The 72,089-nt window shown below is 42.6% G+C and overlaps 4 protein-coding genes across 4 annotated transcripts; 2 read left to right on the top strand and 2 right to left on the bottom strand.

The window, feature by feature from the left end:
- Positions 1–22,565: 22,565 nt before the first annotated feature.
- On the bottom strand, positions 22,566–23,216 carry LOC136480638 (protein SUGARY ENHANCER 1-like). The gene has a single exon (XM_066478122.1). It carries the CDS (start codon positions 23,214–23,216, stop codon positions 22,566–22,568), a length of 651 nt encoding a protein of 216 aa, XP_066334219.1.
- An 11,040-nt stretch (positions 23,217–34,256) lies between these two features.
- On the top strand, positions 34,257–48,587 carry LOC136482716 (nuclear pore complex protein NUP107-like). The gene is made up of 25 exons (XM_066479915.1): positions 34,257–34,453; positions 35,146–35,522; positions 36,116–36,185; positions 36,487–36,602; positions 36,745–36,776; positions 36,890–37,015; positions 37,819–37,977; positions 38,277–38,369; positions 38,451–38,618; positions 38,757–38,855; positions 38,940–39,148; positions 39,226–39,283; positions 39,749–39,840; positions 39,930–40,061; positions 40,411–40,533; positions 45,675–45,773; positions 45,876–46,067; positions 46,227–46,398; positions 46,520–46,676; positions 46,810–47,012; positions 47,208–47,349; positions 47,423–47,583; positions 47,679–47,795; positions 47,885–47,980; positions 48,190–48,587. Exons 1-24 carry the CDS (start codon positions 34,326–34,328, stop codon positions 47,960–47,962), a joined length of 3,303 nt encoding a protein of 1,100 aa, XP_066336012.1. The 5' UTR covers positions 34,257–34,325; the 3' UTR covers positions 47,963–47,980; positions 48,190–48,587.
- Positions 48,588–48,792: 205 nt separating this feature from the next.
- On the top strand, positions 48,793–49,868 carry LOC136480636 (F-box protein At4g22280-like). Its single transcript, XM_066478121.1, has 4 exons — positions 48,793–48,987; positions 49,031–49,161; positions 49,362–49,535; positions 49,592–49,868. The coding sequence occupies exons 1-4, from the start codon at positions 48,793–48,795 to the stop codon at positions 49,866–49,868; spliced, it is 777 nt and encodes a 258-aa protein (XP_066334218.1).
- A 414-nt stretch (positions 49,869–50,282) lies between these two features.
- LOC136480635 (uncharacterized mitochondrial protein AtMg00810-like) lies at positions 50,283–51,608 on the bottom strand. The gene has a single exon (XM_066478120.1). It carries the CDS (start codon positions 51,606–51,608, stop codon positions 50,283–50,285), a length of 1,326 nt encoding a protein of 441 aa, XP_066334217.1.
- Between the last annotated feature and the right edge of the window lie 20,481 nt (positions 51,609–72,089).

Genomic DNA, 72,089 nt, shown 5'->3' with positions numbered 1-72,089 from the left:
CCAGTGAGTCCCTTATCAGTCTTGCCAAACTTCAAACATGAATTTGTTGTGCCACGAAGGTACCTAAAAATCTACTGAACAGCCTTCCAATGTTCTTTACCAGGATTAGCCATGTATCTACTAACCAAACTCATAACATATGATAAATCGGGATGAGAGCAAACCATGGCATACATCAAAGAACCAACAACACTAGAATATGGAACTCTTGACATGTACTCAAAATCATCATCCATACTAGCACATTGTAAAGCTGATAATTTAAAATGAGGAGCAATAGGAGTACTAACAGATTTTGCATCACGCATGTTGAGATGATGAAGAACTTTCTTAATGTAACTTTGCTGACTAAGAAATAACAAACCAGAATTTCTGTCTCTTGTAATCTCCATACCTAGAATTTTCTTAGCAGCACCAAGATCCTTCATCTCAAACTCACTACTCAACAATTTCTTCAATGTAGTGATTTCTTTCTTGCTCTTGGCAGCAATCAACATATCGTCAACATATAACAGCAAGTATATAGGTGATCTATCAATAAATTTAATGTACACACAGCTATCAAATTCAGACCTCTTAAAACCATGTGACATCATAAAAGAATCAAACATTTTATACCATTGATGAAGAGACTGTTTCAAACCATATAAGGACCTCTTTAATTTGCAAACATGATCCTCCTTACCAGGTACTATGAACCCTTCTGGCTGGTCCATGTATATCTCCTCCTCGAGCTCTCCATGTAGAAACGCGGTCTTTACATCTAACTGCTCAAGCTCAAGATCTCGCATAGCAACAATACTGAAAAATGTATGAATTGAACTATGCTTTACAACTGGAGAGAACACATCATTATAATCAACACCAGGAATCTGACTGAAACATTTTGCTACTAACCTTGCCTTAAATCTTGGAGGCTCACTGGGAGATAAACCCTCCTTTCTCTTGAAGATCCATTTGCAATGAACGACCTTCTTTTGTTTAGTCAAGCGCATAGCATCCCATGTGCCATTTTTCTCGAGTGACTGCATCTCCTCTTGCATAGCGGAAATCCACTTCTCGCGGTCACCAGAAACAACAGCTTCAGTGTACGTAGCCGGCTCATGAATGTTCGCCTCCTGTTTAGCACAACTAAAGGCATAATGAACCATATCAGATTCCTCAATTAAACGTGGATGAGGTCCACAATTCCTCTTTGTTCTACGATCTGCAATAGACTGATTTTGAGGCTACAAAATAGGAGGTGAGTGCTGAACAATATCATGAACATTGTTATCAATAATTTCAGTTTCCTGATCATCTACGTGCTCCACCTGCACGCTAACATGTTGCTGCTCCTCATCAGAACCAACTGGAGAAACATCTATAGACAAGCTATCATTAAACATAATAGATTCATTGAAAACAACACTCCTGCTCATGAAAGTCTTTTTAGTTTCAAGATTCCATAACTTATATCCTTTAACTCCAAAACCATAACCAAGAAACAGACACTTAATGGCTCTAGGTTCTAGCTTACCATTATCAACATGAGCATAAGCAGTGCAACCGAAAAATCTCAACTGTGAATAATCAGTAGGCATACTAGACCATACCTCAATGAGAGTTTTCTTATTAAGTGGAATAGAAGGTGGCCGGTTGATGAAGTAACAGGCGGCGTTAGCACCCTCAGCCCAAAAACGCATGTTCATATGAGCATTGGACAACATGCAACGAGCCCTCGAGATGATGGTTCAGTTCATGCGCTCAGCCACACCATTTTGCTGATGAGTGTACGGGATGGTGTGGTGCCTGACAATGCCTTCTTCCCCGCAGTAATCATTAAAAGCATCTGAACAGAATTCACCGCCATTGTCAGTACGAAGCAATTTTACCTTCTTTTTAGTTTGCCTTTCTATCATAACTTTCCACTCTTTAAAAACAGCAAAAGTATCATCTTTATTTTTTAGAAAATAAGGCCACATTTTTCTAAAGTAATCATCAATAATGTAAGCATATAATGAGCACCACCATTAGAGGGCTTACAAGACGCCCCCCACAAATCAGCATGTACATAATCAAGTGTACCTTTGGTGATATGAATAGATGCATTGAATATTACCCTCTTGTGCTTACCAAAAACATAGTGCTCACATAACTTCATCTTACCCACAATACAGCCATCCAGCAGGTCTCGCTTGATCAATTCTGCCATACCAAGTTCACTCATATGCCCAAGACGCATATGCCAGAGATTAGTCTTACTTTGTTCATCATTAGAAACAGTAACAGCAGTGACGGAACCATGTAAAGTACTTCCTCTAAGAACATATAACTTTACAAAATTCATATCACCTATCATATGAATGAGAGAGCCTTTTGATACCTTACACACTCCACCTGAACCGGAGAGTTTGTACCCCTCGGCATCAAGTGCGCTGAGGGAGATGAGATTTCTGGCCATCCCTGGTATGTGTCTCACATCTTTCAGTGTGCGTATCATGCCATCATGCATCTTGATCTGAACGGAGCCAATGCCCACGATCTCACGTGGGTTGTTATCTCCCATACGCATGAAATCTCCACTCTGCGCAGACTCGTAAGAACTGAACCAATCTCTGTTAGAGCATATATGAAACGAGCATGTAGAATCAAGTATCTATTCATCACGGCCAGCAACACAACCAGCAAGAACCACAAGAACGTCTCCTGAATCAGAACTATCAGTAGCAGAGACAACAGAGGCCTTACCATCACCATCGGATTTGTTTTTTGGTTTATATGTACCGTTTCTTTTCTCCTTATTCTGCAACTTCCAACAATCATCAATGACATGAGTATCTTTCTTACAATACCTGCAGAACTTATCCCTGCCTCTGGACTTCGAATGGCCTTTACCGTTCTTGCTCTTGTCTCGATTATTGTTGTTGTAGTAGGTTTTCTGCTCGGGCCTGCCTCTAACCTGCAACACTTCGCCCTTGGAAGACGACACGTCCGACTGAACCATACCTTTTATCTTCTCCCTCGTCTAGAGGGCCTCATATACTTTCGCAAGGGTTAGTTCATCATGGCTTAATAGTATGGTATCTCGAAAATTTGCAAACGAACTAGGCAGTTAGCATAATAGTAGAAGAGCTAAATCTTCATCATCATATTTTACCTCCATCGACACTAGGTTGGCAACGATCTCCTTAAAGATCGATAAGTGGTTCATCACCGAACCACCTTCTTGCAGCTTGTGCGTGAACAACTTCATCTTCACATGCATCTTACTGGTTAGATCCTTGGACATGCAGATCGATTCTAGCTTGAGCCAAAGTTCTACGGCAGTTTTCTCCTGTAGCACTTCTTACAAAATATCATTATGCAGATAAAGTTGAATCAGAGACAGAGCCTTACGATCCTTCGGCTTCTCTTCATATAGGAATAGCAGGTAGCACCGTTGTGCCACCAACAGTGCATCAGAGCCTGACTTTTCTTTTGAACTGTGGATAAAGATTGGTCTTCTGGATGTAAATGTGAAATTGTACTTTGTGTAAGAGTGGAAAATTTTTTGTTTGTTTTTTTTTTAGGGAAAAATCTGATACTGTGCATTAAAATGTTTCTGTCCCTGATGTCGTCAGAAAGGGGAAAGGAAAAGAGTGTTCTGTGCCTCCGGCCCGGTGGGCCAAGTGTGGTAGTACCTGATGGCTCCCGTCCTAGCTGCCGTGCTTTGAGGTGGGCCACGTAGCCGTGTTTTGGGTCAACCTGCTACTATGTAGCCCATCTAACATACTGTACAAGTACAACCCAAACCCAAAAAAAAAACACAAATATATTTGGCAACTTGAAAAGATAAACTTACAAGAGAAAATATTAAAATACAGCTTAGGGAGAGCATAAATTAATCTAGCTACTATCACGGAGCAACGTGTTGGAACGCAAGTGTAGTGAAGCTCCTCTAGGCCATCGCTGTCGAATCCGTTGAGGACGTAGACAAGCACTCCAGTCGATGCAAGCAGAAAAGGGAAGGTCGCCATCGCGCCGACGCAAACCAACGGTTCTGTTGGAACACCCAAGCCGGCCGTGTCTGCACGCCATCGCAGTCGCCGTACAAAAGCCAAACAACTGCCATTCATATCATAGCTACAGTACGTAGCTGAAGGGAGCCTTTGCCATCCATATATAGCCCCCCAACAAAACGTTCGAAATGACGATATTCTTCCATCATTTGGATTCGGGTACTTTTTTTGTGGTATGTCAAAGCACTTACATCACAAAAGACCAATCTATATGAAAAAGGTAGTAGCTGTTGCTGTTGCTGCTGCTGCGAGCCTCTCTGACCGTGTTTTTTATCCAGGATAATATATATCACTTCTTCTTCTTTTGATTTAGGAAAGAACTTTCATTCGTTCATTCAAAATCAGCACCCTGATCGAGGTCCATACAACAGTGGCATGCATGCCGCCGTCAGGCTGCGCATGAACCAACGACGTCGAACGACGCTGGGACTTGGAGGTTTCCATATCCATCCATTAGCGGAGCCAGCAGCTTTTAGGAGCCCAGACAATTTTTATTATGTAAAAATATTTAGCTAGAAAATTACAGAATTTTACTTTAATATAAATAAAATTTTCTTTTAAGCGTCAGGCGACTAGCCCGCCCGGCCGCTCGGGGTGGCCGGACGGTGGCTCCGCCACTGTATCCATCCATCGTGAGATGAACCGGGCTATCATCGTCCACCATGCATGCTTCCATGTCATGAGTGTGGTCAGGCTGTCAAATCCCAAGTACAGAGTGTCGGCGGCCATGGAGCCCGGGAACACGACCTTCCTTTCATGTTGGAGATGCATGTGATAAGCAATATTACATAGGGTCTGTCTCTGTGGCAGGTAACTGATGGTTTGCTTAACCATCCGTCATACTCTGTGATGTATTTTTGTAATGTTCATGTGATATACATGTAAATGTTCACGTAGTACATGATGTTCTATAATGTCGTGATATTCACGTAGTATACATGTGATGTTCTATGATGTATTTTGGGATGTTTAAGTGATACACATGTGGTGTTCTGTTATATTATGTGATGTATTTTAATGTTCTGTAATGTTCTTAGGTGGTTACTAAAATACATGTGATGTTCTGTGAGGTATTTTATAATATTCTGTGATGCATTTTGTGATGTTCCGATAGTATACATGTGATGTTCTACGAAATTTGACTGACAAAATAAAGCAAAATATCAGGCAACTGCATTTGAGTAAAACTCTATTACACATGGCCACAACGGCACATTCTGTGCTTTTCATCTTTTGCTTGGGTTGCTGCTTCGTTTCACATGCTTTTTTCTTTATGCATGCGTTGTATCATTTCGAATTTCAATCCAAAGCTTGATCCATGTCAGCTAAACTTTGGTGCATTTTTAGTTACATTTGATCATCCATAGAGACAAAAAAAATTATGAATATAGATCGAGAAAAAAAGTGTAAGGCTGTTAGACCTTTCATATTATTCCCTCCGTCCAGCGAAACATGCAATTCTAACATAGTATTACGTTTTAGTATCTTAAGTTTAAATAATTATAGATAAAAAAGTATCAATATTTATGATATCAAATAAATACCATTAGATTAATTACGAAATGTATTTTCATAATAAATTGATTTGGAGCCATATTCACTAAAGACTTAGTCAAACATGAACTACTTTTTCTAGCACGCAACCCATAATCGCATGTTTTCCAGAAAAAAAGAGAGTGTATTCTCCGCAAAAATTGTTATTCAAGTTGTCTTGTCGTATATGAAACTTCATATAGCACGTAGCATCCGCGTCTTCTAAGCGCTCCTAGTTATTGTAGTTGTACGATCAACCAATCAAAGTTGGGTCACTCCTCCGAGAGCCTATGCGCTTCATGCCCTCTCCCTCCGAGCTGCGCGTGGTATTTCTGGGCCCTGCGTTGCAGCGTGTGCAAAAAACAAAAAAAGGTCTGTTTACTGAAAACTCAGGTGATTTACACCCTCCTATCACCCGAGTGACTGACAGAACAGATAAAATCACTCAAATTTACCATACAAAAGAAATCGAGTGATTCAAGTTGATCTGTCACCCGATTCCAATAACCACAACAAAATCCAAAGAACCCGATTCCCATAACCACAACAAAATCCAAAGAACGAAATAAAAAAGATAAAAAACAAAACAAAAAATAAATAAAGAAAATACAGATTAAACATATCAGTTGTATTAAAGGCAAATTAGAAGAACAAAGCAGAAAATCAAAAGAAAAAAGACAGATCTAACAGATCATTTCTATAAAAGGCAAATTACAAGAAGATCGAAGCAAAAAAAACAAAGAAAAAAGGCAGAATTCACTGATCATTTCTATGAAAGGCAAATTAGAAGAAAATCAAAGCAAAAAAACATAGAAGAAAGACAGATTCAACAAATCATTTCTATGAAAGGAAAATTAGAAGAAGATCAAAAGCAAAAAAAACATAGAGAATTGTTCAAGTAATCCAAATGACCACTCTCATTTACAAAGAGTTAATTTATACCAATTGAACACAGAACTTACACCTATATAGACATAGTAAAATAAGCTACAGTGAGGTGTAGCCTGTAGCTACTAATCAAGAAATGAATTTGCGCAAGGCTGCACCTTGGCCTGGGCCGCGGCGCGGCAGCTTGGGTGCTCGGCGCCGATGTGCGGACGCCGGAGTGGGGTCGAAGGTGAGGAAGAAAGGGAAGGATGCGAGGAAGAAAGAGTCGCGCTGTCTGCTGGACGAGGGTGCTCAGCGCCGGGACGGCAGGGCCGTTCGGCTTGCTGAATCTTGACTAAAATTGGCTAAAAAATACTGTTTTGACTGAAAAAATATGAAAGGAAAATACTGTTCTGGCTGAAAAAAAGAAACCGAACATGCTAGATTTAAGGTAAGACAAACGGGCATAATGTGATGCCGTTTCCAGCTGCATACAGCGGGGCCATACGAGAGGAATTAATGCGATGCGATGCCTTTTCCGGTGCATGCGGCGGGGTCATACGAGAGTAGAGCGCGCGGGATTAGGCGCTTCGCCCAGCTGTCATCGCGTCCGTTCATGCCACCAGATGGACGGCAGAGAAATCAAGTGACACGACACCCAAAATCACCCGAGCGCAGATTTAGGGCTCGTTCGGTTTGGCTGGAACGAGACCAGGAACAATTCCGGCTCACGAAGCTTATACAAATTAGATAATCGATTCAACTGAGCTTTCCAGGGAGTCGTTCCCTTGCAACCGAACATGCCCTTAGCGGGAAAAAAAAATGGAACATGCTAGACATCTCGATCCACGTCTTCTTCCAATCCTCGGACCCTCCGTCGCATCCAAATCCTCCGCTCCCGCACTGCCGCACCCTCTGTACCGTCGTGACGGCGCCCGCCCGCGCCTCCTCCACTCCTGCCTCTTCCAATCCTCGGCTCCCCCACCACTGCGCCCTCCACTTCGTCGAGAGGCAGCCAATTGGTGCTGGCGATGCAAACAGAGGCCGGTGGGGGCGTCAAGCGGTACCTCTGCTCGACTGCTCATGACGCTGTCAGCAGCGGGGGCCTGGGCAACGCGGCGTCGATGGTGTTGGCATCCCGTCCATTTGCTCCCAAGTCACCGTCTGTGCCTGTCCCCCTGTAGCATCTCTGCCTCAACATCCTGCAGCCGAAGCCTGAAGCAATCTTGCCTCAGCAAGAATGTATTGCTAGCTTTAAGGTAACATATGTTGCCTCCTATTTTGTCAGATCATCAACCTGGATAATGTGTTGAATGTATATATCTTCTCTATATGCTTCTAAGTATGCCGCTGCCCGCTGAACTGTTTGATAAAAGGCCAATATAGCATATTCCACCGTTTTCACTTGGCTTTGGGTTGTAGCTGGAAAGCAAATTTTTGTTGTTCCAAAACGGAGCTACAGTTGTAAAGTACCTCAACTAAAGAATGCAAGGATCTGTTCAGCCTTTGCTAATAATCTCCATGTTTATCTTCAGGTCCTTCAGGATGTGCTAGGAATGCAGTTTTGCCTTGACATTATTGAGTAATTTTTTTCGTCCTTTGTTTGTTCCTTTATCCATAGATACATGAATGTTTCCACCGCTTTCGATCGACTATACAGTTGGGTCATTTGGCTATTAACCACCCAGACAAGCTTCCCAACCATCTACTGGTTGATGAGCACCTTCAACAGCAGCGACGAAGCCAGCGGGGGGCTACCCGTGCTCCAGCCCTCCCTACGGCCATGATTTACATGGAGCCCGGGCTTAGCCCGGGCTACCGCCATGAGGAGGAAGAAGAAGACAAGGAGGGGCTGGAGGAAGAAGAAGAGGAAGCCAGCCCTGGCTTCGTCGATTTCTGGCTTCGTCGCTGTTCAACAGTATGCCTTCAACAAGCATTGATTTCATTAATCTAATTTATCTATGACATATAAACTTGAATGAGATCTATGCATACAGGCTCAATTTGGCATTTGCCGGTTTCTACTGCTCCTATTACGATTACATATGTATTTGTGTCCTATTAGTCTATTACAGTCACACTTTTGGCCCCATGTGTTTCTACAACTTCAACTCCCTCTAATGATCCCTGTATAATTTATGGAAAAAGTCTACTTAACCCTCACTTTTCATACTTGGTCTACTTCACCCCCCAACTATGAAACCGTCTGTCACTACTACAGAATGGACTTGTTGTCCCGGGCGGTAACAGCCTTTAGTCCCGGTTACCGCGCCGGGACAACGATCCCGGGACTAAAAGTGGAACCTTCAGTCCCGGGTCATCGAGCCGGGACTAAAGAGAGACCTTTAGTCCCGGTTGGTAACACCAACCGGGACTAAAGGCCCTCCAGCCGAGCGAACCTGGCGCACCCTTTAGTCCCGGTTGGTAACACCAACCGGGACTAACGGTTCACCCTTTAGTCCCGGTTGGTAACCCTAACCGGGGCTAAAGGTTCCTTTTCTTTTTCTTTTTTTTTTGTTTAATTTGTTTTTAGTTCAGTTATACGTATTTGTTTAATATATAATATATTTTTATGTACGTATTCTACGCTGCTAATATAAATACACGTATGCGTATAATTACATCTAATTCTCATCTTGAGCATTATTATATTCGAATAAAGTATGAAACTATATATATTATAGATATATATATATATGTATATATACAACACTTTCATAATCTTGTTCTCGAAAATAACGATATCAATAAACATTTAATTTACATTATTTATTCCTTAAGATCAAAGTAGAACTCGCCGTTGGGATTTAGCACTTTTTCTAGAAGATATCCTGCTATTGACTCTTGAACTGCTTTCAGATGGTCTTTTTGCATGACCCTTCGTTTCAACCATTCAGTCTTGCATTTGAAATAAAAGGAAAAGTATTAATACACATATATGTTATATATTCATTTAAAAATAAATAAAAATTGATATATACGTACTCTGAGGACATCTTCAGGAGTTCTTCTTATGTGCGCAGTGATAAATTCACAAACGTAGTATCCACACAAGTTATTACCTGGTTCCTGCCGCAAACACCACTGTACGAGAAGAAGATTATTCTCATCATCTCACACGTAAATTGAAGTACGATATAGTAATTAAACACGTGGGGAAGTGTATATAGTACAACTTACTGGTATTTCAACTACATTAAGTGATGCCTTGCAATCCTTGCGATGTTGCCGAATAAACTCTTTCCAAACCCTGTGCGACCAATAATGTACGATCGTTAATAAATTATGGCAAAGTCTATTCAATAATAGTTGTACGCGAGAGATCGAAATTACCCCTGGATAATGTCTATCATATCTTGGTATAGTGCCCGTTCTTTTCTCAACGAGTCAAAGATTAGTAACCGACTTGAGTTTAACTCAATGACAATGAGTATCCAGTGAAAACTGCATTGGTTTATACACACACGTACATGCATATAAGTTGTATTGATATTACATAAAATGTGTAGACTACATTATTATTAACACTTACTCAAAGTTGTACGGGAAAAGTATTGTTGTCTTGTCGTGCTGCTTCACGAAGAACATCATGATATTCTCCTGTGCTTCAGATACCCATCGCTCCTTGACAATAATACCGGTTTTGAATACGATATAAGGATCAATGAAGCCAACACTGGTGTCTTGTATTCTTTGGAGCTCTGACATCTGGAATCTGTATATAAATATAAGTTACATGTGAGGATAATTATATACACGTACGCATGGAAGTGAGTTTATTAAATAAAAGTAAGAATCACTTACAAACAAAAGGAGCTAATGATTGATTTGTCCAGAGCATCCATGTGGTATAGTTGATGCAATTCTTCGAAACTAATATGTAAGATGTCATCGCCACGGAAGTAATGATGGTCTCTAAATCTGACAAAGATCCACTGCTCACCCCTGCCACACGCCTACATGTACCACTTGTTGAGCAAGTACATTTGCGTACCCAATTCATTCAGAGCCGCAGGGTTGTACAGACTTTTGCCATATTTATAAGTCTTCCAGGTATCAACTTCCAGGTTCTGGATTGAAGCTTTGCCCATCAATTGATCCAAGGTTAAACTAATATCTTGAAAAAAAGCATTAAGGGCTTGAACTGACACTTCTCCAAAGTTGTCTGGTCGATAGACTTCTATGTTGGAACTATATTGATTAGCAACAACAAGATTTTGCATTGGTTGCTTCATTTGTCCGAGCTATGGGACATCCTTCCCTGATGCTCTTTTCCTTTTCTTATCTGCATCATGTGACTTCACGAGAGAGCGGTCATAGTCTGATAGTGGCGAAGGCTTACGAAGTTCAATCAGCTTTTTCTTGTGAGCATCGACCTTCTGCCTCAGCACCTCTCGTGGTAGGTAAAAGTATGGCTTCTCCTTAAGCTTCGCTTGACTCTTCTTTTTGGTATCTATAAAAAAATCTTTCACTTTTTTGTCTTCTTCAGCTGCTATTTGCTCATCAATTTTTTTAGAAAGTATTTCTTGAGAAATAACTCTTTTTCTCGGGGTTTTCTTTGCCGCCGGGACCTTAGACGTCTTTGTAGTGCGTCGCTGTGGAGGGGGTGGGGGCGGTGTTGGAGACCGGCATGGAGGCGATGTGGCCAGTGTTGGTGGAGACCGGCGTGGAGGCGTTGGAGATCGTTGTGGAGGCGGTGGGGCCGGTGTAGGAGTTGGAGATCGTCGTGGAGGCGATGGGGCCGGTGTAGGAGTTGGCGATCGCCGTGGGGATGAAGTCGTCTCGCCCCCCACGACGCTGTGATGAGATGGGGAATGAATGATTAGGCTAGGCTGGGGGGAGACCCTGCTACAAAAACAAGTTGTGTGTCAATTATTTTTTAAGCCAATAGAAAATTAATGGAAAATAATATTTCATTCACTTTCATTCGTACCTAGGGTGAGGTAGAGGAAGCGGTGGCGCCCCAGGAATGATGATGAAGCGTTTGCGCCATTGAATAAATGTCTTTTCTGCTTCTCCTAGTGTCTTCTCTCCATCACCGCCTTCAATGTCAAGAGGAACATTGTTGTAACCTTTGAGCACTCTATCGACCAAGACGCTAGCATATCCAGGTTGAATAACTGACCCATGGATTCTTGGTGTCTTCGTTCGGTCTATTGGAGATACAACCCCGACAGCCACCATGATTGATGCATTATTACCATCTAGAATGTGCAGCTCACATGTTGTTAGAGGCTCAGTAATGTCATCAACAGGGAAGCGCAACCTAGCGTCGTCTTGAATAACTGGCAGCTCCGTAGAAGCACAACTGCTTTTCATCTGACCAACGGGGCTAATGGTGACTCCCGGCGTTGATTGCGATTGCATTTGACTCATTGCTAGCTGCACTTGCCTCTTGATCTCCTCCTGCATTCTTGCCTCAAGAGATTTTTCTCGTTCACGTGATTCAAGCAATGCTTGTCGTGACTCGTCAACAAATTGCTCCAATGCACGGATTCGTTCTGCCTCCTCATCCTTCTTTCTTTGGCGACTTCTGTAGGTATCCTTGTCTGCTGGGAATGCGTGTAGCCACGGAACCGCCCCATAGCCTCTTGTTCGACCACCGTGTTCGGGATTCTCTAGTGCATATGTCAATTCATCCTTCTCTCTGTTGGGCTTTAAAACACCACTATCAGCTTCTTCCCTAGCACGAGCTAGTCTCTGTGTTGCTCTCTCAATTGTTTGGCCAAAAATTAGCTTGCCAGTGTCTAGGTCTAGGCTTCCCCCATGAGCGTAAAACCAATTCTTTGCGCGTTGAGGCCAGTTCTTCTCTATTGTTTCAGGTATGATTCCCTTGGCAGTAATCTCTGCTTCTAGGTTCTGCCACTTGGGAATAGCACTCTTATAACCACCTGATCCCATGCGATGATGGTATTGCTTCTATCGGGCATTCTACCGATTCCTCATCACACGTTCCTCACTGTCTTGGGATGTCTTGTATTCTACGAAGGCATCCTAATGGGACTCCAACTTGACAAACGCCTTAGCATTGAAATTCAGCGTAGCATTCTTCAAGATAAACTTTTTATACAATGTCTTCTTCCAACTCTGGAACAATGTTGCCATCTTCTTCATTGTCCAATCCCTCACTAGCTCCTTCAAAGCATCATCTGCTTGTAATGTGAAATGCTGAGTGATATCGCTCCAAGCTAGGTTCTTGTCACGATCAGATACAAAACTAACATTAGGAGCGGATATCTTCTGCTTCCATTCACGAGCACTAACTGGGATCCTATCCCTTACAACGAACCCACATTGATTGACATATGTCTGAGCATGTGGTCCCAATGGTTTGCCGGTGTCGGTGTCGAATTCTGATATTATGAAATGGCCCTCTAATGGCTTTTTTGGCCCTCGGACTTTCCTACTTTTGTCGGTGGTTGATGTAGATCCAGAGACCGGCTACATGAGTAGAAACACAACGATTAACAACAAATATACGTACGCATGCATCTATAAGAGATGATAGATAATTGAATATACCTCGCCAGTATTTTCTTGTGCGACAATTTGTTAATCTTCAACCACCGGCATATTTAGGATATCCTCATAATCAGCAAAGTACTGACTCGTGTCATCTACATCCACATTGGTGCCGGCGTTGATAATATCCGCCATTATGTCATCACTCAAGTTATCATTCGGAGCAGCCATTTGTATCTTCAAGATAATACATAGATAGAATTACTATGGTACATAACATAAGTACATGTGATAACACATATAGAATTACTAAATCCAATTAAATATAATAACACATAATATTTCATCAACATGGAAATAAGTACATGTATATATATACACATAGAATGATACAATATATTTTCTCTCTCTCTCAACACATAGAAATAAGTGCATATGTCTATATCTCTAGATATGCATGTGATACACATAGAATGTCTCTCTAGATACAATTTTCTCTCTCTCTCTCAACACATGAAAATAAGTACATGTATATATACATATAGAAATAATTAAGTACATATGTATACATATAGAATCTCTCTCTAGATATAATATATATAGAGAGATAGAATATATAATTACTAAATCCAATTAAATAAATCTAACATGAAATTAGATAAACTAGTAAGATAATACATTTTAATCTAACATATATCAAAAACTATAATAAAAAACTATCTAAAAAAACTATCTAAATAAAATACTAATTAAATTTTAATACATTTAAATCTAATATATCAAAAACTATCTAAAAATAACTAAAAAACTAACAATAAACTACATGTACTTATTTTAATCTAACATACAGCCGAGACTTTGTAAAAAAAATCTAAAAAATATGGCCGATCGAGAGCAGCAGATCATATCGAGTTCGACGACGGAGGCCGTACGACGTGGGCGCGCGGGAAGAGCGTCGGCGACGGATGGTGGGGTCGGGTGCGGCGGCGGAGACGGGATGCGGCGATGCGGGCCTGGAGAATGGCGCGGCCGGGCGGGGGTAGACGACGGCGGCGCGGCAGAGACGAGCTCGGCGACGGCGGATGGCGCGGCCAGGCGGGCGGCTGAGCGACGGAGGCGAGATCGAAGATGAACAGAACAGACGTTCGATATATATAGCCTGCGACCCTTTAGTCCCGGCTTGTGTTGCCAGCCGGGACTAAAGGTATTTTTTGGCGGGCACCGAAATTGCCGCCCACCCTTTAGTCCCGGTTCTTGGTCTGGGCCGGGACTGAAGCCCTGAAAAATTTGCCAACCCGCCAGCGTAATTGGAAAGGCCTGGGATTTTGTTTTTGTTTAATACTAGGTTAATTAATTAATTCCATAGCAACTTCAATACTTTGCAATATTTATTTTAAAAAATACTATTGATTAACTAATTATTTATTGTAAATAGGAAAATTTTGTAACCTAAAATTTTTAATTTCTTTTATGAATATAGAATATAAATGTTACTAATACTAAGTATTTTGTTAATGCAAAAATATATTTCTAACTTAAAATTAATAAAACTAATATTATTCGATAGGAAATTTATAATCACATTATTGTAACATCAATGTTTCAATTTTTTCTCGATTTTTTACCAAAATTGACAGGAATTTTTTGTTGAACCTATAAAAATAGAGAAAATGTAGTATTTTTTGTTCTACAGCTTTCTCAAATGAAAAAATGGCCTATATAAGGATTGTATATATTGATGAGCTTAACAAACTCGGTATTCAAAACTTTTCAATTTGAGACAATCTAGGGTCCCAAAAACTAGTTTGTAGGCGTCGAAATTTAAAAATCACAAATTTGAACCGTCCAAACTTTCTCAAATGGAAAGTTGACCAAAACAACAATTGTAGATCTTTTTGAGTTTAACAAACTTGGTATTCAAAACTTTTCAATTTGAAATCATTTAGAGTTCATAATACTAGAGTCAAAGTGTTGTTTTTTTATTTGACCAAATTTGACTTGGTCAAACTTGCTCAAATGAGACACTAAATGACCTCAGATGAAAAAACTCTGAATACCAAGTTTGATCATCTCAGTAAGATCTACAATTGTGAAGTCATAACATATTACATAATATCCGTCTCTAAAACATAATATATTAAATATGCATCGTTGTATCATGCGGGCACAACAGTGAATTTCTTCTTGACGTATGACCCTTGGTTATGATCTTGTCGTAACCATGGAGTGTCTTCATCATTTAACATGATGCTTGGATCTTTCTTCACTATGAAGGGTGGAATTCGGACATTTCTTTCGTAATCTTCTGACATGTCTGACTTGTCTTCAATTCCCACTATATTTATTTTCCCAGAAAGAATTATGTGGCGCTTTGGCTCATTGATCATTGAGTTGATGTCTTCATTTTTTCCTCTCTTTGATTTTGTAGACATGTCTTTCACATAGAACACCTGACTCACATCGGCAGCAAGGACGAATGGTTCCTCTTTGTACCCAATATTGTTGAGGTCCACTGTTGTCATTCCATACTCTTTGTCGACTGTTACCCCTCCTCTGGTCAGCTTCACCCATTGGCACCGGAACAAAGGGACTTTAAAATTAGGTGCGTAGTCTAGTTCCCATATCTCTTCTATGCGGCCATAATATGTTTGTATATTTCCATTTGGATCTGTTCCATCTATGCGAACATTACTATTTTAATTGGTGCTCCTTTTATCTTGGGCAACTGTGTAAAATGTATTCCCATTTATCTCGTACCCTTGGTACGTGAGGATATGCCACGATGGCTGCCTAGCCAACAAATACAGTTGCTCATCAATATTGTCATCGCCTTGACATTCTTTTCGTAACCAACCACTGAAACTTTCCATGTGCTGACGCCTAATCCAAGCTTCAGTCTTCCCTGGAAATTTGGATCGTAAGAACTCCTTATGTATCTCGATGTACGGATGCACCAATGACGAGTTCTGAAGAACTGTGTAGTGTGCTTTATTGAAATAATCGTCTTCCATGCCGATATATGTTTTCTTCCCTAAAGTTCCTTTACCACTGAGTCGCCCCTCGTGTCGTGATTCGGGAACACCAATCGGGGCAAGGTCAGGAATAAAGTCAACACAGAACTCAATGACCTCCTCTGTTCCATAGTCCTGGGCGATGCTTCCTTCAGGCTTAGAACGGACTTTCATATATTTCTTCAAGACTCCCATAAACCTCTCGAAGGGGAACATGTTATGTAAGAACACAGGTCAAAACCACGTTACTGTAGCAGACCAGCTGTTACTGTAGCAAACCGCTGTCAAAAAAACGCCCAGGGGGTAAAATAGACGGTTTTGGAAAGTTCAGGGGATAAAACAGACGGTTTCATAGTTGATGGGGTGAAGTAAACCAAGTATGAAAGGTGGGGGGGGGGGGGGTAAATAGACTTTTTCCTATAATTTATGCCTATAAAATATCAGTGCTAAATATTTTAAGGACTTCGTTTGTGTTATTTGTTTAAAAATTAGATAATTTTACTGAATGATAAAGTCCTTAGAGTAGGTCTATGAATTCTTTTATCATAACATAGTTTTGATGATTAAAAGGCCTGGGCTACGGATATGACACTCAGAGATTTGCTTCATATTCTCTTCCTCAATCACGTCATACTAAAGTGTAAGTTTACCCTGTTGGCGTTCATTCTTCTTGCTATTATCACTTCCTATAAAATATGCATCGAGCATCTTTGGCTGATGTGCAGGGATGTTTCTTACATGCGATTCGTTCGCTTGTCTTAAAAATGGCTTGTTCGGCTTCTTTTTTCAGCCGGAACAGTGTTTTTCTCTCACAACAATTCAGCCGGAACAGTGTTTTTCAGCCAGTTTCAGCCAAGTTTCAGACCAGCGAACAGGGCCATGGTGATTTCTTTTATGTTTGTGCTTACTGGAGTGGCCACTTTGAGCAAAACTTGCATACCTACAGTATAGGCTGTCAGTGGCGGATGCACGATGCGGGATAAGGGGGGCTAAAATAATGGAGATGTTGATTTGCATGAAGATTTAATGGTGAAATCAAGCTTTTGCTACAGTAATTAGGCTTGAAATCAAGAAATTAGGGGGGGCTGGAGCCCCCCCAGCCCCCCCCTTTGGATCCGCCGCTGTAGGCTGTCCTGTGTTTAAATTGCTCTAAATCATGTGACCGCCACCACCGCTCTCCTGTTGGAATAATGGGGCCGTCGCCCACTTCCTCTTCCTCTCCCTCCCCCTCGGCCTTCCTTCGCCCTTGCTGGGCGGAGCTGCCGTACAGCCTCTCTCTTCTCAGAATTATGAGACTCGGATGGTGGATCACTGGATTCGGATCCTTCTCCTGTAGTCTGTCCTTTCTTCTTCAGATTGATTTTGGAAATCTGGATCCTATACGTGTGCCAGTATGTGAAGTTCATATTTATGCCAAACTAAGATTCCATTTCAATTTCAGCGTTACTTGCCTTTGTAGTTCTACAAATATTTGCTCACCTCTTTGTTCTATTGCATTCGTGCCCCATCATGCTTCATGCGTTAAGCAACCATTTTTTTATTTTTAGTATACAGTATATTAACGTGGTAAGCTGTCGGCTCAAATTCATATTGTGCAGCTTGTGTACACTAAAGGTTTGTTATGACACACTTCAGAATTTTGTCTTGATAGGCTATTCATGTTTTGCTATGTTTCCTGCTCATATGCCCTTCCTCTATTCATGCAGTTTCCTACAAGACAATTTAGTCAAATATGTTTAATTATGGAATGTTGTGTTGGCTGCCTTGTGCATAGACTGAAGCCAGAAATTAGTCTCTTTTTTTCCTATTTTGGCCATGTAAGGATGCTTGCAGAATACTCCCTCCATCCCAAATTATGGCCCCGTTCGCTGGTCTGAAACTTGGCTGAAACTGGCTGAAAACATTGTTTTGGCTGAATTATTGTGAGAGAAAAACACTGTTTCGACTGAAAAAATAAGTCGAACAAGCCGAATATGGGGTAAGCCGAACGGGGCCTATAAGTCATTCCAAGAATCTTGGAGAGTCAAAGTATCTCAAGTTTGATCAAATTTATATGATAAGATAATAACATATATGATGCCAACTAAGTATCATTAGATTCTTCATCAATTATATTTTCATAGTATACATATTTAATGTCACAAATCTTTATAGTTTTCTCTATAATTTTGGTCACACTTACCAAGATTCATGGAATGACTTATAATTTGGAATACAAGGAGTAGTTCTGCAGTGGATAGATATTTGTTTGCAGGTTCGTATGTGACATGCAACTAAACTGAGAATACAATAGTTCCTTTGCTTCTTTCAATATTTAATTTATTTAGCTATTTTTAAGTTTTGCATCTGGTTTTCATGCCATGTTGTATACTAAACTGGTAATATATTATTAACAAAGGTGGCCATTTCAGCTAAAACAAGTTCTGTTTGTGATTTAGGTAGTTGTTTTCTCTTTGGAGGTCCTTGCATCAAATTATGCACCTTTTGGTCTACTGTGTCATGTGCTGCTATTTTCTGTACACCACACATGTACCGAATGCATCCCGGGTGATTTTATTTCCTTCCAGCCCTGTGATTTGGTTTTCTTGAATTCGAGGTTTCTGAATCTTTAGGTTTATTTTCTTCGGCTGAAGACTTTTAAACCTGCACATTTATAAACATCACCCTAGGTCACTTGCACCACCAATGTTTTTTTTAACTCCACCAATGTTATAATTACATTAGACTGTACAAAGACATTGATTGCCTCATGGTCCTGACTGCATATAATAGTAAAAAAGGCTCTTTAAGTGATACCCCACTGCCCTTGGTCAGTGCCATTACTAAATATGATGCTTTTGCACTGATATGCCTGGCACTAGCATGAATGGCTATGATGCTTGGCATATAATTCAAACATCTGGTTTACTGTGCTATTCTGTTCAATCTGATTCTGATATGGTCCCTACTCTACTCAATTCAACCTCATCGCTTTATGTTTTTCTCTACATGCATGACGATATATATCTTTTTCCCTTTTCAGACATGGACACGAGCACCAGTTTATACAACTCATCGCCTCATCAGGTGTTAAGGTTCATTGTTTGTCTAGTTTGTAAGAAAAACAACTCTAAGGAGCCTGCGATTAGTCACTATTAATTATTATTAATGCTACTCCTCTGTAATCCTTCATAAAATTTTGCTTTTGTTTTGGTCTAAAGACAACTGAAACTTATTTTAATTCATGTTTTTATCCTTAATTATGGTGTACGAGGTGGTTTGAAGTTCCCTCCAGTTGTACCCTGAACTTGCAAGAGTATGCATGCAAACTGTTATTTTCAACTAGAGAAGATGAAATAAGTCTGTTGTATAATGTTGCCTTCTATGGCTTAGCCTATGTAGTCGTCGTTATCTCCAAATTTATTTTGTATCCTACGAGTCTGCTAACATGATCGGGTTTCTGAGCGACAAAGCGTATGTACTTCCTCTTATCTCCAAATTTACTTCGCATCCTAAAAGTCTGTTAGATGTGCTTTATGACCTACAAATGGCACTTAAACTTTTCTAAACACCACAGGTGCATGATCTATGCTCCTGTCATGTTCCCAGATGCCAAACACGTGTATGCGCCCTGTCCTACGGGCGCAACGAAGCGCGCCTCCTGACCTAGTTATTATATATAAACCGTCCTAGGCATCTGACTGCGGCTAGGATCATTTGCCTAGGCAGGTGCTGCCTCCCAAGGCATGAACCGAACAACCCCTATATGCATGCATTGGTTTCTTTGATGGCCGTCATGAAACTAGAGTATTACTCCCTCCGCCTTGATAGCTCTCGATATTTTGGACAATGTCACGGACTTCAAAGTTTATAAAAAAAAACAACAACATACATGCATATAATAATTTTCTTATTTTGCTTTTCAAGACTAATCTAAACATGCTATCTCAGTGTCTTCAGACTCGAATATTTTACAAGCTATTCATACTCATCAAAGTTATAAAAGTTTGGCTCCAACCTTATCTGAAGTGACAAAATAGCATCTTCAAACTAGATAAATGTTTTAAAAGTTATTGATGCTCAAAGTTATAAAATAATAACAAAGAGCCTGCTATTTCCTTAAAAAACAAAGAGCCTGTTATTTCCTTAAAAAACAAAGAGCCTGTTCGGTTGTGCTGCATTGCATGCCGCCGCCGCCGCGTAGCACGGCATGGAGACTGATTGGCTGCTCTGTGCAAGCACCAGCGGCAGCTACTACAGCGCTGCAGAGTAGCACTGCGAGCCCTGAAAAGTCATGGAACGGATGGGAGAATTTGCAAGTCGTGTTGCCAACAGTGCGATTTTTTTCGAAATCTGCAGATAGTCCCTAGTTGGATAGCTGTAAACCTACCTACGTTTTGGCTGCGGTGGTTAGCTATCGCGCCAGCTGTACGTTTTTGCCATTTTTTGAATTTTACACACAAAAAACTGTATATATACTGTTTTATTTAGCCTTTATTTAGATAATTTCAGTTCTTTTGACCCAGTTGCTTGCACTGAAGCATGGTATCAAATTAGTCACCATGTTCGTTTGTTGGTTTCAACCAGGCTTATTCAACCAGCCAACAGTGTTTTTCTCTTACAACAAACCAGCACCAACCAGCCCAGTAACCAACCAGCGAACACGCCGAGTATATGTCAGTATCGTACATACTTTGCGTCCATATATACATGGAACATAGATTAGCTACCACTCTGTTCAAACAACACATAATGGCTATGCTACCAAATTGAAAATCGCCGTTTGCTGCGGCTTGGCATGCATGTTCAAGTAAATCTTCAGTTCTTCACAAAGTATTACTAAATCTTCACAATGTATATCGATCCTATCACCTCTAGCTCGCATGTCAAAGATAAAAAGGCAGCATTTAATCAAGAGGCACACTACGTCATATAGTATTTGTAGGGGCAGCTCTAGAGATTTTGTAGGAACGGTTTGTCCAGCCGTCTCTACCCAAACGCCTCTACAAATTACACCCTCCGGTTTTGATTTTAAGGTCGTTTAGGACAAGGTTTAGCATACCAAGGTGTAATTAATTTGGGTCTATTCTTCCATATTTGCCCTTATTAAATATGCCTCGGAGTTGTTTCAATACAACAACCTCTCTCCATCCGAGTGGCTATTGCATTTGTTCTGGAGTCTTGAGGTCACGGGTTCGATTCCTGAGTTGTGCTGGTTTTTTGCGATTTTTGGCGTTTTTGCATGTGTCCGTTCAAAGAGGAGGGGGAAGATGAGAGGCCTGCGGCGCGCATGCAGTTTAATTGCCGCCTCGAGAGTTAGCGAGTCCAGCCTCGGGACCGAGCACGCGTGAGGGTAGAATAGTCCACAATGGACGAAAACGCTGATGAACGACCTCTATTTTGAAATCGCAACAATCTCCAGAACGACTTTAAAATCAGAGTATTTGTAGGGGCGGTTCTCAGACCGTCCCTACAAATCGATTTGTAGGGGTGGCTGTATATTGAGCCACTTCTACAAATCAAAAAATAGCAAATTTTTATTTGAACCCGCAACTTCTCCCTCGCACGAAAACTCATCTACCAGTGCATCTCACGATCACTTGGGTCTACAATCCATTTTGGTTCCCCACATATTATACAAAACTGAGCATAAATTGATTGTTTGAGGCCCTAAACTAATTCAAATGAAAAAGTTGTCAATTATAAAGTTTTATAACTTTTCGAGATCTATAATTTTCATTTTGGTAGTTTCTCCATTCGAGGTCATCTATAAAATTTGAATTTCAAATTTGAGAAATTCGAACGTAGTTTTCCATGACAAGATGACTTCAAATGAGAAAGTTATCAACTACAAAGTTTCATAACTTTTCAAGATCTACAACTTTTATTTTTACTGTTTGTCTATTCGAGGTCGTTTAAAAAATTAAAAATTAATTTTTTTTGAAAATTCAAACGTAGTTTTCCTTGACAAGATGACTTCAAATCAAAAAGTTGTCAACTATAAAGTTTCTTAACTTTTCGAGATCTATAACTTTTAACTTTTATTTTGGTTGTTTCTCCATCTGAGATCGTTTACAAAATTTAAATTTTAATGCTTAATTTTTAATACTCGGCTTCTACTTATAGAGTCTGTTCAATATTGAGCCACCTCTATAAATCGGGCCATTTGTAGGGGGCGGCTGATAACACCGGCCGCCCCTACAAATTCATTTATAAGGACGGCTCATTTGGTAACCATTTGTACCCCTACAAAGAAAGAGATACGTTGCTATAAATTGTTTTTGTAGTAGTGGCGGTAATTAAGGCACACGCACGGCTTAATCCCTGATTACGCCTATCCATAACATTATCATCTCTCTCCAGTACAAATTTTGAACACCATCCATGCAGATCATATAAAATGAAATAGAAAATAAATAAAACGAACAAACGGAAAGCAGAGAAATGCCTCTGACTGACGAACCCAACCGAAACAACTAAACACAATGCAAGGATTTCACACGAAAACTGTGTCGTCGTCTCCATGCCTCTCTCTCTCTCCCAATGATGAGCATGGCAGGCAGGAACAGATCAAACGCAATGCAGCTACGGCTACGGGCTTGCAAGTTGCAAGATCGTCGACCGAGTGGACAGCGATCTGCTGTGCCGGCGTCTCATCCCCTCCCGCCGGCCGTCAGATCGTCGTCCCCATCATGACCGCGCCAACCTCCACGCCGCCCCTCCGGCCGGAGGCAGCGGCGGCGCCGGCGGCCACCTGGCAGAGCTCCCCTCCCCCGCCGCCGCCGCCGTGCTGTACAGCAACAGGAACCACCACCCCACCGGCGCCGGCGCTACCACCACCTGCCTCGGCGGGCTCGCCGCCGTATGGGGCGTCGTCGTCGTCGTTGGCGAAGCGCAGGCGGAGGCGTCCGCCGTCGCGCTCGGCGCGGAACACGACGCGGCGCTCGTGCTCGTCGGCGCGCACCTCGGTGAGGATGAGCCGCCCCCCGCGGCGCTCCGCGCGCAGGAACAGCGGCCCCGTCGCCCGCGGCATCGCCGGGGGGAAGCTCCCGCGCCGCCTCTTCTCAGGCGCCGCCGCGGCCGCATCCTGAAGACGGTGCTCCTCTTGCGCCTCCTCCGCCGCTCGGGCGTCGGCATCGGCGTTGGTTTCGCCGTCGTCGGGGCCACCACCAGCCGGAGGAGCCGGCGGGAAGAACTGGTCGATCTCGGCGGCGTCGCAGCCGACGTCGCCGCTCTCGGAGCCGAGGCTCTCGGTGCATGCGCCGGCCTCGCCGCCGGCCCACCAGCGGTACCCGGCGCCGACAGACGTCGCTCGCCGGAGCATCGTCGGGCCCTCCGCTGTCCTCTCCACCGGCCGTATGCGTGTGTGAACGCAGTGAGGTGCAATGGAACATGGCCACTGCCCGAGGAGGCGCTTTATATACACGGGGAAGCCAGTGGCAGCGACGGTAATTATCTCGGCCGTTTCCGTTCGCGAGGCGCGTGGTGTGGCGCCTCCGAGCTGGCGGGACGGAGAAGCAATTGACGGTGACGGACGAGGACGCCACGCACCCGTGCCTATCGGGTTGGGGGTCGCTGACGTGCGGGGCAGCGAGAGGGTGGGACCCGCGCGGCGCGGTTGGGTGCCTGTGGTGATGCGTGAGGAGACGTGGGGTTGGATACGAAAGAACGGCGGCGGGAGCTGCTGAGCTGGAGCGCAACAGGGATCCGGGCACGGGCCTCCAGGCTCCAGGCTCCAGGCTCCAGGAATTGAAGGCTGGGACGCGGCGAAAAGCCGCTGGCAGCTTGTGCACAAGTGGCAGCCAGTAGCGCAGCGTGCGCACGCGCATAGCTCGTGCCCAGCACTGGAGTAAACCCAAGGCAAAATATCTTGCTTCAAAATTTGAATTACGTTCTTTTTTTATTATCCAGTTCCCGCTTTTGCATAGATTGGAAAATTGGACAAGTAACCAACCATTTAATTTGCACATCGTGTTGATTCAAAAAAAAAAAGCACATCTTGTTGGGGTTTGGGGTTGTCCACATTATTGTTGTATTGTATGTGAAGAAGGAACTCAAAGATCATTGATAGCTCAGAAAAACGGCATTTGGACTCCAGTATAGATACACGTTTACATCGGGCGATCCAGCTAATAAATTCAGACGATTGTTAGCCATCATAGAATTCAAGTTTGAATGTAGCCCACGTACAACCAAACACGCTTTTCTTAGCTTGTGTTGAGCTGATTGGTAGTGTGCGGGGTGAACGGAATTTGGAGTATGTTCTCTTTATTGGTTGTATGTATGCGGGGACGCGTACGACAAGATATATATTGCCCTCTACGAATAGGAAAGAGTATACATATGGAAGGTTCATCCTTTTAGCTCATGATATATTGCAAGTGAGGTATATCACCCTGTTCTGCAGATGGTATTGAGCTGATTTTGGCTGATTCAATAGTATTTCTGTGAGAGAGAATAAGCCGAAATAAGCACAAGCCGGCTGAAAAGTAGATGAGCAGAATAAGGTGTATGTCTAGACAGCATATGGCTAGGTACGCATGAAGTATACGTCTAGGCAGTTTCTCAACTTGAAAAAAAAATGACATCTAGACTCCAGCATAAATGTTCCACATAGTGTGAGGCAGCTAATGAAACCACACGGTTATTAACTGTCATGAAAAGACCAGTAGAAACGGAAGTGAAGTGGCAACGGTTAGCTAACAACATATCACAAGCTCTTTTTTAGCTTGTGCTGAGTTGATCTGGTAGTAACTGAAGAAAAATATCTAGGTACGCATGAAGCATATGTATAGGCCGTTTCTCAACTTGGAAAGAACGACATCTAGACTCTAGCACAAACATTAACATAGTGCGAGGATGCTAATGAAACCACATGCTTATTAGCCACTACGAAAAGCTCGGTGGAAACGGACTTGAAGTGGTAACAGGTAGCTAAGTAACATATCATGAGCTCTGTTTTAGCTTGTGCTGAGTGGATCTGGTAGTAACTGAAGAAAAATATCAAGGTATGCATGAAGTATATGTCTAGGCAGTTTCTCAACTTGGAAAGAACGACATCTAGACTCTAGCACAAATGTTCACATAGTGCTATGATGTTTATTAGCCACTATGAAAAGCTCAGCAGAAACAGAAGTGAAGTGGCAACGGGTAGCTATGTAGCATATCATGAGCTCTTACTTAGCTTGAGCTAAGCTAATTTGACAGTAACCGAAGAAAATATCTAGGTATGAATGAAAATTGAATTGCATTCCTTTTTCTTGGTTGTACTTAGAGTTTGTATCTTGTCCTCTAACCAGAACAAATATGCCCATGGAAAGCTCATTATTTGGTTAATCATTCACATGTTGTGTGGAGGTTGTCCACATCTGTCATACATCAAGATTATTACTTAGCTTAGAAAGAATGGTGCCAAGACATGAGGCATGCAGAATGTACTATGGTAAAAGTTTCTAACTGAAGTGCTAGCTAGTAGTATAGCACATTGTGAGATCATTCTTAGATTGTGTTGACCTAATTTGGTTTATCTATAGAAAGATGTGGGTGAAATTAGGATTACAATTGTCACCATATACATCTCTTGTCATCATAGAACCAAATAGTTGTAAGTCATAGTGAAAAAACTAGTAGTAGCTAAGTTTAATATTTTATGGGGTGTCTCATTTCGGTTCATGTAACTGCCATGTGGGTTAGTGAATATATGGACCCAAATTCCCTTTTCCATGTTAGGTAACTAGATTTAATTTCTTACAATCTTAATTAGCATCTAGTTCCTTTTCATGCCTAGGTTTGTATTTGCATGTTTAATATTTTATCTTGCATACACTAGATATATCTTATGGTAGGCTTGCTCGGTATCACTCTTACCCTTGGAGCAAACCTACATGATTTAAAATTTCTTAGGAGCACGGCACATAGCTTGTTTTACAATTGTTTATCTAATATGTGTCAAAGTCCAAATTATAGATAATTTCTCCCGAATATCACTTTTGAAAATGATTATCACATTCATGTGATGTCATCTTTCAAGTGGTATTTTTCATTCTAAAATTAATGTGTATGTCTCCTACAAGTATTCCATGCTTGTATGCACAAATTTAGGGAGATGTTACTCTACAAGTTGGATGCTTTGAGACTAGCACAATTTAAAGCTTATCATGTGTGTAGTAGTCTCATTGCAAGGAAAATGGAGTCCCCAGAGTTAAGCATCATACTTCAAATATCTACCACCTGTTGCAAGTGGTATAAATCAAATTGATTTCCACATGTGGTATTTCTAAGCCGATATCATCATGTTGATTTCACTTTGGTATTTATATGCTTTCTCCATGGATTATATATATTAAACTCCCTTGAGCATTAATTTGCAAATTATGCATATACTACATCCTCCATCATATGTATGTATATATTTAGGGGGAGCTTAGTCTATGTAATGTGGGAGTTAAATTTTGTGACCTATTCCACTCCACATACAAAGGATCACAAAGTTTGACCCTCCCTTGTTCTACGAATGTCTCCCTTTTCGGTGTTTGATTTCAAATGGGAAGAATTTGTAGGACCAAAAGCAAGCACGATCATAATAATTTACAAGTGGTAATGGTCCGAGAAAGGGAGAATAGTGGATTATGGAGTTAGGTGAGGCTTAAGTCCATAATGCCATTTGAGGACATTTGCAAGGGTAAGATAAGTTTCCAAAGTTTGTCACAAGTAATATCTTTTTGCATCATATAATCTTGCCTTTGCATTGCATACTAGCAAGTAGATAGTTTTTAAATTTTTTGCATCAACTATTATTTGCTTGCTTTGGTCGTGTTGTCATCAATCACCAAAAAGGTGGAGATTGTAAGGAAAATGAACTCTAGGCCCATTTACTTTGGATTTTGGTGTTTGATGATCAACACAACCAAATTGGACTAATGTGTTTGCTAGTGTTTATTTTATAGTTCAATAGGATGCAACGCAGACTTGGATCAACTTTGGAACATGAGGAAAATGATCAACACCCAAAAGAAGATATTGGAGGAGGTGTTGACAGCCTAGAAGTGAAGCAAGGAGTCCAAGACGTGAAGATTTTGAAGCCCAAACAAAGCCACGCGAAGAAACAGAAATGGACAGTGACTGAGTGGGCACCGCCTTAGGGGTTGCGGTGACACTGCCCTAGGGGTGGCGGTGCCACCAGAGAAGGGCTGCTACAGCTAGAAGAAGAGGGGAGCACCGGATAGCAACATGTGCACCGCCCTGGTGGACAGAGGGTGGTGGTGCCACCGCCCTAAAATTTCAGAGAGCAGCGACTTGGGGACTTGGGCACCACCCTAGTCACCGCGCCTAGGGTGGTGGTGCACTGCCCTATGCATAGTGCCCCAACGGTCGACTTGTCAGTGAAGCAACGGCTAGTCCACGTGGCGGTCACCGCCCTTTCTGGTGCCAAGCACCGCCCTGTCCGGTGACCTCGCAGAGAAGAGAATCTCGGCCACAACAGCTAGTTTTGACTTGGGGGCTATAAATACTTGCCCCAACCGGCTATTTGAAGTAAGTGAGAGCTGAGGGAAGATAGGAAGGTGTTGCTACACCTCATTTGTGCTCTCCACATGCATAGAGCTTAAAGATCACTTGGTGATTAGCATAGGTGCTTTGTGAAGTGCTTAGGTTAGTTAGACCACGCTAATATGCGCTTGCTCTAGGCGGTCTAGTTGCTAGTGAGGTTTGCATACCTCTAAACCCAAGGTGCTTGTGTGCACCGTATTTGTACTCAGCGGGGCTTGTAGTCTTGCGAGACCACACTAACCGCGTTTGTGGTGTGGTCGCCACCATGTACTGAAGGGAACAAGACCCGCGGCGGTTCGGTCGGATGCTTGATAGTGAAGACAGCGGGGTGTGGTCCGGGAGAGGCTTGCTGGAAGGCACACCAGAGACCCACTTGCACGTGGGAAAGGCTAGGGGCTATCCACGGAGTTACCCGACCGGGAGCTTGGCCCTTGCGAGGGATTCCTTGCGATGGGAACCAACAAGGACTAGGGGGGGAGCTTGAACGCTTCTCGATACCTCGATAAAAATACCGGAGTCGTCGATGGGAGTTTGCATCTCTACCTCATCTTTACCTTCTGCATTTACATTGTTACCTAGGTTGTGTGCTTTATTTTCCTAGTTTAGTTGATAGGCTAGTTGATAGGGTTGGAACCTAGGTTGCAAGACTCTTTTGCGGTAAAGATAGCAATACATTAGCAAAATCGTAGTTGCACATTTAGATAGATTACTTTCTTGCATATGTTTTGCTAAGGTGGAATTAGAGGCCATAGTTTAGAGTAGTTTTTTAAGTTGCCTAATTCACCCCCCTCTTAGGCGTCACGATCCCTTACAAAGATTGACCTACTTCTGCATCAAAAAACATGGTCCCCACTCGAGTCTTGCTTGTTACCCCCCTCCCGCCAACTGCCACTCCCTCCCTTGAGTCTAGAGCTAGGCTCGATGGTTCTCTCTAGAAACTCTTGGCACTAGTCATGACTGCACAAAGCCCAAGAAGGGGCGCCATTCGTGATAGACCCAATAGACAACATCATGGCTAAAAATGCATCTAGGCCCCCTAATGGGTTTTGGTGGTTGAATAACAAAACAATTTAAGGACTAATGAGTTTGATGAGCTTTGGATAGGTCTCATTGCAAATGATCATGGCAAACTTATGTAATATCTCAAATAAAGAAAAGGCAAGCAAATTGATGAAGTAAAATGAGATAAAGGGAAGTGGATATGGTCTGGTCTCAATATTGGCACACTCACATAAATGAGAGAAGATTGATAGTTCATTGGTTTTGATCAAGATTGATATATGTGAAGAGATGTGTGATCAAGTATTAATTAATGAAGAAGAGGTTATATGGAAGCATGAAGAAGCAAATGTCAGAACAATATGGTATTATGAAGAAATGGTAAGCTAATGTGGAAAGACACATTGTCATATGCATACCTACGTTTTCATTGTTTAGGCTTGTCCTCACATACCGCATTTGGGCAACACTCTCAACAATTAAGAGATGCATTCAAAGAACATGGGGGGCTAATTGAAGTAAGAATCTCCCTCTAGAGGACTTATTACTTTAGTTTAATGAAATTATTTCTTTCCTTGAACTAAATTATTCCAACCTTTTAGGGAATAGACCGCACAACCATATACGAGTTGATCAAAATTATGATTGTTTAAATGGCCTAACAAATCATTCTCCATTAGCCTAAAGTCTAATCATGGGTCAGCAGGGGCGGATCCAGTATACAAGAAATGCTATCATGTGACAACAATGCTTTCTGCCCTAGCCCAAGTACCCTTCTCTATTTTGGAGTGGATATGACAGTAGTCCATCATGAGCATCGACATCATTGCTCCCCTGAAATCAGCCCACATACAGTCTCAAATTTAAAACTAATTTCCTATCAGTGGGATGGCGACAACAGAAAATGACGCACATCATGTAGTCGACGTCGGTGGCAGCAGAGAGCGGTCTAGGCCCATCAAGGTCATAAGGGCTTATGTAACTCAGAAAGACAATAACTCTATATCTCCATTCCGTAACTCCCCATCCATTTTTACATTTTCATTTGGTGTCTGAAGATTTTGGTTTTGAGCCATATCGAGGGCTACTTTGCTCAAGTGTCCATCGTTGATATGTAACAGAATGAGCCATTGGGGTCTTTTTTTATCTTCATGCAGACTCCCAGAAGACCACAATGGTAGGTGGCACAGGTAGCAAAATTAGTATTGTTCATTTACATGTGCTTTAGTTTTTTGGATTTGCAATTTAATTGATACTAATAATTAATTGTATAGATAAAAGGAATTATGAATTTGATGGAACAGTTTTCGAAAATAAATCTTTAGCTATGGCAATGTTACATGGAGAGATGGTGGTGCATGCATCAACCATCAATGTTGCATGTTGTCCTCCTTTAATACCATTACTGAACTTGCTAAATTGATGGTGGATACAAAGAAGCATCTTGTTTTTACCTCTAGCCTATCAGCTGAAGGGTCGAGATGGCGACTAGAGGGGGGTGAATAGTCGTTACTAAAACTTAATCGCATCGGCCAACCGAAACAAGTGCGGAATTAAAACTATCGGTCTAGCCAAGACTACACCCCTCTATCTATGTTCTGTAGCACCTTGCAAAGATCCTAATTAAGCAACAAAGGTGCCGGGCTAACTAGAGCTCACCTAACCAATTCTTAGAGCAAGGTCACACAAACCTATGCCACTAGTATTTCAAGCAATGAGGAAGCTCCTACACATGCTAGTAAGCAAAAGCACAAAGCCAACTAAGCTCACTAGCAATGCTCAATAACAAGGCAACCAATGCCAAATTAGAGAGCTCAAATACTTATCTACACAACCTAAGCAAAGTGACTAATAAGGTTACACAAACCAAATTAGCCACGCAAGGGAGCTACTTCTATGCTACACAAGCAAGAAGGTAACTAGTGAGCTCATAAGCTAACTAATTACAAGAGCAACTACACAAGCACAATGTATATAAAAGTAATCACAAGCTTGTGTAAGGGGATTGCAAACCAATGGGAAGAACAAGATTGACACGGTGATTTTCTCCCGAGGTTCACGTGCTTGCCAACACGTTACGTCCCCGTTGTGTCGACCGCTAACTTGGTGGTTCAGCGGCTAATTGGCATCACCCGCTAAGCCCGCATGTTGAGCACCGCATGAACCTACCCCGAAAGTGAGGGTAGCTCAATGACACGCTCAACTAGAGTTGCTCTTCGCGGCTTCCACGAGGCGAGTACAATGCCCCTCACAAAGCTCTTCTCTGGAGCACCGCACAAGCTTCTTGCGGGCTTCGACGGAGACCACCACCAAGCCGTCTAGGAGGTGGCAACCTCTAAGAGTAACAAGCACCACCGGCTTGCAACTCGATCACCTAGCGCCACTCGATGCAATCTCATAATGCAACGCACTAGAATCACACTCACTCGCAATCGATTCGCACTCTTGCAAGCATAAGTGAGTTAGAGGGCATCCAAGCACTCCTACACAAGCCATATAGGCGTGAGGGTGCTCAGCTACCAGCCCAAGGCCGGCCACACACTCATTTTATAGCCCAAGGGCTAAAATAGTCATTACCCCTTCACTTGGCAAAGCGCGTACTGACCGGACGCGTAGGTCATAACGACCGGACGCTGGAATCCAGCGTCCGGTCACTTACAGAGAGGTTCCAGCGACGTTTTTCAGCGACCGGACGCGTCCGGTCATCACTGACCGGACTCTCCCAGCATCCGATCACTTCTGGACACGCTAAAAACACTGACCGGACTCGCGGGTGCTGATCGGATGCAGACCCTGAGCGTTCGGTCGTTTTTCGCGCCAGCGTCCGGTCACAGACCTTTCAGCGCTAAAACGGCTATAACTCTTAGCTCCGAACTCTGATTTTGATGATCTTGGACATTTTGGAAAGCTTACTCAGAGGGCTACACATACCACATGCATACTTGATCCAAATCACAATGGATCAAAGCAGTATTCCAATCCAAGGACTATCCTATAGTTTGGAGTACACCAAAAAACCTTTTTCTCTTCTCTAAGTTGATTCACAACAACTCTAACTTCTTCTCTTTTACAAATGTGACAACACCACCAAGTGTGCACCACCATGTGTATGTGTGTTAGCTTTTCATAAATATTTTCCAAAGGATTAGTCACTCAACTTGCCACGCCACTCGATCCTAGCGATGATGCAAAGTTGGATCACTCGAGTGGCACTAGATGACCGATATGCAAATAAGTTTGCCCCTCTTGATAGTATGGCCATCTATCCTAAACCCGGTCATCAACTTCTCTACACACCTATGATCGGTGAAATGAAATGCCCTAGGTTATATCTTTGCCTTGCGCATTCCATTTCATCTCCTCCAATGTCGATGCAACATATGCACCAACATGATCAACAATGATATGATCCACTTCATATCATCATGTGATCATATTGGTTTATCGATCTTGACTTCACTTTCTTTTCACCATTGCCTTCGTCCATCGGCGCCAAGTCTTGCTCAAGCTTCACTGCCACGCGGTCCATCGCTTCAAAGCCTCCGACTTGCCCTTCACACTTGCAACCGGTCTATCAAGTCAAGTCATGTCTTGATCTTCTCCACCTTGATCACATGACTCAATGTCATGTCTCATTTGCAATGAGCTCCTTCATCATCACATGTGTGAGCTTTGCAACATCTCCAAGCCATTTTCACCTTCATGACATATGTTGCTCACACACATGTACCTGTGGACTAATCACCTGTGTATCTCACATAAACACAATTAGTCCATCTAGGTTGTCACTCAATTACCAAAACCACACAGGGACCTTTCATCAGCTCCTAAAGCTAGTATATTGTTTTGCATGTTGGTACTACATCCATGGAGAGGAGCTTCTCGGGCATGAAAATTGTGTAGACAATATCATCTAACCATATTGGGAACAAGTTTATGGCAACAGGCAATTGATTGCATCATTTGCTTTATTGAGCTAGAGTTCCCTACAACAATCCTAATAAACAATGTTGTAATAGATTGCTTTCAAAAGATATGAAATTGTAATGGAAAAATGCTTCCTTGAGAGGTAAATGCCAATGATTTTTAAATTCAGTATTATGATTAAATGTAAAGAATATTTGTAAAATTTAACACCCGTATTAGTTTTTAGATTGCTTCATAATTCATCTTTGACTTCCCAAGTTAGCATTTAGTATTGTTTTTGATTAATTCATTTTTGACTTTCCAAGTTAGACATACTCATTTTTGACTTTATTTACTTTAGCTACAGCAATAATAGTATAATGTAGTGCTATTTGTACTTATTGTCCTAGTCCTTGCACCGGCAGAGAGGGTGTGGGCTCCCTTGCGAAGTTGCATTGTGATGGTGAGGAGAAGGAGCATTCCCTAGACACTAGTGCGTGCTTGACCAAAGTAAAGGAGTGGATGGGCGGTGGACGGGGAGGAAGAGGGGAGGAGCAGCGGTGCTGGGATAAGGAGGGGAGGGCGACGGTCGAAGGATGGGGAAGATGGGAAGGAGCGGCGGCGCATATGGGGGGGGGGGGGGGGAGGAGATGGGCGGCGAACAGGGAAGAAGGGAGAGGAGCGGTGAAGATGTGGAGCTTTCGGATCCAGTTGGGCAAGCCCCATGTGATGACTTGATGAAGGAGAGGCGACGCAGATGAGGGATGAGAGGTGAGTGAAAAAAATCGCAAGCGGAGGAGTGTTTCGCCTGATTTTAATGGCAGGAACAACGTGTAAGGCGTAAGGTTCTTATGCTCGACCGTAACCCCTCCATGTGTGGCCCACTTTTAAATAGATCTGTACCTTTAGATTTAAGGATACGAAATCATCCAAGGGTTCTAAGATAAGGTGGGTAGAAAATATTTAAGTGAAAAATATTCTCTAATTCTTTCGCTCTCTTATAGTATAGATAGAATTTGTTTTAGTGATCGTTGGTTGACAAGTTTAAGTAACATCATCGACATGAAATCCTAGATCCTCCCTCGTCGGCCGAGCTGGAAGTGGATGGGTGGGCGGGACGCCGACGCCCCACCAGCCAGCCGGGCGGACGGGCTATCAGCTCCTGGCAGGAAGTGGTTGTCTGGTTGCACCGTAGGCATGGTAGTTTGTACTCCGACGATCCTATACCAGCGCTGCTGGAGATCCCTCTTATCTTGCGGCCATACATCCCGATGTGCTGCTACACGCGCTACACGCTGCCGTCCTGCTGTGTGCCATGCCTGCCTAAGTTTTGCGTTGCCTTACGTACGTTGCGCACACCATACGAATGATGTACCGTGACGCATGTATAGGAGGTATACCACACCCTAAGCCCAACGCCAACGGGATCTTGAGGAGCACGACGTCGTTGTTGTCATCAGGGCCGGGTGTTCAACTAGAAACGGATGCTTTCCGTGAGTGGCATCCAGCAGGCTTCGAGTTTGTGTGCAAACGGCTAGTTTAGCCCCGTACTCCAGCGATCTTTATCCTCCCGTCCCGGTAGAGACATGACGTGGACTGGTGATCAGTATTAGCTGGACAAATCATCATGATAATCCAACATTACGTGTTGCTGAATTTGATGACTGCTTATATACACATCTTCTGTTTCGGAAAAATCTAAAAAAAGTTGCTTAGGAAAATTATACTCAGAATTAGAAGAAGAGGAGAGATCGCCAACGCGCTGTGACTGCGAGCCCGGCCCATAAACGCTCCCATCATTTAGGCGCACGCAGCAATCGAAGCCCAAATTCGGCCCACGAAAATCAGCCCAGTTCGATTAACATTTTTCTTTCTTCCTCTGTCTCATTTTTTTCTCTGGGAAGAATTCGTTTCGAGCTCTCGCGGCGAGGCGAGGGACGACCAAAACCCTACTCTCCCGACCCGCGCGGCAGCCGCGTCCATGGAGGTGGACCCCTCGCCGTCGCCGTCGCCGCGCTCGTCCAGGCCGCCGCCTCCGCCGCTGGCGGGGACGCCGAGCTACTTCGACCCGGAGTCCTCCGGCCGCCGGGAGGAGTACCGCCGCTACAGGTCAGGCGCTCGCTCTCCTGTCTCCTCCTACCCTCCGCTCCTTCATTCGCGTTCGCAAATGCTGCGCTGCTGAGTAGGTGATGCGGGCGTGGCGGGTTAGTTGAGGTTCGAATGTGTGTGGGAGGGATTGGGGTTGATTTGCGATGGTCTTGTCCAGATGTGTTCTGGGTGTTGCCCGTGCCAATTGGAGCTTCCATGGGTTCGTTGGTGATAAGATGTGGCAGTTCGTTGAGACCGCGAGGCATATGCTTCTTAGTACTAATGTCCTGTCACCTCGGCAGCATTTTTGGAACCTCCAATTGCTTGGAAAGCATATTAGGCTCAACATTTTTGTGCATAGATATCAGAACTTGTTGCTCTGGCAACCCAACTAGTTACAAGCGTTCCCAATGCACAGATGAGACTTTATGTGATTTGGGAGTGCCTGAATGGCACAAACCAATTCTCTCCTGGTTCTCGATGCTCAGACTGGCTTATTGTCTTCTAGTCCAGGACCAAACCTGTACTCACTGGCCCAGTGCCCTTATATTTTCATCTGGTTTTCTCTGTATATGGCTGAAATGGTTTAGGCAGCTAATTTTAACACAGGAGAGTCATATGGTGACCCCAATGTATGCGATATGTGCGGACATTCTATTTTTTTTTTATCTGTCAGTGGTTGCTAATTATGTGTTTTGCTTTGCAATTGACAGAAAGAGGTTGTCTTCTTCAAATGTCTCTCCTCTGCTGGGAAGCTCACTCTCCAAGTCCTCTGGACCAAGGCTGTTATATGATGGAGAAAGCATCCCAAGGCGGCCTAATGCTGGTTTACTCCTTGAGGACATAAAGCAGGAGGCTGCCGATTATTCCAACATAGAAAGCTTAGATGGATCGAGAATGTTCAGTTCAGCGAAAAGGACATCTCTTGATGGCGGTTCTGCTTCTGCATCAGATACAGCTTACAGTTCGGGAAGGCAAGCAGTGAGGCAGACGCTGAAACCAGTCAAACTGGAGGACGACATATATGTGCCACATGAAGGAGAAACGTCTTTTACAATGTTTGCAACTCTCCTTGATTCTGCGAACCAAGGTTAGAGGAGTACAGTGGTCTGGTTACTGAGCTGCTTGTAGTAGTAGTTACTATGGCATGTGCTATTTTTTTTCCATGTGTTTTTGGGATGATTCCTTTTGCTAAGGTCATGCTTTCTGTTCCAAAGTTTTGTTTGTATGTTGTTTTTTGTTTATTCTCAATTAATGTGCTTATAATCAGTGTTATTGTTTTCCTTTTTGTTTTATTTGATTTTAATCAATAATGAATACTTAATCAAACTTGTCCTTCTGAAATAAATCACACATATTTTCAAGTAGCAAAATATAGCAGTTTATTACTGGGTGGCTGCGAATTCTATCCTCAATTTTCTGATTTTCTCCATTCATCTTCAGCGTTGTAGCACATGTGTGACCATCTGTTAGTTACCAGATGATTAATGGAAGCACCAGAAATCTCCATCCTTATTTTTGCAGTGACTGGCAATCCGAATTTAGGGAGTGCGTAGGTTTTAGCTATGTTCTTGAGTTGCATGACATAAAGCCACCCTTTACTTCCTTTCCATTTTCCACTTCATTGCTGATTAGATTTTTAACGACTTAGTTGTGTTATTTAATGTCTCTTTTCTGTTTCAGGTTTGATGCCCTTCCCAGATGTAATTCAACAATTTGAGAGGACATGTCGAAATGCTTCCGAGTCAATCAGGTTGTCATTGCAAACTTCATTTCAGCTGTTAGATTTTAGTATTTTACTTCTCCGAAACTCTTAGAAGCGACATTTTGCCTGTTAAAATTTAACTGTTACTTAGTCAAATTGCTGATTAGATTTTTAAGGACTTAGTTTGCCATTCATTTCTTCACAGCTAAGTTATCACTGACTGAATGTAGTTCTTTTCCCTATTTGTTTCAACTAAAGCACAAGGCTGCTAACGTCAACTGATGAGATGCCTGTATTATAGCTTATATACTAACTTTGGGATATCTGTGTGACACTCTTAAATTTTCAGATCTGCTGCCACTGGAAAGCTTCGGATGGTAGACAATAAACTTATGCAGCAAAAGGCACAACTTTTACTGGACGAAGCTGCTTCCTGGTCACTTCTTTGGCACCTCTATGGCAAAGGTAATAGTTCCAATATTTGGATACTTATAAACAGATCATTCTTTCTATGATATTCATTAGCAGTACCATAAACTATAAATGAGTACTTCTGGAGTAACTAATTTATTGTATTTTCTTGACTATTTGATCTGCTTCATGACAGAACACGAGGAGCTTTCTGGAGAGCTGTTGGTGGTAAGACATTAAGTTATAGCTACCAATGGATTCAAGTCCTTTTTTTTTCTCCTTTGAATTATTGTCCTCTGATATGTATATTCACCTAAGTTTTGCGTTGTACTTGTAAACAGCCGCCAATTACATCCCATCAGGAGGCTTGCCGCTTTGTTGCAGCAGACCTTACAGCACAACTGTGTCTGCGGATCATACTTTGGCTTGAAGGTCTTGCTTCTGAAGCTCTTGATTTGGAGAAGAAGGTAAGGTATTTTTTTAATGACTATTATCATCTAGTTTGTGGGAATTCTGTAGTGTCATGTGATTGACATGGAATGGAGCAACCTTCCACTAATATACTCCCTCGGTTCCAAATACTTGATGTTTTAGGATATTTATATAGAACAGATTAGTGCTCAGTAGAAATTACACATGTACCCTTATTTATTGAAGGTGATCCACACTAAACAAGGAATAGGCCGCTGATTAAAAGAATGTGTGGAGGCATGCAGGCTGCAATCTCAGGCTGATATGGGTCCAACCTAGTGTCTAAAAGCTAAAAATAAAGTTTTCTGGGACAGATGGAGTAATTTTTAGGATTTCCATGACAAGTGAGTAAAGATAGTAGTAATCTGTAATTCTATATTTACACGTATGGTAGTGTCTTATATAGTGTTAGAAGTTAAGGTATCGAGCTACAGCATAACTATGACATATCCATGGCTCATTCGTTACGATTTGTCCGGATGTTCTTGATTCAGTTATTTCTTTACCCTTTGTACTGTTTTCTGAAGGGCGGGCCTAGTGCAAGCGGTAGAGTCTTACCGCCTGTGACCGGAAGGTCCCGGGTTCGAGTCGCGGTCTCCTCGCATTGCACAGGTGAGGGTAAGGCTTGCCACTGACACCCTTCTCAGACCCCGCACAGAGCGGGAGCTCTTTGCACTGGGTATGGCCCTTTGTACTGTTTTCTGTTGGTATTAGTCATAGGACAAACTATAGAGTAGCTGATCGACTTATATGTGTGAGCAAATTAATAAGATGACATCCTGCTTATTCACTCATGTAGGTGAGAGGACATCATGTTGGTTCATACCTACCGAGTTCTGGTGTTTGGCACCGTACACAGAGGTACCTAAAAAGAAATAATAATGATTCTACTATAGTGAAGCATGTGGATTTTGATGCTCCAACTCGTGAAGGAGCCCAACTTCTTCCTGATGACAAGGTAGGCTTTTATGGTGCATATAATCTTTTATGCTGATGCTGGAAATGTGCATTGCAGTTGGTTTCATTTGACCTTTCTGGGACCGTTCTTTCACTTATGTGAACTAGTCAACTTTCATGTTCCTATCCCTTGTTTTTCCTGGATGATCTTGCCTTTTTAAATTTATTTCTTCAATGAACTAAAGGAAACAAATTGACTAACGTCACTATATACAAAACAATGCTTATCTTCTGAAATCCTTTTCATTTAGTGCCTCAATCATAGTAATACCAAATTTTCTTTTGTTTGTCTATAAGCAGAAGCAAGATGAATTGCTTCTAGAAGATATATGGACTCTTTTAAGAGCAGGAAGATTAGAAGAGGCATGTGAGTTGTGCCGTTCTGCTGGCCAGGTAGATCAGTCAGGGTAGATTGTGCTATTCTTATTATCATCTCTATTATTTTCTGACGCTGACTATTGAGTATACTTTCAGGCATGGAGAGCTGCCACTCTTTGTCCTTTTGGTGGCATAGATATGTCCCCTTCCCTGGATGCATTGCACAAGAATGGAAAGTACAGAACACTACAAGCCATTGAATTAGAAAGTGGTGTTGGGCGGCAGTGGCGTCTTTGGAAATGGGCATCGTATTGTGCTTCAGAGGTGAACTCTACTCACGCTGTAGAGTATGCCTCTTTCTGTGTTTTTTAATAGTGCTGTACTTATTGAACATCTGCTCTGTTTCATTCTTTATGTTTGCTGCTTCTCTACATGCACTCTGAATTGATAGTATTCTCTCAGAAAATTGCTGAGCAAGATGGAGGCCATTATGAGATGGCTGTATATGCTTTACAGTGCAGTAACTTGAAGCGTGTCTTACCAATCTGTACTGACTGGGAGGTATTTTGTAGATTTGATGTTATTCTTTCCAGATAGGCTTCGACTGCTGGTTTGTGATGCATCTTTTTTCATTCCCTTTCCTAGTCAGCTTGTTGGGCAATGGCAAGATCCTGGCTAGATGTTCAAGTGGATCTAGAATTATCTCAGTACCAAACAAGTAGACCAGATGAAAAGCAGCTTGATGATGACATGAATGGAGCCCAAAGTTCAGTTGGTCCAGAAAGTTGGCCATACCATGTTCTTGATCAGCAACCTCGTGATTTAACTGCTCTTCTGCAGAAACTCCACTCAAGGTATTAAATATTTAGTGCTTCCTATGATCCTTTCCATTTTCTAATTACTTATACTATTGTTCACTCATGTGATGCAGTGACCTTGTTCATGAAACTGTGTCTCGAGCATGCCGGGAGCAGCATCGACAAATTCAGGTAATTTTTGTTTCCAAGGATGAAACGCTGAAGGACAACCTCTGTTCTATGCATCACACATTTTGTCTGTTTTTTTTTTCTAATGGGATTTACTGAACTGAGTAAATTGCTCTACATGATAGCATTGGAATTGGGCTAATTTTTATGAGCTGTTCTGATAATATGCCAGTTTTTGTTTTACATTAACCAAGGCCCTTCTAGTAAAACACCTGTACATGTGTGTGGATCCAAAGTTCCAAGCATATGAACATGTCTTTGTTACCTGTTTTCCATGTTGGAGAGTTGTAGGATGCAATTCTTTTCTAACTCAGTAACTTTACGATTTTTTTTTTGTTGACACATGTTAACTGGAAGGCACATATGATCAATGTGCTAAAAAACACACTTCATTGAAAGTTCCCTCGAATTAAAATTGATAGATCATTACCCATTTGGAGCTGCGATCCCCTAATTGTCTAATTGCAGATGAATCTCATGAGTGGACATATATCTCATCTTCTTGACCTTCTATGGTCATGGTTATCACCTGCTGAAGAGAACCATAATAATACTGTAAGGTAGAGTCTTTGTGATTTTGTATGTGATAATCTCAAATACTTAAATCCGTTTATCATATGAATTTTCAATAACTTCTGTGTTCATCTAGGCCCCTTGATGACCCTGAGATGATACGCTTTGGGGCACATATTGTTCTTGTGCTGAGGCACCTTTTCAGTGATGAAATGGAGGATGAGTTGGATGAAAAACTGGTTACTGTTGGTGATCTCATCATCAACATGTAAGTATTATTTATGAAGAACTAATCTTGCATTGGCGTTGAGCCCCAACTTTTCAATTTTTGCTTTTTGGGGCTTAATCAATTACTATTACTGGTCCTTAATATCCATTTCAATTGTATGGTACTATAGCATAACAATTTCCATAATACAGTTACATAAGTAGCATGCATCGTTTCCATGAAATTTATCAAGGGCTTGATCCTTTATTTCTAGTATTATTATTTTATCTAAACTAAGCATTGCTGTTTTAGTTTTGTTGATCTTACATTCTCACCTTAGTCCAGATGCTGTGTATGCCTTCTTGATGTGTCTTATTTATCATGATAAATGAAAATTTAATGACTCCAGGTATGTGAGGTATTTGTTCTCAGAAGATCAAGAGGAGTTGGTTGGAGTATATGCCTCTCAGCTTCAACATGACCTTTGCATTAATTTGTTTGTGGAAATGATGGAACTAAGGTTAAATAGCAGGTATTATTATCATATGCTTATCTAAGTAATTGTCTGCTGTTGTATCTGGGTATATCAGTTTTATTTTCGGTTGTCCATTGTTTTTCATAATAATGGACACAGGTTATATCTGTTACTACCATTTGGAATTTGAGAAGATAATCACTCCATTAGTGGAGATAGCTATATATAGAGAGCCACATGGGCCATATGGGTCTATATTAGATGGGCCTTCATATACTTAACACCCCCCTTCAAACTCAAGGTGGAAGTGGAGGATCTGAAGCATTGAGTTTGATCAAGTGAAGCCGATGCTGCTCTCGAGTTTGCGCTTTAGTGAAGAAATCAGCCAACTGCAGCTCAGAAGGCACATATCGAAGAGCAATGGTTTGCTGATGACAATGAGACCGAGTAAAGAAGGCATCAACACCAATATGTTTAGTAAGTTCATGCTTCACAGGATCATTGGCAATTTGTATAGCTCCTGTATTGTCACAAAGAAGAGGTGTGGCGACATCACAAGAAATCCCAAAATCAGCCAACAACCATCGAAGCCATACAATCTCTGAAGTAGTAGTGGCAAGTGCTCGAAGTTCTACCTCTGTACTAGAGCGAGATACAGCTGCCTGCTTCTTAGACTTCCATGCAATAGGAGAGGAGCCAAGAAGAATACAATATCCGGTGATGGAACGACGATCCGTTGGGTCACTCGCCTTAGTGGAGTCCGAGTAAGCATAGAGCTGAAGCAGACTATTACGGGCATAGAATAAACATCGAGATGCTGTCCCCCTTAAGTACCGTAGCACACGAAGTAAATGTCCAAAATGAACAGAAGTAGGAGCACTCACAAACTGGCTCAAAATATGGACTGCATGAGCGATATCTGGTCTGGTAACGGTGAGGTAAACAAGACTACCCACAAGGTGTCTATATCTAGAGGGATCCGGAAGAGGTATACCATCAGTGGGACGAAGTTGCAAGTGAAGATCCATGGGTGTGGCAGTCGTCCGATTACCGGAACGAGCAATAAGATCTTGTATGTACTTGGTCTGAGAAATATAGTATCCATTGGCACACTGCTTAACCTCAATGCCTAAGAAATAGCTGAGAGGACCTAAATCAGACATTGGAAAGTGTTCACCAAGCTGCTGTTTCACAAGAGAAATATACTCCACATCATCACCCGTAATCAATATATCATCAACTTATAAAAGTAGCAAAGTACGACCACATGATGAGAGATGAATAAATAGAGCAAGAGATGAATAAATAGAGCAGGGTCATGATCACTAGGTTTGAAACCAGCAACCTTTATCACAGATACAAAACGTTCAAACCAAGCACGAGGGACCTGTTTAAGACCATATAAAGCACGGCGAAGCCAACAAACATAACCTGAAGGAGCATCAACACCTGGAGGTGGGTGCATATAGACTTCTTCATTTGAATCACCATGAAGGAAAGCATTCTTAACATCCATCTGAGATATGGCCCAAGAAGATGAAGCAGCCACTGCAAGTAAAGTACGAACTGTGGTCATGTGAGCAACAGGGGCAAATGTCTCTTCATAATCCAGTCCCGGAGTCTGCTGAAACCCCCGTGCAACAAGACGGGCTTTATATCTCTCAATAGAACCATCTGACTTGGTTTTAATCTTGAAAACCCACTTACTGGTGATCGGTACAGCATGTGAAGGTAATGGGACAAGATCCCAAGTGCCTTGAAGATCAAGAGCAGCAAGCTCCTCAGACATAGCAAGGTGCCACTCTGGAATACTAGAAGCTTCCTGATAAGTGGATGGCTCATGAACAACAGCACTCGCACGTGGAAATCCCAACTTGTCAAGAGGCTGAATAGTAGCACGATTCCGTAGATTATATGGTGGATCAACCTGTGTCTCATCAGAAATAGCACACGACTCATCATTATTAGTAAAATCAGCATGACTGGGAGCATCAGGATTGGCCAAGGAAGTGGGAATAGGAATAGGATGTTTAGGACGACGAGTGTAGTGCTTTGTAATTGGTGGATGACATGGTGGAGAAGCAAGAAGGTTGGGTGGCTGATTATCAACAAGAGGTGGTGGAAATGTAGCAAGATTGGGTGGCTGATTATCACGAGTGTCGAAAGACGAAGGAATATGAATAAGTGGGCTGGAAGGGGACACATTGTGGAGTGGCATCATCACTGATTGAAATAGGAGGAAGGCACATAAAGGAGGTGGACTCTGTAGGAGCATATGATGACTTTGTAAAGGAGCTATAAAAGAAAGGACGATCCTCAACAAAGGTGACATCACGGGAGATACGTATGCGGCGAGAAGAGGGATCATAGCAACGATAAGTCGATAACCCTTGTGCTTAGGACTATATCCTAGGAAAACACACTCAACCGATTGAGCAGTCAACTTTGTTCGTTCACGAGGGGCAAGCAGAACATAGCATAGACATCCAAAAACTCGAAGATGATTATAGCGAGGAGGAGTCCCGAAAAGAACTTCACCAGGACACTTGCCAGACAATTTAGACGATGGTTGTCTATTAATAAGATACACAGACGTCGAAACAGCCTCTCCCCAAAAGTGTGAAGGAACAAAAGAAGCAATTAAAAGTGTGCGAGCTGTTTCTATGAGATAACGATGTTTGCGTTCAGCAACCCTGTTCTGAGCATGAGCACCAGGGCACGAGAGCTGAGCAAGAGTACCCTCAGTCCAGAAACCAGCGAAAGGCAGCGGATAAATACTGAACGAAAAACTCGAATCGGGGTAGAAAACTGAGTGTGTACCATGCGAGCAAAGGTTTGGTAAATATCGCACAATTGAGACCGATGTTTCATGAAGTAAATTCAAGTATATCGAGAATGATCATCAATGAAAATAACATAATATTTATGACCACCCTTTGTAGCAAAAGGAGCAGGGCCCCATACATCAGAATGGGTATGATCAAAAGGTTTAGCAGCATGGGAATCACTAATAGAATATGGGAGTTGTATCTGTTTCCTAAGCTTACAACCTTTACAATGGAAACTAGACTCGATAGATGTGGGACCTAAACAACCTTTATTTATTAACTTAGACAAACGAGACCCATATAAATGACCAAGACGATGATGCCACTTGGCGAAGGACGAGGTAGATGGCGATAATGACGAGGCGGCGGACGACACATGAGCGGAAATGTGAGGAAGACACAAGGTGTCGAGAACGTAGAGGCTAGGTGAGCCGCTACGGCGATGGCCAGTCCCAAGTACAGTCCCGGTGCGACGATCATGAATAAAGCAATCAAATCCAACAAAACAGTTATGGTCAGCAAGCTGACCAACAGAAAGGAGGTTCATAGACAACTGAGGTACAAAAGAGACATCAGGAACAGAGAAATAAGAGTTGGAAAGAGAACCCTGATGAGTGATAGGACAAGATGTACCGTCTGCTGTCTGAACAGAAGCACCATCAGCAACCAGCTTGCAGGCCACAAGTTGAGACTGATCAGACGTCACATGGAAAGAAGCCCCGGAATCAAGCACCCAAGATGAAGATGAAGAACCAGCAGTAGCAGCAACTGACACAGATCCTCTAGGAGTGGAAATTGTACCACGACCCCTAGTGGTGCGAGCAGCCCGATGACCACGGAACTCAGCCAATTTCTCTGGATGATGCAAGAAACAATTATCCGGAGTATGGCCAGTTTTGCCAGAATGCGGACAAGGCTCCTGAGAGACACCCTTTTGTGTACTGAACTTCTGAGAAGCAGCCAACACACTATGAGACACATGCATGGAAGAGGTCATAGACCGGAGACGTGTCTCTTCAGCGAGCAATTCTGATAGTGTCTTTGCCATGGTTAGAGTGGAAGAATCATGAAGCAACCGAGTACGTATGGAAACAAATTCCGCTCTGACACCCATGACAAAACGATAAGGAACTTTTCAATAAATTTGTGGGCTGGACAATCATCAGCTTTACACTCAGGCACCATAGAGGTCAAGGATCCCATCAGACGACCAAAAGCTGAGTAGTACTCATCAACAGACATGTCTTGCTGCTCAATGACATGAGTTTTCTGCATAAGAGTGTGCAAAAGAGCACCACTGTCCTGAACATAGCGCGCCTTCAAGCATGACCAGATAGCCTTGGCTGTTTTACACTTGGACAGACTCATAATCATAGATTGCTTAGTACTGTTAACCATGGCAGCCATCACCTTGCCATCATTAGTCTGCCAAGTTTTGACATCAGCAGCATTACTCCGATCTTGCTGAAGTGCAGGAGGATCATCAGTGAGATGAAAAAGGAGCCCATGACCCCTTAAAGCAGTTTCCACACAAAAGGCCCACTCTGGGTAATTCTGACCATCAAGGGTAATAATAATAGTGTTGAGCCGTGACATGACTGAAAACTTCTAGCAGACCAACAAGGATGAAAAAAATCTGTTACCACCGTGACTGGAAGCAGCCTGAGATGTTCTCTGCGGAAGCAGAGGATGAAGCAGCGGAAGATAGTCTCTGCGGAAGCAGAGGATGAAGCAGCAGGAAATAGTCTCTGCGGAAGCAGAGGATGAAGCGCACGTGTTCGGCCGGATGACGAGCAGATCCCGCAGATGGCCGCGCGCACAGGCGGGCGGACAGCCAGGCGCCTGTGCAGGCGGAGCAGATGGTCGCGCGGACGGCCGCTCGGTCGCGCGCGTGCGGGCGGACGGACGGTCGCACGGATGAGAGGCCGTGCGCGATGAAGACGCGCGCGTGACGAAGACGGTCGACGACGGGCCGAGCCGCGTGAAGAACGAAGGAGCCGTGACGGGCGGCGGACGGCCGAAAAAATTGGATCCTGGGTGATTAGGGATTAGATTATCCCTAATTCGACCCCTAATCCTTGCTCTGTTACCATGATACTAACCTTTGGAATTTGAGAAGATAATCACTCCATTAGTGGAGATAGCTATATATAGAGAGCCACATGGGCCATATGGGCCTATATTAGATGGGCCTTCATATACTTAACAATATCAGTGTATTTTTGGTTGTTCGATCTTGCCTGTCCTTTGGTTGTTGCCTTGTTGGTAAATCAAAGTGGCAGCACACAATACAGATTAAGACAGTGGAGCTAATTCAGTAATTTTAAAAGAATTCAATGTACATGCTCACACTTCTTTTTCTCGCAACAGTTTGCATACTATGTACAAGCTCTTCCTTTCTGCTGTGGAATATCTGCCATTCTCATCTGATGATGCATCCAAGGCTTGTTTTGAAGAGATCATTGAAAGGTTTGTTGATCCTGTGAATATGTTGCAATAAAATTCACCGAGTTTCAGACTTTTTGTTTATGTTTGTCGATATATTCTAAGAAGTTTTGAAATTTAATGCAGGGTGCTTTCAAGATCGCGACAAACAAAACCTAGTAAGTATGATGAGGATTTCTCTGATTTTGCGCATCAACATCACCTGCAATCGCTTCAAAAGGCCATGGTTATTCAGTGGCTTTGCTTCACACCACCATCCTCGATTCCAGACTTTCAAATGATCACTGGGAAGCTTCTGATACGGGCATTGATGCATAGGTAATTAGTTCTCTAATTTGTTCTTGTTCAAGAGAAACATGGATTCGTATTTTTTCATGCCATCACTATATTTATCGTTGCAAATTTATGTGGGATGGTTTTATTTCCTTTTCCAAAAAGACATTATCATGAAACTTATATTATTTCTTTATCAATCAGCAATACACTGTTCAGGGAGTTTTCCCTGATATCAATGAGGAGAGTCCCTGAGCTACCAGCAGGGCCACACAAGTTGCTTGCCATTTTAGCTGAACCATTAAAGCAAAAAGAAAATTTAATTTCACTGGAAGATCCGGAGGTATCTGATAACTTACTGGAGTTTGAAGATTGGGTATGGTCTCTGTTGTTAATACCGATGTGCATCTTCTCTTTATGCAAATAATATTGTTATTTTTATGTAATGAATCTAATAAGTATTCTTAACCAAGTGATGCTTTTGTATGGCCAAACAGCATGAATATTACTCCCTGGATGCGACTTACCGCAGTTGGCTTAAAATTGAGATGAAGAATGCCGCTGTTTCTCCTGAGATGCTTTCGGCAGAGGAAAAGGATCAAGCTGTTGCTGCAGCTAAAGAAACACTGGACTTGGCATTCTTGTTACTACGCAGTAAGTCATAAATGGTTTTATATGATGCACCGGTGTGAAAATATGCTTCTCACTGCTGCAAAAATTTCGATTGTATATGTAAGCATTCAACTTTCTTTTCCTTGTTTTTGATGTTCTTGTCCATTGTGATCAGGGGATGAAAGACCATGGTTGTATGCTGTTGAGAGCAGTCCATTTGAATCCCCAGAGGTTATTTTCCTTGAGCTGCATGCTTCTGCAATGCTCTGCCTACCTTCTGGCGAATGTATGTTACCAGATGCAACATCATGCACAGCTTTGACAAGTGCACTATATTCAACTGTCAGTGAAGATGATGTGCTGCATCGCCAGTTGAAGGTTTGGTCCTTTTGCTCAAAGAGTTTTTTGCTTTCAAAATAAATTTGTTAAGTCTGGCTTGTTACATGCAAGTCAATCAAAATAGTTATAGTGCCTAGGAAGAACTGTTGACAGCACTTTGACTTCCAACTTCAATATATTTAAGTAGACTTCTGCAAATTCTAAATGTGTATTATCTGTTGAGCAAATGAGCAGGTGGATGTCGAGGTCTCTTCTAGAGATCCATGCTGTATTGAAGTTGCTCTTCGCTGCTTAGCGGCAGAAGGTGATGGATATGGGCTTCATGAAGCCAACGATGGAGGTCTTCTTGCCGCAATCATGGCTGCTGGCTTTAAAGGTATCTTCACTCTAAAAGGCGACCACTGTTTGGAATATTTTGTGCAGTGGTTTTGAATGATTTGTTATGGCAGGTGAACTCAGTCGATTCCAACCTGGAGTTTCAATGGCAATTTCAAGGCTTGATGCTTGGTATTCTGATGGGAGTGGTTCCGTGGAGAGCACTGCTGCTTACATAATTCGAGGGCTGTGTCGGAGATGCTGCCTTCCTGAAACAATTCTAAGATCTATGCAGGTGATCAAGCAAACCATAGTACAAAATACATATAGTTTCTTGCTGTCTCTCTCTAGTGTAGATGATACATTAATTTTTTTGCTTTTATTTGGCAGGCATGTATCGCACTCTCAGCAGCTGGTGATTCTCTAGATAACTGTGACAAACTAATTGAGTTAGTTGGTTCAGTGGAGTCTGGAATGATGCATTTGTTCAGCCAGCAGCAGTTGCAGGTTACTTCTATGATCTTTCATTTGTTAATCCACCCAGCCCTTATTTTTCCCCCTTGGCACCAACAAAATTGCTATTCAATGTTTGTCAGGAATTCTTGATCTTCCAGAGGGAATGTTTCATATGTACAATGGAGCTTGAGGAGGACCAGTTACCTTCTGATGGCTAAGCTTTTTGACGTTCTCAGGTGCGAGTCATCACATTGGTTATTTTGTCCAGTTTGCAGGGAAATTATTAAATTCAGTACATGTGTACATGCAAAAGGCTGACTGTAATATGTACGGCACAATGCTGTGTGTGGTAGCTTCAGGGGATTGGAGGAATCAGTTACCACCTTTTCTTTGCGTATATTTGAATTTTTTTTTGACATTCTTGTTCTTTTGCTTATGAATGCAGAGTCATTTGCATGCAAATCTTGGGTATTTTTCACTTGCTAACTGATCCAAGAGTTATGGTCGGCATACTTCTGCATTGTGGCGTCAAGACTGAAGAATCTGCTGTGATGTATTGCCACACCATTTTGAAACGGAAATGGAAACGGAATGATGAAATTTAGTGTGTATAGGTGTCCTGTAACATTATGCAATGTTTCTCTTGACCGTGGTTCTGCGCGATTGTGCACGAGAATGGACCAGCCGATAACAGCAGCCGAGAATTGGCCCGTTTCAGTCCCCTTGTGTATGTGTACAAGCACAGATACACATTACACATATGTTGGAAAATCATTAAGCACAGATACACATTACACATATGTTGGAAAATCAATATAAGACGCAACTCGAAATCCAAGATTTTGTTCATGATAAAACAATGTTCTCTGGAGTTTTGGTGAATTTTTTGTCTAAAATCTTTGTGAAATATACCGTTAAACGATGTGTTCCTCCGCCGTGTCGGATTTCACAGTTCCGACCGGTGCGGCCCGTATACGTATTCAGCCAGTATAAAAGGTAAGACGGTCCACGTCTCCAATGGCTCGCAACTCGCAAGGGCTTTGCGGCGATGGACTCCGGATCCACCACCGTCCTCGCCGGCGGCGGGCGCGACAGGTTAAGCAGTCTCGGCGACGCCACGCTCTGCCACATCCTGTCCTCCCTCCCGGCCACGGAGGCCGCGCGCACAGCGACGCTCTCACGGCGGTGGCGCCACGCCGCCGTGCACACGCTCTCCTTCGGGGAGGCGGAGGCTCCGCGCTTTGTAACCGGCGTCACCACCGCGCTCAACTGCCGCCACCGCGCAGCTGCGCGCGCTCCGCGTCGCGTTGGACGAGTCCGGCTTCCGCGGCGGGGACGATGCCACTAAGGCCGTGGACGGCTGGCTCTCGTACGCCGTGCATCAGCCTGTTCGGTTGGCTGATTCGTATCGTTGCTGGTTCGTGAAGAAGTACTGCTGTCTGGTTTGTGTGAGAGAAAAATACTATTCTGACTGGAAATTTACGATCATTTACGATAAACCACAGCCAAACAAACAGGCTTAGCGCCCGCGAGGCGCTGGAGATCGACCTGCACCTAGGCAGTCGGCACGGAACCCATCTGCGAGTGGGCGTACACCCTTGTTTCTGGCGGACCCAGTGACGTCAGAGAGGAAGAGGGCGACTACCGGCACGATGCGACGAACATGGACATGCGCTACGAGATGGCGGAAGGGCAAGACGACGAAGACTACGACGCCACCGATGACTCCGCTGCCGCCTCCGACGACGACGAGGAGTCCGATCCGGTGGTGGAGGAGACGAGGAGTACGTGGTGCCGAGAAGCCTCTTCTCCTCCTAGGCCGTGCTACGCGCACTCCGTCCCGGCAGCTGCTGCATCGACCTGCCGTCGGCCATCGCGCTGCCGTCCCTGGACACTCTGCACCTGACAAGGGTCACCGGCCGAAGGGGCGGCGCGAGCGCGATACAACAGCTCGTCTCCGCCTGCCCGAGCCTCGTGGACCTGACGCTCGGGGCCTGCGTGAACCTAACCACGCTCGAGGCCTACGGTGCTGCCACCAGCTGGGCACCGTCATCGTCGGCACGCCGGAGCTGCGGGCCTTCGAGTTCCGCGGCGCCATCCCGCCGGCGTCGTTCCTTATTGTAAGCGATAGGCAAAGAGAAATTGGACAACTCAAGTTGTATTGCTCAGAGGCTTACGCCTATATACATGTACATCACGGTAGTGTAACTGCTTAGCTAGCTACAATTAAGGAGAGCCATGGAACGTGGTGATCATGGTCGCTAACACCCCCCTCAGTGTGAGCGTCGGCGACGCACAGACTGTTTCGGAACTCCTTGAAGCTCGCCGTCGGTAGACTGTTGCGTCGTGGGTACATGTAGAACCTTGCATTGGCCAACATCGACTTTCTCCCGCACGAAGTGGACATCAAGCTCTACGTGCTTCGTTCGTTTGTGATGCACTGGATTAGAGCTCATGTAGCAAGCGGAGACATTGTCGCAGAACACGACTGTTGCCTTGTTCAGGGGACAGTCGAGCTCGCTGAGCAGTTGTCTGATCTCAGGTGCATTCGACCACAGCATTGGCAACCCCTCGGTATTTGGCTTCGGCGCTTGAGCGGGAAACTGTTGTTTGCCGTTTAGAGGACCACGAAATTAACGAGTCCCCCATGAACACACAGTAGCCGGAGGTTGAACGCCGTGTGTCGGGGCACCCTGCCCAATCCGCGTCCGAGTATGCGACGAGGTCGGACTGGGAAGATCGTCGGAGATGAAGTCCGAGCTCTGTAGTGCCGCGGATGTATCGGAGAATCCGCTTGACAAGACCTTGATGCGCCGTTGTGGGAGCATGCATGTGTAGACACGCTTGCTGAACGGCGTATTGAAGGTCCGGCCTCGTCATGGTCAAGTACTGGAGAGCGCCGACGAGACTCCAGTAGTCCGAAGCGTCCGCGGTGGACAAGGGAGTCCCGGTGGTGGTGGAGAGCTTCCCGGACGTGTCAACCGGCGTGTCGCTGGGCCGGCAGTCGGCCATCCCAGCGCGATCGAGCAGGTCGATGTAGTACTGCTGTTGTTGAAGCAGGAAGCCGTCTGGGCGCCGTTGCACCTGAATGCCGAGGAAGAAGTGCACCGGCCCCATGTCCTTGAGTTTGAACTCGGCGTTGATGGTGCGGATGACTCGACGGAGGATGTCGGTGGAGGAGCCCATGAGGACGATGTCGTCAACGTAGAGGAGCAAGTAGATGGACTCATTGCCTTGGTGAAGAACAAAGAGCGAGCTGTCGGAGCATGTGGGCTTGAACCCCATGGAGCCGAGGAAGGTAGCCAGGCGCATGTACCATGCCCTGGACGCCTGTTTGAGACCATAGAGGCTTTTGGAGAGACGGTACACCAGATCAGGGTTGGTGGTGAACCCGACCGGCTGTCGTGCAAAGACTTCTTCGTCGAGAACGCCATGAAGGAAAGCATTGTTGACGTCGAGTTGGTGCACCGACCAGTCACGCTGGGCGGCGAGATGGAGTACCGTCCGCACGGTTGCCGGTTTGACAACGTGACAGTACGTCTCACCATAGTCGACGCCCGCGCGTTGAGTGAAGCCGCGGACCACCCAACGGGCCTTGTATCGATCGAAGCTCCCGTCTTCCTTGAATTTGTGATGGAAGATCCATTTGCCGCTGACCACGTGCGCTCCAGGTGGACGGGGGATGAGTTCCCAAGTGTTGTTGGCGTTCAAGGCGTCGAACTCCGACTGCATCGCCTTGGTCCAGTTGGGGTCTTTGAGCGCCTGGTGGACTGTTCGAGGGATCGGGGAGATGGTCGTCGTTGTTGCCGTGGCAGCGTAGCGTGGGTTCGGCTTGAAGGTCCCCACGCGAGCCCTGGTCACCATGGGGTGTGGCGCGGGGGAGTTGGTTGTCGTGGACGATGAGGGCGGTGAGGACGTGCCGGGCGCTGACAGAGGCGATGGTGATCACGATCCGGACGTGGATGCAGTCGGCCTGTTGATGGGGTAAGCCTAACATAGCCTTTATGGTGTTGTACGACGGGAGCCCACGAACCATGGAGCGGTTGGGCGCCTCCGATCAGGACGCGGATCCAATGGCTCAATTGACCGTTGGGCCAATTGGTGGAGATCAAACTAACATTCTCCCCCTTGATCTCTCCTTATGACTTAAACTTAACTTTTTTTTTTCTTTTTCCCATTCCATCAAAGATTAGTGCATAAAGCGTGCCTCATCGTCACAGTCAGTTGTCATTAGATTTAACAACTACACTACACCTCTCTATTTTAAAATAGATACTCAACTAGGCCCTTAGTATCCAGAAATCATAGGCTTTCCCATAAACCCATGTCGACGGTGTGTTCTCTGAACGCACTAGGTGGGAAGCCTTTGGTAAACGGATCCGCAAGTACTTACTCGGTACTTATATGCTCAATGCTTTGAAAATGATTCTGGATTTTCTCCTTTTCAACATATACCTTAGTGTCAATGTGTTTGGCAGCACACTTGACTTGTTGTCTTATGAGTTAACGTACTTTAAATGGTTATTACTGTTGTCTACCATTGTTAAATCCGGGTACATATTCCCTTAACGTTCTTTTGTCTGTTCCTTAAGCCTCATGACAAGCTATATTATGATATGCATCACTGATGACACCACAACTGTTTCTTTGGAGCTTTTCCACAATAATACTCCAACTGCGAGTGTTAGAAACTGCTGTGGATTTCACTACACATCTCGTCAAGACTTAACTTTTTGTACCCTCAACTATTTGAGAGTACTTATTCTTTCTTACTCAGCATGAGGCCAATGATACTTTGCAAAATTACAAGACATTCTCAACTCAATTTCAGTGATCTATATCTGAACTGGACTTCTGCCAAAATATCCCGGATACATAAACTACGTCAGGGTAAGTTCTTACTTGTACTTGTACACACATCAAGCTTTCAACAGCTAAAGCATATGGAACCATGTTCATTTGATCGATCTCATACCGGTTCCTAGAATACTTAAAGTTCCCAAATCTATTACTCTTGACTATAGGAGTAGGCATAGGTTTACTCGCATGCATACTTTATTTCTCTAGAATCTTTTCTAAGTATGCCTTTGCGATAGTCCTAATACCCCATGTTCTTCTATCTCAGTGAATTTTGATTCCTAGAACCAATTATGCTTCACCAAGATCATTCACATTGAAACTTGAGGATAAAACTACTTCTCCAATGACAGATTAATATCACTACTAGTGAGTAGAGTGTCATCTATTCATAGGATGTGGAAAATAAATTTTCCATCCTTGAACTTCGCATAAATGTTATTGTCCTTCTTATTTTATTTAAAACCAAAACTTTCTCATTGTTTTCATCAACTTCAAATACTAATATCTAGAGACTTACATTTAACCCATAAATGGATTTCTACAGGCGGCATCCCATATGTTCTTTTCTTCCACGATAAAATCTTTTGGGTTGTGCCATGTAATTGTTTTCATATAAATCCCTGTTGAGGAATGTCGTGTTTATATCCATCTGATATAACTCTAAATCGTAATGTGCCATGAACACCATTATGATTCTAAAAAAATCCTTGCATAAGACTGGAGAGAAAATTGTCATTGTAATCTATTCATTTTTCTTTGCGTAAAGCATATTGCTACAAGTTGTGCTTTCTATCTTTCTACGTTCCCTTTAAATTCACATTTTGTCTTGTAGACCCATTAACAGCCTACTATTTTGGCTTCATTAGGAATTACTTCTAAGTCCCAAATATCGTTGGTATTCATTGAATTCATTTCAACTTTATATCTTTCTATATTCCCTTTGAAGTCACATTTTGTCTTGTAGACCCATTAACATCCTACTGTATTGGATCTATTAGAAATTTCTTCTAAGTCCCAAACATCATTGGTATTCATTTTAATTTTCATAGCTTCTAGCCATTTAAACGAGTAAACGCTTCTCATGGCTTCTTCAAATGAGGTGGGATCACCCTTCATTTGAATTTCTTTGCTAACATAGACTTCATAGTCATCAGAAAACTGGTTTAGTAATTCTTTGAGACCTTCTAGGCCTCATCTACTGGCACTTTCATATGGGGCTGTTGTTGCTCTTCATTACCAAGAGGTAATTGATTCTACAGGCTCCTGTATTATAAGACCCTTGTTTATATTTTTCATCTTCTTCTAAAAGCCAACAATAGGTGTTGTATAAGTCATACAACATTAACAGGTATTGAGAGATTTATTGTTTTTGAATCACTAAAGTGGGCATACAATCCCGCTTCTCTTCAAGTCTTAGGTCTCTACATATCTCTATATACCATGCTCCCCCAGATCTTTCCATCTTTTCTAAAGATAGTGTATCTTCAAATATCTTATTTTAGGTTTAATCCGTTAAAATCTCATATAACGCTTTAAGCACCACCTTAACATCTTTGAGACTGACTACACTATTTTCTTGTCGGGACTTTAAAAGGTTCAGGAATTTGGCTATTTCTCTGCTTAGGGGTATCGTTGTTGTGACCGTTGTACTCCTCCGACGATCGCATACATCTTAATTAATATTTATCTCACTCTTAATGAAGGGTATCTTTCTTAATTAAAAATTTTATCTCACTCTTAATGAAGAGTATTTTTCTTAATTAATCTTAATATTCTCCCCCTCGAAATATGGCATAAACTTTACTGCCATAATTTCAATAACTATTCAGAAAGCCTGTAAACGAGTAGACACTTTTAACTTACTTCATTCACATGATTGTATCATATAAACAAAGTTATTTCTTGATCTGTTTAGTAGTACACTTTCCTTAATTCACTTTAAGAACTCGACGAGGTCTTTCACTAGCAGTGCTTTTGCAAGTCATACTTGCATCTTTTCTTATTTTTGGTTAGTATTGACCATGACGATGTATTTCTATTGTGCCAAGGTCAATACTAGGATAGCATAAGAGCTACCCAAATTTCTCTCGCTATGCGGGATATAAAACATGTGAATCATTAAAAAACTTCTCCTGCCATGCAGGATTGACTAGCATAAGTACTATGCCAAAACTTCTTCCCATGCGGGATACATCTATACGAAAACTTAGTCATGACGACTAAAACTTCACTTATACTTTATTTTCCAATTAAATATTCCCGTTGGTTGTAATTTAATCAAAAAATTAGTAAACTAACAAAAATTGTCCTGAACTGGCTTGACTCAAGCCTTTTCATTCACATACCCCAACATTGCAGCCGAGTGATCTCGTCGGTTAAAATAAAACATACAATATGCTTCTACGTCAATTCTACATCACCGTTGGGCAGAAAATAGAATTAATGCATAAAACTGATAAATTAACTTGAAATCCATATAACTACTCTTTAAAATTAAATTCTCCCGTTGGTTCGAATTTAATTAGAAGATAATCAATATCATTGCAGCGGAAACTTAATAATGAAATACATTCTTTTAGTTTAGAGCATTTCTTGGTCCTTATCTACTCTCTGAAAAATTCACCACGTTGGTGTAAAATTTTCCAGAGATTTAAACTTCAAACTTAAATTCGTTATAATATTGTCATCATCAATGTTGGTCAGAAAATGACAATAGCATAATCTTACTTAAACAAAAAATGGACTACTCCTCTAATTAAATTTTCCCGTTGATTATAATTTAATTAGAGGATCAACATAATCATAATTTATTAAATATAACTGCTCTTCAAATTAAATTCTCCCATTGGTTTGAAAGGTTCGAATTTAATTGAAAGATAATAAACATTAAACTTTGCAGTGGAAATATAAAAAATTATTTATCTACTTTTCAGAAGCATTTTACTTTACTCATCTACTCTCTGAAAAAATTATCCCGTTGGTTCAAATTTTGACAGAGATTCAAAGCTTGACAAAATTCATCGAAATTTGCTTCTGAAAATTGTCAAAACTGCTTCTGAAAATAAATAAAAACTTAAAACATTAGCAACTGTTCATTTGGCCTGGCCTATGGAAAAACAGCATGCGGCCCAGCCCAACCGTAGCAGCGCGCGGCCCGCTTAGCGAAATCAGCCCACGCCGATTGTGCGCGCCGCCCTCCCCCGCGCCCAGGATGCAACCTGGGCCTGGGCTGGGAATTTGGCCCACAACGCGCCCCCCACACCGCTCCGCCTGGGCCAGTTGCCGGCCCAGCGAGCACTGGCCGTTGATCTCAAATCCAACGGTGGGGCGTTGATCTCGGCGGAACAAAACCCCACGGCGCCGGCCTCTCCCTGAACCCTAATCTCATTTCCTCCCTCCCCTTCTCTCTCCTCAGCGCCACAGTGACAGAAAAACAACGGCGCGACGGCCGCGCATGGCGGCCGGAGCGAAGGAAGACGGCGGCACGGCTACGGGGCCCCTCGCCGGCACGCACACTCGCCCTAGGCTGAGTGTGTCACCGTCGAGCGGCCTTGCGGTTGTGCCTTGGATCCCGAGCCTGCACGTCGGAGATCGCGCGGCGGCGCGGCGAGATCTCGGTGAACATCCCGCACGGTGGCGGTGGTGACAGCGGCGAGGTCCAAGTAGGTCCCTCTCTTCATGCCATCCTCTTGTCGGTTAGGGTTAGGGTTACGTATTCGTGGGGATTCCTAGGGTTCATCCAAATCACCTCCTTCTAAAAGCTCCTTGCTTTCTACCCCAAAGACTAGATCTATACTTGGACCTGGCTCTGATACCATTGTTAGTAAAATAGGATCATTAGGAGCATAGATCTAGCTGGTAGAATGGTTCTATTCAGGATAAAAGATGTAGTGCATCCTAGTACATGTAGAACTAGAGAGACAGAGAGGGAAGGGAGAGAGGTGAGACGTCACCGGTCATTGGAGGGTTTGGCGGTGGAGCTGGAGCCGTCCATGGCGATGTCGGTGATGCTGTGAAGTCCGAAATGGTGAAGGCGGTGGTGCGGAGGCGGTGCTATCTCAACGACGACTAGGCAGGGGGTCTTCCCGTCGCTGGGAGCGCCGCTTCCTCTAGATCAGGTTAGGGTTTCTCTATAGGCGGGTTGCGGCGGCTTAGGTCAACCTCGTACCTTGTGCCCTGGCTCCCACATCTCTTTTATGGTGCTGTGTGACGTGAGCCCACCAACCATGGAGCGGCTGGGCGCCCTCGATCAGGGCACGGATCTAAGGGCCCAAGTGAAGGTCAAACTAACAAGACGAAGGTGATGGAGGAGGTCAGGGGGTGGGTGATGAACAAGTCTGCCAACATGATGTTCTTTTAGCTTTTGCTTGCAAAACACAATCCATCTCCTTGGATAGTCAAAGTATCTCAAGTTTGACCAAAATTATAGAAAAAGTTACAAAGATTTATGACATCAAATAGATATACTATGAAAATATAATTAATGAAAAATCTAATGGTACTTAGTGGGTATCATAAATGTTATTATCTTATCGTATAAATTTGGTTAAACTTGAGATGCTTTGACTCTTAAAGATTCTTGGAATAACTTATAATTTGGGATGAAGAGAGTAATTGACAAGGGTAATGCTAAGGTACATCCTTTACCTACAAGGAGGTAATATCTCGAATAAATCTGAGTCGTTGATTTTTAGATTTTTTAAATCAATTAATTAACCTAAGAACAGAAAAAAGAAAAAGAAAATATCTTCAAATCCCCTCATGCACGGGACAGACAGAAGCGGCGGCCGGCCGCGCGGCCCTTCCTTATTGATTGCACGGCCTTCCTTTCAGCATTTTTACATATACAAAAAAATATCAACATGTATACAACAGCTTTCACGGTTTATCCAGTTATTAAAAGTTACGTTACATATATAAAAAAATATCAATAGTTAACACATTGAGACGTTAACTTTAGCAATCTAAAACATGTTATATGTTGACACATTGTGTATATTATACTAACTCGAATAAAACTATATTTCATAGTTGAGAGGGCCTTAGCTGTCACGTATATTGAGCATGCAAAATGGCCACGTGAAGTTTCATGTATGCACGTAAATTTTCGTGCACATTGGGCACATAGTCACATACGTCAGTTTCACGTCAGTTTGAGCACATACGTGTGGTACGAGTTATTACTTGAATAAAAAAAGGTAGTTTATGTTAATTAAATTATGCTATATCTAAAAGTTGCAAAAAATAAAAAGATTTACGACATCCAATGGATCATGTATGCATCTTTATATCTAAAACTTTTCCTGATTTGTCATACTTTCCAAAATTAAAAATTAAATAAATATATATTTCATATATTACCTTCTGAGAGATGGTAGGTGATCGTAACCGTCCGAAACAAATGCAGGGCTCACAGTCGTTTGGTTGTTCTTTTAGCTTTTGCAAAACCCGATCTACTGACTACAGGAACTATATGACAGATGTTGAGTAATTGAGAAAGCAAGCGACTACTCATCACCCGGTTGATAATTGATACACACTACTATAGAAACATTTTTTAGGAGCGGCTCGTAACCTTTTGTAGGGGCGGTTTAGCTAGCCGTCCCTACTAAACCGTCTCTATAAATCATGTATTTGTAGGGGCGGTTCTCGGGCCGCCTCTACAAATCGATTTGTAGGGGCGGCTGTAGTACCAGCCACCCCTATAATACTTGTTTTAGGGGCGGTTCAGCCTAGAACCGCCCCTACAGTACGTTTTTCCGTAAAAAAAATTAAATTTACAATTCAAATTCGACCATAACACTGTTTGTTTCCGCGTATTCCATCCAGCGTTCGCGTTGCCGAACGCCCCACGACTAACGTTCCGAACCACGTTCGTGTTGCCGAACGCCCCGCGACCAACGTTCCGAACCGCTTAGACTACAAGCACAAGAGTATTATATAAACTACAATTACAAATCCAATTCACAAGAATATATGCAATCCATCATTAAATAGACATAATTCATAAGGTAAAACCAATGTCAAATTACATACACATTGTTATCAACGTCCTAGAGCTAGCCTTTCAGTCTCACGAAGGTGTTGGTACTGAGGATTTCTACCTAAGTCAGACTTTCGATCATGGTAGGCGCCTTTGACGTGTACAATCTGATCCAATATAAAGTTGCAAAGATCGCCAACGAGCTCTAAAAGTTGGTCATCCTTGTATGGGTTTCTTTTTATTCCTTTCTCTTCTTTCCACTACAAGAGAACAAGTTTCGGTTTAGTATTTCATACCATGTACGAAGTTTTTATACTACGGGTGAAGAGGTTCAAACTTACCCTTAAGGGGTGTCTCCTGTAGGCACCGGTATTACTCATCATAGAACATATATAGTATCCACAATGTATACTCCCAGGCTTTTGCTTGGGGCACTGTGCGTTTTGCATATAAAAATGTTAAGTAATGGTTTTGACAGTCATGTAATAGAGTACTGAAGAAGTAAGTTACACTTACCGCACATAGTGTTTTTATAGCCAACTTTTTCTTCCTTGCTAGATCATGCCTTCCGTGATGTGTAGTGACATAGAACCTAAATGCCCTGTTTGAATTATTTTAGCAAATACAACTTGTTAGTATCCAAAAGTGAACGTTACAAGTATGTATACAAACATATAAGCTAATGAGGATTGTCGATATGTATACGTCTTGAGAATCGATATGAAGTCTTTGTATGTCACCGGGTCCCTATCTATTGAATCAAAGACCCATGTCATACTCCTCCCGACATCGACGGCTATACAAATCCAACGGTTGCTGCATGGATTTAATCATAGAACTAGATAAGCTCTTTTGCATCGAATAAAATATATCGAACAAAGCTTTAAGTATAGAGTTGAACTTACTCAAAGTTGTATGGTAGCCATATAGTAGAGTGTTGTTGGAGAATTTTGAAAGCTAGGGCAATGTATGCCGCAACGTTAAGGGACTCTTCCCTTAGTTTCGCTATATGGATGTGCTCTTTCTCTCGAAGAGTCTTTGCAGCAGCTAGCTCTTTGCCATCCAGTTTCCACTGTTTAGGGTAATTAAAATTTGTTTGGGATATAGCTTGAGGGTCTATATACTCGGCTTTCACACTTGGCACTTGTTTGATAATGTGCACTTGCATTCTACAAATCACGGCGTGGGTTAGTTATAACAAAATTCAAAGATTATATTCATATCATATCGAGAGGAGAAGGACTTACAGGCACCATGTGCGAATTAGATTCATCTCCATTGCTCTTAGGTGAAAGCATATCTACATGTCATTGAAGTCAAAGACAATTTTCCCGGGTAGGCTTCCAAATGTGCCGGTGGGGAAACATGCTTGTATGAGATCTATGCTCGTTGGGAGAACACGCAAGTACCAATCATGGAACTTTCTCATTCCAAGTGGTAGGCGCTGGATGTCCCAGTTTGGTAGTAAGGGCTTGCCTCTTTTATATGTTTTTGGGCACTCCTTTGACCATTTGATGGCATCAACATTTGGATACTGCTTTGCAATTTGGTAGAGTTTGCTAGTGACATCCTCCTCAGAACCCCATGATGGGACTTTTTAACTTGGTTCTCAGGCTTGAACTGGTCATGGGAATACCACTTGGACACCGACGAGACGTCTTTCATTAGAATATAAACTGTCCTTATGGTGATTGGATGCTTCTTTCAAAGTTCTCATTCAAGCATGTCCTCATCATCTTGTGCATCACCTTCTTCAGGAGGCACTCGTTGTTCATGTATCGGCTGTACTTGTTGAGAAGACTGTGGCATCTCATCATGCACTTGCTCGGTATGAGCTGGAGAAGGCACATGCTCAATATGAGGCGGGGAAGAATGTGGCATCTCAGGAATGTGGTGGTTGTGAGACAGTGAAAATATCTCCCTGACCTCAACAACTCGCTCCAAATTTTGGAGAGGGGGAGATGGCGAAGAAGCAGTCAATATAATGTCCCATTTGTGCCAGAGGATGAACTGCCCCATTACCTCTCTAAGTAACACCAGCCCCTTGGGAGTTGCGTAGTCTATCCTCCACTGCATGAACTCGGGCTTCACGGTATGCACCTCGACCCTAGTGTAGTTCGGCGGTATCTTATTATTGTGGTGTAAGCCACCGGAAGGATGTGCCACACCCGTTGCCACGTCCATCACAATGTTCTACCGTCCGCTGAGAAACACCAAGGTGCAACTAGTAGTAGCAGTAGTTCTAATAGATGCAAGAAAGTATGCTTTAGGTACGCGAGAATGTATAAGAAATCAAAAAGGTCTATAAACCAAAGTAGTCCTATAAAACAACAATATATTAAAAAAAACGAGTAGTAGCAGTAGTAGAGGCCTTAGAAACATGTCAAACATCATTTGATCATGAACTTGGAGCATCAAGGCATCATAACAGAGAAGAGAGGAGAAGGTAATGTAGGGGCGGCTGCTAATGATGCCAAGTTCCTCACAAGTTCTTGATCATCAGCTCATATTCCATATAATGTATGGAGTTGGACAATTTCATCATCGGCAAAACAAAGGAGAGGAGAGGAGAGGGGAGATTTGGCAAAAAAAACAACAGCTGCTTAACAAACATAGAGAGAAAAAGGTGTAAAAAAGCAGTTGCTGCTTCCCAAACATAGAGGATAGGAAAGGTGGCAAAAATAGAGGAGAGGGGAGATTTGGCAAAAAAAGTAGGTGCTGCTCCCCAAAAGAAGCAACAGCTCCCATACTGACTTTGCTCGATCACACATGAACATCATATGCTTAATATCTTCTAAACCTGATAGGCAGATCGGACAATCAGAAGTAGTAGACAGTAGTAGTAGTAGGGAAGTAGTAGAAGTAGTTGACAGAAGTACAAGTAGTTGATAGAAGATAGAAGTAGAAGTAGTAAACAGTAGTAGTAGGGAAGTAGTAGAAGTAACAAAAAAGCAACAACTGCTTAGGAGAGGAGAGGAGTAGAGTGGAGTAGAGGAGAGTAGTAGTAGAAGAGGAGTGGTAGAGTAGTAGGAGAAGAGCAGGAGGACAGTATAGTAGTAGAGTAGTAGTAGGAGTAGCAAGTAGTAGTAATAAGAGTTGTAGGAGACCAACCACCAGCCACTACTAGTAAGAGTAGTACATGAAAGTAAGGCACATACAAGCTAAATACTGTGAAACATACATAAGAGATAAAAGTTCATATAAAACACAAGGCATTTCTACACATGAAAAACAACAAGCAAGGAGTAGCCAACATAAGGAGGACGTCGTGCACTAACTAAATAAAGACAACAGGACTCTCCTTTTTCCTTTCATCACAATTTGTTTGGTGAAGGTGCAAGAGCAAGTCAATAGAACCTATACAACTCTAGTACAACAATCATGTTCTACAGGTGCCATCCAATTAATCAAAACCAGCTATCAAAGTATCTGAATTTTTAAGGCAGCAGTAGTACAGATGCTTAGAAAAATCATAACTAGAGTTCTGGACAACGAAAAAGAATTATCCTTTAACAATCCGAAAAGCCTATGCAATTCTCTACATCTGTCTAGTTATTACTAGAATCAGACTCTGCAGTTATCAAGGTTGAAAATAACAAAGACCCACTGCTGCACAAAGCAAGGTCAAAACCTGCCTGGCTACATCTAAAAATCATAAGCATCCAAAAAGTATGTTCTTTAGCAATCCAAAAAGCTTGGGAAATACTCTACATCTTTCTAGTTATATTAGGGAGCTGATTTGGCAGTTAAAGTGGTCGAAAAATCAAACTGATCTATGGCTGTACAGAACATGGTCAGAATCTGTCAATCAACTTCTAAAATCTATATCTCCCAAACCTTAATAGCTAAAATCACAAAATTTCATGACAGCAATGGTATGTAAATTCCCTACAACTTTTGTATTTTCATGTTCTATAGGAAGCGCCATTTAGTAAACGAAATCATCACCCAACTCAAAACCGCTGAACTGAAATTTCAGGACATATTGCTAAACAGTTTTCAGCCGTTTCTTTATTTGTTTCCAATTCAAAGAAGCACCTACCAATTATGTCTACTAAATCTAGTATGCTCCTAATCATACAAGTGAGTAATCTCAACCAGAACAATGACAGAAAATTAGTAATTGCAAAGAACATAAAATCTATCTTCAGAAACTGTAACCTGCAATCTCAAACTCCCAAGAACTTGGTATTTCTTCCAACTCTAATAGATCTTGTAGATTATCAAAATGGGGCATAAAGAATCTTTCCATTGTGCTCAACAATTATAAGAACATCACCACAAGATTTAATTAGCGAGAGAGGCAGACCTAAGGATTAACACTTATCAAACATGAAACAACCATACCTTGAGCTTTGCTTATCAACCAAAAATACAAACCACAAGGTCTCTACTGGCACCTTCACAAACACAATCCACAAAGGCATGACCATACTACACTAGCACAACGACAAACACATAGCCAAGAATAATTATCCATCACATGCACATACTCAACGCGAATTGCAGGAAAGGGAAATTACCACCGCTGCAATGTACTAGCAGATGAATAGCCAAGTGAGGACTCCACAGTTAGGATAGATGATGAGGACTAGCAAATCAGTTGAGCTTAGGGCATAGTCACTAGGGGAAATGAGACATACCTACGCAATGGCCGTCAGTAGGAGGCGGCATACGGCGATCCCTCGCTGTTCTGGTGTAGCTCCGGCGTAGGGCTTCTGAGCTCCGCCGCCGGCGTAGGCTCCGCTCTCTCGCAACACAGATCCGCCGAGCTCGAACCCCCTCCAACACTTACAGGCCAAGCGCACCACTCCGTGTGGAGAAGAAATGCATCAGCTGCAGTCCCTCGGAAGAGGATTCAAGAAGAGGAGGAACGGAGAACGATGAGCGCCACGGCTGCTTACCTGATAGAATCGGCAAGACCGAAGGGGAGCCAGATTGTGAGCTCTCGCGTAAACCCTAGCCGCCGTGGCGGCTGGCTTGGGGATGGTGGCGTTTGGGGAGGAAGTGTGGCGGGCGATGGAGGCGGTCATAGGAGGACGGCGGAGGTGAGAGGAACCGGTGCTAGGGCATGGACACGGTGGCGGCGGCGGGAAACAGATGGGCAGCCTGACAGCGTCGGGAGGAAGAAGAGAGCGCCCAATAGTTGGGCACCCGAGCGCCCGTGGCTATATAATCACCATGATTTGTAGGAGCATTTCCTGATCCAGCCGCCTCTATAAATGCATTTTTAGGGGCCGTTCCTGATCCAGCCGCCCCTACAAATATTTTCTATTTTATTAAATTATTAATTCTATATTTTTTATATCATAAAAACACAAAGTAATAAAAAAATTATATATATGAACAAATATAATATTTTGTATTATTCTATATATGCAAAAAAATATATAAAAATAATTGTAGTCAAAACAATATAGAAAACAAAAAAAAACAAAAATTAAAAATTTGAATTTTAAAACTTTGACTACAATTTTATGACATTAAATGAAATAAAATGAAAATGTTGTAAACATAAAAGTTATATAACTCATCAACATGTACAACTTTTATTTTGGTCATCTTGTCATGTGACTTTGTTTGAACGATTCAAAATTTGAAATTCAAATAATTTCAACTTGAAGCAATATTTTGAAAGAGTAAATGATTTTAGCTGAAAAACTCATGAATACCAAAGTTGTAGAACTCATCAATATGTACAACTTTTATTTTGATCATATTTTCATTTGACTAAATTTGAACAGTTGAAATTTTAAATTTCAATAAATTGCAACTTCAAACAAAATTTTGAAACCTTAAATGATTTCAACAATAAAAGTCGTGAACATAAAAGTTGTTGAACTCATCACTATCTACAACTTTTAATTTGGTCACTTCTTCATGTGATAAAGAATTAGTAAACATTGTTAATAAATTCACATATGACTTATAGTTTCATGAACTATACGAGAAACATGTTGATTTATGAACAATGTTTACTATCACTTTGTCAGATGAAGAAATAATCAAAATAAAAGTAGTAAATCTTGATGAGTTACACAACTTTGGTATTCATCACTTTTTCAGCTGAAATCATTTAATGGTTGAAAATCTCGTTAGAACTTGTCTTTTTTTAAATTTAAAATTTTGAATTGCTCAAACTTTCTCAAATGAAAAGAATGACTAAATCAACACAGTGATTTTAGAAAATTTTAGACAAAAAATCATTACATTTGGAGTTAGTACGAGGGAGAAAGACTAGTTACAAAATTTACACAGAGATTAAAAAGAAAAATCATAACTATTCATGATGATCAATGATGAACAAGCGTGATTTCTCTTTTTAATCTATGGCTGAAACTTGTAACTAGTTTTTCTCCCTCATACTAACTCCAAATGTGATGGTTTTTTCCTAAAATTTTCTAAAATCGTGCTCTATCATTTTAGTTTAGTCATCTATCTTTGTCACTAATTTTGAACAATTTAAATTTTGAATTTCAGAAAATGACAACTTCAAACCTGATTTTCAACCAATAAATGATTTCAGCTATAAAGGTGATGAATATAAAAGTTATTGAACACATCACTATCTACAATTTTTATTTTGGTCATCTTTTTATTTGATAAAATTTGATCAGTTCAAATTTTAAATTTTAGAAAATGACAGCTTCAAACTTGATTTTCAACCACTAAATGATTTCAGTTGTAATAGAGTGGATGTTGAAATAGATTCATCTAGATGTTACAAAGGGTAGTCTCACACACATGCATAAATATAGTCTCAGACATACAAAAATATATTGTCTTACACACACACACTTACACAAACACTCCGCTTTCAACAACTAACTAGCCCGCTGTAATGACTTTCCTCTTGACACCTTTTTGTTCCTATGGCAATATGTCTTTGGGTAAGTTCTTTTCCACAAAACTGATCTTCTTAGAAAAGTCTATGAATAGCGGCATCTCATCGTAGTTATTGTAAGCTTCAACATCATCCACGCCATCAACTCCGATAATATGCTATTTCTCGGAGGCAACCACATGCTTTGTCTTCTTCTTCGGGGAGAGGTTACTTTGTGGGTCAGACATATAGAAAATTTGTGTGACACATGAAGCGAGCACCCAAGGGTTATCTTGGTAGCCTAGATTCTTAAGGTCCAGGACTCTCAATCTAATCTTGTTCAGTTGGTGTTGTTTGATCTCGCGGCATCGAAACATGGCAACCGTTATATCCCTTTCATAGTCAAGTTCTCATATCTCTTCAATGATGCTAAAGTATTAGATCTTTCGCCCTAATCCATCGAGAGCCTCTATTCGAATGCCGTTGTTCTGGTTCACATATTTACTATCCTTTTGCGTAGGTATAGTACGTATACCCATTGATGTCATAAGCATTCCAAGATATCACTTGTCTCGATGGCCCCTTCGCCAACCTACTGATGGTAATAGAATCTATGGTTTCTTCAGGCGGTATGTTTTGGTCCTTCAACCATGTAGTTAGTCGTTGCTTGTGCTGTTTCATGACCCAATCATCCGAACGACCATTTCTCTCCGCCATAATGATAGCCAAGTGTTCATCAATATACGGTTGCATCAGTTGTGTACTCTACAAGACACTGTAATGCACCCGACTCATCTCTTTCTAATCATGGTCGATGAACACTTTTCTGTTACTGGTGCCCTTCCCAGCCAGCCTATCCTTGTAACGAGAATCGGGTTTACCAGTCCCTTTTTATACTTTTAGGTACTCTTGATAGCACTTGACGACATCTTTAGTACTGTAACCCTCTATCATAGAGCCCTCTAGGTATGCTCGATTATGCACATATCGACTAAGAACTAACATGAACCACTCGTAGGACCATATTTTATGCAAGTAGCAAGGGCCCAGTGCCTATATCTGATGAACCATGTGAATCATGAGATGTGGCATTATTTAAAAAAGCAGGAGGTAAACATATCTCTAGTTGGTTTTGTGTCTCCACCACAAATTTATGTAGGTCACTCAGCTCTTGCTTGCCAATCGTCTTCTGTGAGATCTTTGAAAAGAAGTAGCACATGCGGGTGATGGCCATTTTCAAGAACTCTGACTTTATAGCCCTGATTGCAATAGGTAGAAACACTGTCAGTATCACATGACAATCGTGAGCCTTGCAGTGTGTTATTGACAAGTCCTTCATCGACACTAGCTTCTTCACATTTGCTAAAAACCTAGTGGAGACTTTAATGTGGCAGAACCTACTAAATTATAGGACCCACATGCATTTGTCACTGTCCAATGACCTTTGACGACTATGCATATGTTCCTGGTAACTTAAGAAATCTGTCGGGTGTCCTCGGGGAACCCCGAATCATCCACGATTTCCGAGCAGGATCACATTACAGAGTCATTGCAGTATTACAATATTTATTCAAATATCAACATCAGAGTAAAATAACGGAAGTCTTATGATAACATAGTTTATAAACCAGTTGTTTCAAGCCTTACAAACTAAGTTCGATAATTATTACAAACCATAGTAGTAGTGGAGTGGCATAATTAACATAAACATAACACACAAAGTAAACATCCCGTCCAAATATCACACATTCACTTATCGTCATCGACCAGAACAACAGTCATACAGCAAGGTCCACAACAGACCTGCTCATGAGGCTCACCTGCAACAAGGGTCAACGAACCCTGAGTACAAAAGTACTCAACAAGACTTAACCGAAATAAAAACTGAGATGACTCATGAATGCAGGCTCAGGAATTCAAGATAAAAAAAACTTTAATTATTACTAAAGCTGTACCTTGAATCCCGTTCAGTAGTCGCTATCTTCCCGTGCCGGAGCATGAACGCACAAGGCACCAGCCAACCTTTTCATGCGGGCGACGCGGCGCGGGACGGCATGAACAGCACACACAAGCTCGAGCGGCGGGAGTCAAGGCCGGCTCGCCAGTCAGGCCGAGATCTCACGCCCGCAGACTGAAAACAGAAATATCCACGTGGCCCATTTGAATTCTCTGCAGACTGAAAACAGAAGACGAAGATGACCACAGAGACATACAGATACAAATGGGCCACAACAACAGATGTAATTGAGCCCATAATACAGAAACAGAAATATCCATCACTAGGATTAGGGATGAAAACGGATTAGATATGGACGGATATCACCGATATTATATTTATTTTCATATTTCTGTTCGGATTCGGATTCTAATACGGATAGTGTCAACTATGTCGGATAGGATACGATTGGATATCGACATCATAAATATGCGATTTGAGTATTCGGATACGGATACGGTATCGGATGTTGGATATCTGGACTCGGATACGGACAGATCTCAACCCCTCTAAACGGATTCGGTTTCGAATACGATCGAAAAATATCCGTACCGTTTTCATCCCTAACTAGGATGATGCATGGATAGAATACATAGTGGTTTTTTCTTCGTGTTTCGTTTGCAGACTTCATCAACATCAATATACACATTGGTAATTTCAATATGTTTTGCTAGTGTAATAACTCTTCCTGCGTTTATTTTTTTTCTTAAGGTCTCATTTGGTTACTGGGTAATCAGGCCTGGCCCAGGGGCGGGGCGGGAGGGGCAGCTGTCCCAGGCCCAGAGAGCCGATGGGCCCCTCCCCAGCCACGCAAACACCGGTACTCAGCAGTCAGCCCAGTAAAAGTAATACGCCAGATGACGAGTCACGCGTACGGCGTGGCGGCGTGCTCGGCTCGACGACCGACTCAGGTTCGCAAGTCGCAACGCTGCCCGGCTGACGGCTGCGATTTTTTTTATTTTTAACACTTTTTTAAAACTAATTTTAAATCTAACATTGTTTAACTTTTTTTAAACTAACACTTTTGATCGCGCCTGCTGCGCCATGCATTGTGGCGCAGCGAGAGGGGTGACGTGGCGACGACCGGAGCGCTGACCGGTGACATGGCAGGGTCTGCCGCGCCACCGATCTTGGCGCGGCAGTGACGCGCCATAGCCCATGGCGCGGTAGGACCAGATAAATAACGCCCGCGAGCCGCCCTCCCTCCCGCCTGGCCGCGAGCCACCCGCCCTCCCTTCTGCCTGCCCTCCTGCCCGCAGTGCCGTCGTCGTCCGCAGCGACTGCCGCGCCACGCACGCTGGCGCGACACGGACGCCCACACTGTAGTTCAACCCTCGCTGAGGTAAAATTTGATGCCTATTTCTTCATAATCAAAATTCTCGTACCTTCACTACCCCTTTATATTAATCGTTAGTCATTAGATTGAGAGATTCTTTTAAAATATACTTTAGCTGTTAATTTATCTTACATTGTATTATTGTTTGTATACTTTAATTGTTAATTTTTTACAATGTATTATTAATTATAGCGAAAACAAATGTCTAATTAAAAGACACATGAAATATAAATCTATTTATGTGTTTTTTGTGCACTAGACATACATATATATAGCAACAAATTTGGTTGGTTGAGTTTGTATGATTTAAATTGTTATATGCTTGTTTTCTTAAATGGAAGTATTAATTCAAATGACCATTTTACTCAAGCATATATTGAAAGCACTAGAACCTTCAAAATCATGCACAACATCGTCGATATCGTACTGCTATGAGTCCATCATAGCATTATGCGAAAAAAGTAGACATCTTGTATTTTTAGACATATTAGTATAGAGCATAGTACTAAGTATAACACACATGATAGTTCTCGGGCTACTCATCCCTAGGTTAAAATTATAATGAGCTGCTCTAGCAGATGCAGACAAGCTATTGTAATAATTTAATAAGAAACACTGGTCGACAGCAGGTCCATATATAGAAGTTGCTTATTTTTCTACTGAAGTTGTTTAATATATCTGTTAACGTTACTTTGAATATATGCATGTGCTTTCATATTATGTTCCTATTGCATAACAAGTAGTTCAAATTTTGCAATGCTACGTAATGTTAATTTGAATATTGTTAATTTGAATACTCTAACCCTTTGCTTATCAATTTGTAACAGGATGACCCCTCCCACATAGCACCCGTTGTACCCTCTTCTTGAGGTGGAGTACGACGAGCCGCACCGAGCACACATCTTGAGTGACACCGATGCAGAGGTGCCCTTGCCTCCTTTGAGGCCTCGCACGCACACCAAGGCACACCAGTGGGACGAGCGTTACGCGTCGTACATACGGCGTGCCGGCTTCCTCGAACTTGTCTGTGTTGTCAACTACGGTCTTTCACCCATTGACCCAGCACTACTTACTGCAGTTGTAGACATGTGCGAGTGCCTTCATTGTACGTAAACATTCTTATAACAAATTTGAGGCAACTAACAGTCGTTCTATTCTTATAACAGGTGGAGGCCTGAGACACACATGTTCCACCTATCTTGCGGCGAGATGACCTTGACCATGCAGGACATAAAGGCTATCTTTGGCCTTCGATTGGAGGGACTTTCAGTGACAGGTATAGTTGACAACGATCACTGGAGGGAGCTGGTGGTTCAGTTCACTGCTTTCTTCCACCAAACGACGATGTTTCAAAGAAAAATAAGTGAGCAATTCAAGCCTATTTAATACTTGCATTGCTTTCCTGCAGCCATCAGATCTCATTTTCTTTGGTGAATTTTAGGAAAAGGTCTGGTGTTAGGTCGTCGTGGATCACAAAGCGCTTTGATTACTTGGACCCACAGGCTGATGAGGCTTAGATCGACAGGTTCGCTAGAGTGTGGCTCTGGCACTTCCTTGGTGCTTTCCTCTTCCCAGACGCCTCGGGCAACACCGTCAGCTAGATTTTTCTTGACATACTACGCCAGTCGTGGGATAACATAGCGGCATACAGCTAGGGCAGCGCAGTCCTAGCATGGACATATCGACAACTATGCGTTGGCTGCTGTCACACCTAAGGGTATGCGAACCTTAGGGGTTGCTCCTACCTACTCCAGGTTTGGTGTTGAGAATGATGGCCCATTGGGAGGCCCCTTAATATTGGTTTACTGATAAGTGTACTTTGGTTCACTATATTCTTTGTGGCAGTAACATATGATTAAATTATTAATGGCTAATTCATTATCGTGTTCAATGCAGCATTGGAACGGGCATGATACACTCCCTACTGCTCTGTACATCTGGACGCAACAGAGTTAGTTAGAGGGAATGTGAGGCGTAAGTACAGGGAGTACACGGACGGTCTCGACGTCCTAACACAGCATCAGGTTACGCTCTCTTTACTATCATACATGTGTCTTGTTCGATGTACACTATATCACAACCTAACTCAATTGTGAAATGTTCTGGTGCATTGGTGTCCTTGATATGCTCTAGAGCTCGAGTACTATCTGAGTCCTGTCACTAGGGATGAGTCAGACGAGTATCGCTGCAACGTCCCTCTTATTTTCTTTAACGTGGTCGAGATTCACTTGCCCATCAGGGTTTGCAGGCAGTTTGAAAGAATGATAGGCTACCCACCACCGCTTTACTCCACCAACCAAGAATTGCATGGGTGCATTATCGATTAATAACAAAGCTACAATTTCTGATGTGTATATGGTACAACTAACAATCATTTTGTTGCAAGTATGACCGCAGGAAGAGATACAAGACCAAGGATTAACGCGTGACACACAATGCGTACATCCAGTTGTGGCAGAACAGGGACCGGCAGTTGATCGATGTGGGTCCCCACATGACCAGCACACCTTCGACGAGTACCTGCGGTGGCTTCACAGGTCTACAAGGAGACATATCAGGCCCCCGTACACTGAGGAGGCGATTGATGAGGATGACGAGGAAGATGTGATCAAAGATGTGTACGACGTTGCCACTAGGAATGACACACAACTACAGAGAGCCCCGCTTCAAAGATACGTGGTAAGATACTCGAATGGTATAATTTGTTTTCCATTTGGTATTAAGTATGTGTACTAAAACTGTCCAATCGTATTTCTGTATCTAGGCGACACAATTGTCAAAGCTGTCCAATGAAGCAGCGTTTTGGCTTCACAAGTCTAGAGGGCTAGGGCCAGGCGTTCTCAAGGCTTTTGTGGAGGTAAACATAAACTTTTCTGTTATGAAAATGTTTCTTTAGTGTATATGCATTTGGAAAATGCACTAACTTTAATGTCTATTGATGCAAAAGGTGAAGCGGAGCTGCAGGAAGCTAGCACAGAAGCTGAGCTACATGGACACTCCTTGGGTGGAACCGGCAGTCCCGACACGGTCGCGTGGCACGTCTTCTAGGTCTTTGAGGACACCAGTCGGCTCTTCTCAGCCGGTGATAGGTGCCATTTCCGCAGTGCGTACACCACCACATCATAGCGCTGGGAAGGACCCTGCAACCGAGGATGACGAGGACAACGATGACAACGACGACGATGACCCCCTAGGCTTCTACAAACAGCACCACCAGTGGGACGATTGGCCGTAGGACGAGATCGGCATGTCTCAGCTAGGTGATGCCCCGCTTGGTACCCAAGGAGCCTCACAGGTAGTAACAAAGGCAGTTTCTTCAAATATGTAGGCTCCATGAACTAACAATC

The sequence above is a fragment of the Miscanthus floridulus genome, chromosome 9, assembly GCF_019320115.1.
Source record: "Miscanthus floridulus cultivar M001 chromosome 9, ASM1932011v1, whole genome shotgun sequence".
NCBI lineage: Eukaryota > Viridiplantae > Streptophyta > Magnoliopsida > Poales > Poaceae > Miscanthus > Miscanthus floridulus.
This window is presented reverse-complemented; position numbering and strand designations above follow the sequence as displayed.

What these genes read in the sequence shown, in the direction of transcription:
- LOC136482716 (XM_066479915.1), top strand. Translation starts at nt 34,326, where the DNA reads ATGGAGGTGGACCCCTCGCCGTCGCCGTCGCCGCGCTCGTCCAGGCCG. An exon ending in AACTTCTTCCTGATGACAAG is followed by an intron (nt 37,978 to 38,276) that starts GTAGGCTTTTAT and finishes GTCTATAAGCAG; the next exon opens with AAGCAAGATGAATTGCTTCT. An exon ending in CAATTCTAAGATCTATGCAG is followed by an intron (nt 47,584 to 47,678) that starts GTGATCAAGCAA and finishes TTTATTTGGCAG; the next exon opens with GCATGTATCGCACTCTCAGC.
- LOC136480635 (XM_066478120.1), bottom strand. Translation starts at nt 51,608, where the DNA reads ATGGTGACCAGGGCTCGCGTGGGGACCTTCAAGCCGAACCCACGCTAC.
- LOC136480636 (XM_066478121.1), top strand. Translation starts at nt 48,793, where the DNA reads ATGGACTCCGGATCCACCACCGTCCTCGCCGGCGGCGGGCGCGACAGG. An exon ending in GCTGATTCGTATCGTTGCTG is followed by an intron (nt 49,162 to 49,361) that starts GTTCGTGAAGAA and finishes TGGCGGACCCAG; the next exon opens with TGACGTCAGAGAGGAAGAGG. An exon ending in GAGGAGACGAGGAGTACGTG is followed by an intron (nt 49,536 to 49,591) that starts GTGCCGAGAAGC and finishes CCGTCCCGGCAG; the next exon opens with CTGCTGCATCGACCTGCCGT.
- LOC136480638 (XM_066478122.1), bottom strand. Translation starts at nt 23,216, where the DNA reads ATGCTCCGGCGAGCGACGTCTGTCGGCGCCGGGTACCGCTGGTGGGCC.